Below are 71,340 nucleotides of genomic sequence, written 5' to 3' on the forward strand. Positions count from 1 at the left end.
GCGCCTCAGCGGGAACGGAGGCGGCCGCTGGCTGAACCTGGGCCGAGAGGCTCGGGGGCGTCTTCCCGCCGTTCCCCGATCCCTCGGCACCCCCTCGCCGCTCCGAGAGGAGCGGGGTGGTGGTGCCCCCACCCCGGGCAGGGCCTGCGGGCCGCGCCCCGCCGCCGCCGCCACCCCTCCCCCCGGCCGGCCGGCCTCCCCGGGCCGCACCCCGCCTCCCCTCCCTCCGCAGCGTCGCCCAGCCGAGCCGGGAGAAGGGGAATGGGCGGTCCCGGCCCTTAGCCCCCGGCTGCGGCTGCTGCTCCTCCTCTTCCCGGGTCCCAGCGTCTCGGTGGCCTCCGCCCGATGCTGGCGGAGCTGGCTGGGGTCTCTGCGGCGTTGTGAGCGTTCCTGGGCGTCCCGCAGCCGCCATGTCCGGCGTGGTGCGCACCCTGAGCCGCTGCCTGCTGCCGGCCGAGGCCACGGGCCGCGCGGGGGAGCAGCCGCGGCGGGAGGGCAAGGAGCGGAGCCGCGATGCGGAGCGAGAGGCGCGGCGGCGGAGCCGGGAGATCGACGCGATGCTGGCCCGGGAGAGGCGGGCCGTGCGCCGTCTGGTCAAGATCCTGCTGCTGGGCGCCGGCGAGAGCGGCAAGTCCACCTTCCTCAAGCAGATGCGGATCATCCACGGCCGCGAGTTCGACCAGAAGGCGCTGCTGGAGTTCCGGGCCACCATCTACGAGAACATCCTCAAGGTGAGGGGCAGGAGGAGGCCCGGGCTGCGGGGGGAGCAGCGGCTCCTGCCGCCTTCGCCGGAGCTGTCGGGGATGGAGGCTGGCGCCGACCCATCTCTCGGTTTTGGGAGTTTGGGCTGTGCCAAAAATAGCCCTCGAAAAGGATGCGAGCTGGGCCGGGGCGGCGGCTGCTCCCCCCAGTCTGCCTCGCCGCGCCTGTCGGATGCGCCCGCCCTGCGGGGCGGGGGGCCTGTTCGGCGCAGGTGTTTGGGAAGGCGGGTACCTTTTGTGCGACGGCCTGGCGGGCTGCGGGAGGCTCGGCTCGGGGGGTTCCAGCCTTGCCCGTCAGAAGGCCTCGATGAAAAAGGCTCAGAGGAAACTTCACTGCAAAGGGGATTGAGAAAAGCTTTGTGGAAGCGCAGAGGAAAGAGGATATAGGTGTGGCCTGTGCTCTGGAAAAAACATTATGAGAGCATCCTCTCAGGCAGAATTGAAGAAACCTCAAAATTTGAAGAAATGAGGAGGAATTTACTTGCTTCTGCTGAGTGCCCTGAGACTATGTACCTCGACATGGGACAAGAAATGGGTCCCTGTATAGAAGTTGTGGCTGCGAGTGGTTGTTATTTGGTACATCTTTAGAAATGGGGTAGTGTAGGCCCTTGAGTTGGGTAGTGCGGGATGTTACCAAGCATAGCTCTGAAATTAAAATGATTTTGTTTCGGTACCGTTGCAAAGAAGTTCTTCAATGTGTGTGCAGGCTTTATAGTGCTGGTAGTATATTTCTCTAATGACTGGAGAATATAAAGACTGCTGATAGAGCCTACAAATAGGGCCTTTGGTCTACAGATGATTATTGGAAAATCACCCTTGACAAATACCATTTCTGGGAAACAAGCTTTGATGTCCTGTGCAGGTAGGAGAAGTGATTGTATTTCAGAAAATCCCTGAAGATGCATAAAAAGCTCACCTAAGAATATATCTCTCTTCATCCTTATAATCTCTCTAAAAGAACTGCTACTTTCCTGCCGGTGTTTTTCTGTAGGACTGTCTCCGTTCCTATGTGGGCATGGATTTTTGAGGCTCTCTGAGATTTCATAGAAAATTAAAGGAAAGGGAACTGTGCAAGCTCAGGATAACAAGAGTTACTTGTGAATTTTCAGATTTGTTTGGAAAGGAGGCTTAATATGCACTCAATAAGTGCATGTGCACAACACCTCTTGTTTTTAAGAATGCTGCTATTCCATGAAGGGCTTTTTCTTCTGTTAGTGAACAGGAGAATTGTTGACTAATTTTCTTTTCCTTTTTCTCTAGTCCATTTTCAGGAGCATGTATGTGTATTGCAGGTGCCCATTAACTGCAGGAAAGTTGAAGCTCAGGAGTTTCTCTTTCTTTGAAGTTCTGTAAGCAAAGAGAGTGTTATGAGGTTTTATCTATACACCTAGAAATAAGGAGCCTTATTTAGAGGTCTTAATGCTTATTTTGGTACTGCCAGTGATTTATTTGTTACCGTACTGATTTAAAGTAATAACAGGCTTTTAAGGAAACTATTTGTGAAAACGGAAAAAAATCTGAGCTTCCTTCCTCTCTAAGTTGTCCAAGCAATACTAGTTATGGTAAAATATTGTAATACTTTATATATGCAGACGGTATAGAGCTTTCAGCAGTAGAATCCAGTGTACTTTGGAAAGGAAAGTAAGTGTCTCCATCTTGTAGTAGGGGAGGCCGAGTTACGCACTTGAAGCACTTGTCTGCTGGATGGCTTTGGGCAAATTTGCAGCGTAGAATCCAGGTCCTCAAGGTAGCAGTCTGGCATTCTGATTTCAAGACAGGTAGTTAACAACACTTCTTGGACTGTTGTCAGATGAACACATTTTTTTAAGCCTTCTAATCATCAAACTAAAATTTGGAAGTATTTTTGAAGTGAGTTGATACAGTTCAACAGATCGCCCTTATGGCCTTGCAGTTCATGATTTGGGAATATTAGGTTAGGCTACCCTTCTAGGTACATGGGCAGCATCTGTCTGACTCTTCCTTCTCTTATTTCTCTGGATGGCAGAGATGGCTCTTGCGCATAAGAATACAGGTTACTCTTCACCCATAGGTTTTGAGGAACAGCTTGGGACTGGTCGCTGTGAAAAGAGTATGCAGAAGGAGGAAGAGAAAACAAAGGAAACTGAAACAAGTTTTCTGGTGGGAAGGAGGTCTGAGACTGGAGTGTGGGGAGAAGGCAGTAGATGATGTGTTTGCTTTTTGCTCATCTAAAAGAAACCTGATAACACTTTGATACTCTGCCATAATCATCAGGAAGAAATTAAATACCATGACAGAATTATAGGGCTTTCAAACCAGTGATATTGTCAGTGTATTTATTTTAGGGTAATTATGTAATACTTTCTTGTACTAAACTTTCTGTGGAAAACCATAAAATGGTTCAAGTAAACTTATTTTGCTGCTTTGAAGACACAAATTGTCAAGTGAACCTGATTGCCATTCTTTCTATAATAAAGTGTTTAGACTACAGTTTTTTTTACTTTCTAGGGAAGTTCAGACTAGAATGAGCATCCATTAAGACTAAGTGGAGCAGAGATCACCATCTATCTAACTTAGAAGAAAGGATATAAGATGAATTTTTATAATATGATACATGGACAATGTGAAATGAAAATAATCCTATCAAATAGCATATAAATCTGTTTGATGTCGTAAAGTACAGCTGCAGCAACCTTAGCCCCTTTTTCCACATAGTTCTCGGCATGGTCAAACAATGGGTCTGTTAAGCTTCTACAACACTGAGATCTGAGTTAGAAATGCAGTGTAAATCTCTGGGATTAAATGGTCAATTTTCGTTTTCCAACCATGACTAAACTTCTCTCTGGAGGAGGAGGATTACTACTCTCTCAATAGTACTTGATGTTTCTAAAGTGCTTATTGCAGTAGTATTTAGGCAGTCTGTACAGCTTACGGAGAATGGAGGAACTGATTAAGAGAACAGAACCTGAAACATCTTTGAAAATAATGATGCTAAGTATGATTTGACATTAGCGTCAGCTTCTACTTTATTTTGAGTTTTCAGCTTCTTGCTTTTCTGATATCTTCTTAATGCTGAGTTGTTTCCTTACCCTGTTCTTTCTGTTTGTTATCCTCCACTTTGGGAAACCCTAGTTAGACACAAAATGCTGAAATGAAATAAATCTATGATACAGAATTTACTTTTCCATTTATTACAGGTGATGGTTCAGGCCCTTGCTAGCTTTTTCTGGCATTTGTGGGACAATCTTCAAATACATTAGTTTTGCTTTGGTTTAAGGTAAATAGTCATCGGTTAACTAGGGTTTTGCTTGCTAATCGAGGCTAAGTTTCAAAGTAAGTTTTTGGAACCTTTTGATGATTGAAGTGAAAAGCAGTAGTGTTAATGTTCTGGTATGAGTACACAGGCTGCATGACTTTAGCACACCCACCTGGAAAAGGAAAGTGGATAGGACAGGGCTAGCTGCCGCAGCTTGATTTTTAAGGCAACTCCTGGATACACAGAGAAACTTGGAAAACTTTTGTGTACCTTAAGTTTCAAATCTAAGAAATGGTTGCTGGTGTTCCATGAGTGTTTTGATGCCTTCCAACTGTAGCTGAAGGAGTAATCTTTTGACACCTTCCAAAACAGGTGGGTTGGTTCCTTTGATAACACTTAAGGGGCTTAGATATGTGGTGAATCATGGCTGTGATGTTCCTTGTCTAAATGTTTTTTTGTTTCAAGTATGAGATTATCATGCTGCTTGAAAAAACCCAGTTTAGCTGCATAAGAAAATAATTAATCTACAAGCACCAGAATGGTACTTGCAGGAGCTTGTTTGGGAGATTTCAATCTGAAGAGAGAAAAAATTCATGTTTTAAAAGCCTGAAGTGTAATCTGTTGAGGTTTTTTGTAATATTAGTTTCCATGTTGAAAATGAGAAGGCCAACTCAAGGTTTCAATATGTCTGTGAGTGTTTTCTTGTTGTCTGTAGCCTGAATTGTGATGGTTGACTAAGGAATTGAAAAACCTGGAATTGTGGAGGAACGGACTACTTGGGAAATGGTGTGTAACTTTTTGGGCTCTGAGCAGGGGCAAAAAACAATCAAAGATTTTGAACATGAAAACTCTCTGAGGATCTATCTTTGGGACTTTTGAGTGGAGTTGCAATACACGTGGGCATACCCAGGAGCATTTCTCCTTGACGACTTGAATGTGAGTGACAGTAAACTGGGCAAAATAAGTAGCCTGTGCTGAAGTGCATTTTAAGAAGAACTTTGGACTTCTGCAACAAATACTAAACCTAGACTGTTACTGCTTCATTGTTGCAGGTATTCTGTATACCTTGAATGGGCTTATGTTGTGTTTATGGTCTCTGACTAGTAAGGTAGATGTACCTTGTGTCACTGAAAAACAAAACAAGAAAACTCACTTGCAACCTGTGAGTTTCAGTTCAGTACAGATACAGACTCTGGGAAGCGGGAGAAGAATATTCCTGAATTTATTTGGGAGGTACACTTTAAGTGACCAAATTATCTAGTCATTTATAATGCAAATATATTTCTTCTAATAGCCTGTAAGTGAAGGGGGAATATGTCTTCCCATTATGTAAACTGTAGTTACTCTTAAATTGACTTGACTACACATGTCCTTGGGTTTACATGCAAATGAATTTGGTAACCTGTTACGAGGTGATGATAGTGACACTCAGTCTGTTACTTCAGAGTTGGGATCTAGCTATGCTTGAGTAGTTTGTTGCAGGACAGCGTCAGTCTCATTTCTGCTGGGACACCTTCTTTTGAAAGGAACGTGAGGAGAATGCTCTGCAGGAACTGTGGCTAATTAGGAGTTGTTCCATTAAATTTAACATACAAGTGATAAAGTTCCGTGATAGCACTGATATTTAAATCTGATTGTCTTTGCTTTGTGCTTTCATTGCATAGTGGTTATTTTAATATGAAAAATAACATTCATGGTATTATGAAGAAAAGAAAAAAATCCTTGTGAATCCTGTTGGTCTTCCTCTTCCAGGTTCATTTAATCAGTGAAACTCTTACTGTCTTCCAGTTGTTGTATTTTCTGTGTCTTAAATATAAATTCTGTCAGCTCTGGTGGTGTTTTTGCATTTGGGGTGTCTCTTGGTTGGGTGAGGAGAGAGCAATCTGTCTTCATCAACTGGGATAGTAGAAGAGGAATAATGGTCAATAGCAAGTGATAAATATTTATTATTGTACCCAAATAGAGCTTACAATGCTCTTGTGATGTAGTCATTAGTAATGCAGAACATGAGTTTGTGTCTGGAGTCTCCAGGGACTTACTTTGATGTTTTCCAGACAAAAGTTCAGTCACTTGAGTGACTAAATTTGGGAGCTTATGTTGTATTTGATTGGTTGAGTATACATATATTTTTATAATTAACTTGGAAACAGTATTGGCAAAAAAAAAAATTAGCAAATTGTGCTACTAACAATGTTTACAAGAAAACTTTGGAGCAAAGGCAAATTAGTACACATTGTTTGAAAAAGTATGTTCAATACAAATTACAAGAAGAGAAAAAGCTAGAAGGAATCGGAGGCTGTAGAGTTTCAAATTCGTTTTGTTCAGTTGCATGGGTTTGGGTTTTTTTTACCCTCGTGGGCATGAGGAGCTGGTCTTATCCTAGTGTTGAAAGCCCTCCCCCTCTGTCTAAGCACATCTGCTGGGTACTGTGGTGGTATATTCATGAGGGCAGCATGACAGGATCTTGCCAAACCTGATGGGGATACTTGTGGAACTGCAGATGTTGCTTCCATTCTCTTGAAACCGTGAGCTAATTATGAAGTAGATATTAGTGTGATGGTCTCAGGAAAAGGAGAAACCTGGTAATGTAATTCTGGAAGCATTAACTCGGAACTTTTTTTAAGGTCCTGCACCAGTCATCACCTCTGGGGTCGTCGTCTTTCTACTTTGTGCCCAGTTGCAGGTAAAGCTTGCAGTGAGAGTCATTTTCTTCTGCTGCATTTATCATCATTTTGCTGGATTCAGTCAAAGACAAGGACTCTTTTCAGAGTTTCCAGACAAGCAGACATCACTGCTGCTCCCAATTCAGAGATTCAGTGGCTAATCCAAATATTTTTTAATGTTTGTGTTCCTGTGGACTAAGTAAATGACATTTCCCCGTTGTTCCCATTTTTTATTTGTATGTTGGACTGGAAGGTAGGTCATCTTTACAGTTTAGCTTGCTCTCACCTGGGTGATACTGGAATATGCGAATGGTGAAAATACATGCATAACTGTTGAGCCTTTTTGTTGTCTAAACTGGGCTAACTGGCACTGCTGCCACCCCTACCTTTGTATCTGTCTTGCCTTACAGCAAACAAATATAGGTGGCGGAAACCACTTTTTATACAAACGACTAGTTTGGTGATGTTTGCGCACTGGATCAGCTTGTGGGCTCAGACAAATGACAAACCTATCAAACAGGAGAGGGTGGAACTGCACTACCAGGAAGGATGCCCCTTTCGATGGTACCTAGTTGTTAGACTGACTGCTGTGTAATATGAAACCCCATCCTTAATGACATTGGGTTCTTGGCTGCTGCTGGGCTATAACATTCCAAGGACACAGATCAAATGAAAACACCATTAATGCTTTTACGATAGTGTGCTGTAAAAATCTGATTGTCTTGCTATTACTTTGTTAATAGTAGATCACCTTCTTCCTGGTGTTCCAGACAGTAATTTTTTTTAAAAAAGTGCATATGACTATATTTGCAAACACTGACAACTTTATTTTTAAAAATCGTGTTTGAAAATACCTTTTTTAGAAGGTTAAGAGATGTTTTCTAAAAATACACATAGGTTACATTTTATCATCTTTCTTTACTTGCCAGTAAGCATTGCTGCTGAAAAGTCCAGTCCCATCTATGGTTGTGTGATTCAGCTTTCTCTCTCTTGTATTGGCACCAGTGATCGCAGAGCTATTGCAGTTTTTCAGTACAGTTAGACTTGCCGGTTTAGCTGGACCTGTGTTCATGTAGCTGCATGGCTTTGTACTGTTTCTTTCACTGGCGGAAACAGTGTATTAGAAATACTTTGCTGAGGTGGGAGCACTCCTTTTGGCATTAGCTCAGATTTATATTGGTCTCTGTGAATTGTGATCTCCAGATTTTGCCAGTTCCTTGTCAACGACAATGAGGTAAAACACACAGTAGGAAACACGTCTGAATCTCCCTGTTGCCTGCAGTGTTCATGCTGGTTTATAGCCATAGGAGAAGACAGCATTGCCTATTAGCTGTGGCTTGGAGTCCCCTGATCAAGTATTAAGCAGTGGTCAGGACTTCTCTCACAACAATTTCCATAAGTGATACAGGTGCTGGACATCTAGGGCTTCGGTATGAGGTTGAGCAGTTTACTAATGGTAAAAGATTAACAAGTAGTTGCTGCAGTATTTCGTGTGTAAGAGTTACTCTGTTGTCTGCGATCTCATACCCAGTAGTAATTCCTTAAAATTATTTTGAGAAAATGCATTGTAGGAGACTTTTCTGTTTGTATACAAACTCTAAGTAGTTTTGCAAGTTCTCTCTAGACACTTGAGTAGAATAATCAAATCCTTTGATCACTTGACTGTTGGTTGCGCATGGAAGAACCTGCCCTTGCTTATGAGCAAGTGCCCACCAAACCTATTGTTTCCATTGTGTGTTTGGCTCAATGCGGTGTATTCTCTCAGCCTCTGAGTTGGTCCATCTGGTGAAAGGTGTGGGATTTTTAGGGTAACAAATCCTTCATGTACTGGAGTATGTGAATAATTTGAAACAGGAATGTTTTATGTAGTATTGTAACTATATTCTTAAATCAAGCTGCTCTTTACTGCAACACTTCTGTTCATGTATTGGCAAGCATTGCTGGCATCAAATGGCGTTAGCTGGTGACAACCTTTCTAATATTTCCCACAAAATAATTTAATTATTATTTTAAAATGCGAGACAACCTGGATTTTTTTCAAAGCTAGAGCGTTTTTAAAAGTAAAGGAGACAAAATATATTTGAGCCAGTCCTAGCAACGAGCATTTGTGCAAATGCTCATAAAACCTTCATACTGCTGCTGAGTAGCAAACATTCTGCTTAGTGCCTAACAGCTGTGATCTGTCAGGCCAAGGATCTAGCGCTTTGTCTCTGACATGAAAAAAAAACCACAACCAAAAAGGGGTACAAGAAGAAGGCAATGTGATACTTTGGTATACTCTTCCAGTTACTGGCAGCCTTTGGTTTTGGAAACTTCTTGAGCCAGGAATTGCATCTGGAATGTAATCGAATAGTCCTTTTTGGACCTTTCTTCCATCAATTTGTCTTGATTGCTTTTCGAGTCTGCTTATACTTTTGGCCAACATTCTGTGTAAAAGAGTTGGTCTCACTGGGGGTTGTATAGGAAAAACCCTTCTTCTAGTTTAACCTTCTGTTAGATAGCTGTGTTGCAGTACCGCTCGTACTTGTGTAGGAAGGGGCGGGGAAAGAATAGTCTTTTCCTACTCCCATTCTCCAAGTAGTTTGTAGTTTCTGTAGAGTTCTCATATAGGGTGCCTTAGTTCTCTTTTTTTTTGAAACTGTGGAGTTCTGGATCTCTTTAGTGTTTTGTTCCATGTAAGATACGATACTTCATGAGTTACATTGCATGTTATGCTCTTGTTACACCTTTTCTCGTTCCACCCTATCTCCATTCAAGTTTTGTGCATACCAGGGATTTATACAGTGACTTGAATATATTAAAAATGATTAGGAAAAGAATGGAACAGGGAACTGCCCATTTTTCCTCCCTAACTGGTACTTCCAGTATGCTGCTGTTTTGCCGTTTTCTAATGCCTGACACTATCCTTATCTGTGAATTTTATTTCTTTCCACCTGTGTTTATTCTGGGTCCTGCTTTGATTGCATCACAAAAGCTTTAGATCAGTTGAACTCTTCAGAAGTTTATTTCATCTCAAATGTTGTTGCCACTTTTTTTTTCCATATTCCAATTTTGAAAACAGAACAGTAATTGACAGTATTCGATCTTCTGAATGAAATAATGAATTGACATTTTCTATAGTAGTAGAAAATCAGAAAAACTGTCATAGCAATGTTGGGAAAGCTTACTGTGAAATGAGCACTGCAGTGAAAATAGTTCGGTGTTACCTTTGTTGTTAGAGCTTGGGAGGGAGTATTTTACATGCAGTAGGACTTGTTTAGTGTGGTTTTTTTCTTATTTGTACCAATAGTGTAAGTGACTCTCTGGCTATCTCCCATGATGATCTTGTTGGAGAAAGGAGGTATGGAAAGTGTTTTGAATGGGTTTCCAGAAAGAGGAAACCTTTCGTGTGGTAACTTGTATTGCAGATTAATGGGGCAAGGATTATCAAATGCTCATTGTGGCCGCAAAAAACAGCATTATCAGTAACTCTGAAATGCAAGAATAGCAATACATGGGATCTAAATTTGGTAATTTCTCTGTTTCTCATTTTTTCTGACATCTGCTTGTAGCATTTATAGAACTGTTTGTAGAGATGGAGGAATGTTAAGTTTAGATTCACTTTACTTGGATCTTGCTGAGTCACAAATACTTTTAAATGCTAAGAGTTGGGGGGAAGAAACATTGGCTATTTTGTTCATTGTATAAAGCTTTTACTCCTGATGCATTTTAGGTGTGTATCTCAAAGCTGGCGTGTTCTACAAATTCTGAGTGTGAGAGGTGCTGTTCCTGTGGCTATGTGTAGGACAGCATTCCTGCTAACCCATTTCCTATTCCTCATGTTCTTCATTTAGCGTTTAAAACTCACCCTCTGTGTGTGTCTCTCTCTGTTTTGTCAGTGCTAATGCTGTCTCTCTGATGTCTCTACATCTGCATCTGCCACTTCGTCCCCGATCGGGCTCGGTATGTGATTTGGTGGTAACCATTTCTGTCTCTCAAACAGTCGGAGGAAGGTGCTGCTGCTACACACTCCCCGTTGGTAACCTCATGGTACTCAATGCATTCACATAGGGTCTGTCAGGTCTAAGTTTAGTTCCCTCTCTTGTTCCAGGGAGATTCAAACCTGCATTTCCAAGGAGCAGCAGCCGGCAGATAAGTGACTATTCTGGGACTAGAACAGTCTCTACACCGTTGCTTGAAACTCTGTTTTGTGGTTTTCTCCAAACAAATGATGAAACTTTCCTTAACAACAGTCCCTCGAGATCCTCTGTATCTCCAGTGGGAGCAGGAAAAGGCAGAGCGATGGTATGGGGAAACGCTCCAAGCCTGCGGTCCCAGTGCCGCTTTATCCGCACGGGAATCGTGCGCTCTTGCGCTCATTCCTTTGAGATTTTTCTGAAGGGACTGCGGTAGCTCTGAGATGGGTAAGGGTTAAATGGGTCCGAAAGCTTTAAGATAGAAAAGCTGGAGCTAAGGGGCTGGGGAAGACGGTAGTCGAGAGCTGGAGCTGAAGCAGGTGAAAGGTCAGAGCTGGCCTGTGTGGGCTGGGAGTTCCACGCAGGGCCTGAGGCGTGGGGAGACGGAGATGGCCAGCTGCCACCGGCATGCCGATTAACCGTTTCTGGTCGTAAACACTTCTTCTCACCGGACAGAAACAAACCTGGTGTTAAATGCCTAGAAATAGCGGTGTCCCGCCGGTCTGGTTACCACAATGCTTTGGAAAACTCTCCAAGTTCTCGGCTGGGGGTAGAGGGGAGCTGCCACTGCTGTTAAACTGCACCCGGGATGGCGTTCTGCACCCGCGACGGGTTTGCAAAAGCATCTAAGGCCGGGAGACATAGCGCAGGTATCTGCAATTCAGAGAGAGAACCTTATAAGTGGTAGGGTTTTTTCCCCTTACGCTTACATTTGTTAACACCATTCAAATAAAGCAGATCTGAAGGCTTCTGCCATTAAAGGGATGAACTCTGTAACTAGGCATGAGAGTTGGCCTTTGGTCTGTATGACAGTGTTACTAAATAGTTGTGCCTGGAATTTAAAGCAGCAGTTTGTAAATATACTCAATTTTAGTCTTTTCATGGTGTTGTGGAGATATATTCTCTACTTCATAAAAAGAAAGTAACAATTACTGGAGCATCATAAATATTTACCTTTTGGGGAAACTGCACTTCAGGAACACTGTTGCATAGTGACAACCACGATGCTTCGCTTTGAGTTCCTGTTCTGTGACACTCATACTAAGTTGCTTCTCACTTCCCTCTCCAATCTTAATTTCCATTGGGAAAGTTACTGTTCTTGTTGTGTGGTGCTGTTAAAGGACTGGAGAGGTGAAAGGTTCAAGTGTTAAGAAAATGTATGTGCAGTCTTGATAGCTTAAAGTAGGGCGGGGGGGGAACACAACCAAAAAACCTGTCCAGTAATGTGGAGGTTCATGTCAATAGCTGTGGAAACAGAACTTCAGGTTTGGTTTTTAATTTTATTTATTTTCATAAACTGTAAAACCAAAAGATCAATACAATGTGAAAAGTAGTTTGATATAACCCACAGATTTTATTTGTGAATTAGATGGTACTTGCGATGCTAGGCCACCATTAACAGATCTATCCATTAGCAAAATGTTGCTTACTATTGAGAAATAACCGTTGGCCATCTGAAGCTATTTAGTATAGGTGTAGTTAGATTCAAGACTGAAGTTTCAAAGTTACTTAACCTGGTGTGTTTGCCTTGTTGCCATGAATGTAAAATTAAGTTTTCATAAAAACTGCAAAATGTGAAATTAAGCAGTCTCAGTAATCCTGAGTTAAATTTGAGAACTAGGTCACTTTCCTTCCAGATTTTTTTTCCAGAACTGGAGTGCCCACACTTACCTGTCATGAATTCTTAGCAAATGTATGGCAAATTCAAAAACTAAGCTGATGCTGATGGAAAACTGCACCTGCTTTACTGAGCTCTAGTAGTTTAAAATCTAAGCAGTGTCTTCAGTCCTCTCACCACTGGCCTTTCCTACTGGAGGTAACCATTTGGATGAAAGTGTCTCAACAGAAGATGCTTATTTACAGTAACTTTTCAAGGAGTCTGTAAAGCTGGATAGCAGTGTTGTATAGCATCCAAATAGATTGTGTCAAAATTGTACTTTACAGCAAGATGCTTTATGGATCTTGCTAGCTTGGTATTGATATCTTTTTTTTTTTACCTAAATGTTTAACTAGTTGGTGGATTCATACAGCACTAGAAGTTACTAAGTTTCCTCAATTTTGGATGCTCAATATACTTTGCTTCACTGGAATGTTCTTTCAGCAATATTTTTTTAATGTTCTTCTGATCTTCTATTGCTTGAGAAAGCTAGTGTGTCTTTTTCGGTTCCTAAAACCAAATGCAAAGAAAAAGATGGAAGGATACAGTTTCAGGCATGGTGTTACTTTTTAAAACTATAGCTATGAGGATCATACAGATCATACAGCGTTCCCAGACGCTTTTCTTACACATTTAATGTTTAATTTTATTATCTTTTGGTAGTATTGCTTGTTGCAACTAGTTGGTGTTGCTAGTATTTTTTTTTTCCACCTGGAGAAATATGTTGTGGCTAAATTGCTTACACAAGCAAACTCTTTCTATCTTATTTCTGTTGGAGATGTTGCAATAAACAATGTTTATGCTTCTCTCCTGACTTCAGTCTCACCGGAATAGTGTCCAAAACAAAAAAACCTAAAACCACCTTCAAGTACCTGAGTCCCTGTTCTTTTATGCTTTAATCTTTTCATCACTGACTTTCTTATCTGAATCATTCTTTAGGGCTGCAGGGTTCTGGTTGATGCACGGGACAAACTGGCAATCCCTTGGCAGTACACCGAGAATGAGAAGCATGGAATGTTTTTGATGGCTTTTGAAAACAAAGCTGGAATGCCCATAGAGCCTGCCACCTTCCAGCTGTATGTACCTGCGCTGGGCGCGCTGTGGAGGGATTCGGGAATCAAAGAAGCCTTCAGCCGTCGGAGCGAGTATCAGCTGGTGAGTACGTCCATCTTCATGGTGGGAGGAAAAAAGTTCCCTGCTGTATAAATATCTCTTCAGTTGAAAGATTGCTTGCTATGTACAAGATTTAGCCATTATATGTGCTGTTCGTTGTAATGCTGTAAATCTGATCACTTCAGCAGCAGAAACAAGTGGTAATTGGAGCCAAACTTGAAAAACTACATGGCAGTAAGAGGGAGTGGAAAAGTGCACGACTGGATAAACTGGAAGAGCAAGAGGAACCAAAAAAGGCAGGAATTGGTTGAACTAAAAATATTTTAGCAGCTCAGTAGGTCTGTTCATAGTAGGTCACTGATGAAGGCACACTTAATTTGTAACTTTCCAGTCCTGCCAGCTTGCACTATATTGATACTGGCAAACTATTCCTGCATGCAGATCTTTTGAAGTGAATGCAACACCCATTCCGGCTGCTGCTGTTTGGCTGTTTCTTTTCATCCTGACATCTGCAAGTGAAACTTGGATAAGCAACTGAAAGATGACAGTGAGCTTAAAAATGTGCTATCTTCCTTGCTTTCTTGTTATTAGGTTTTTCAAGCTCTTGTGCCAAAAGAGCTGCACTTCTGGTATGGAATATGTTTCTGACAGCTGTTCGTAATCCACTACTTTTTCTTCCTATGTACAAGATAGAGATGCTTTTTTTTTTCCTTCTCTTTCTTCTCTGTTCAGTGAAACAAGGTACTGGTCCATGCAACCCAGTACCACAGTTCCTAGTTCTTGGAAAATGATATGGGATGGTATCCTAATTGTTCTAATAAATGTGTCTTTATGGTTTTAACATATTAATTATGCTCTAATCTACAGGTAGAATTATTTGTTTTGGGTGTTCTGTCCCTAAACTTCACTCAACTTTTTTTTTTTTTTAAAAAAAAAAAAAGGGAAGTTGAAGGTGAAATTCTTCATGCCTGGATATGTTATCAATGTTTAATTCGAGGAGTTAAGCAGAGGTTAGAAACATGGCTTTGTATGGTCTCCCTTAAACTTTTTACAAAGGACCTCAGTATAGCTGTAGAAAAACTAGAGAAATTCAGCAGTGAAATTCTTGTAGTTTGTTTCCTCATGCTGCTCCTCCGCCTGGGTTCTCTAGTGTCTAATACTGTAGCTAAACTCATGTTGCAGCCCTTAAGTACTCGTCTGACTCCACTAATAACATGCCTATTTGAGTCTTGTTGTTGCATCTTTGAAATCTGTCTCTGAAGTATCTTGAGACTGATAAGTGGTTAAAGAATAAATAAAATGACTAGGTAAAGTTGTCCACAGGATGATTGTATAAACCTCATTTCCTTAGGCTAAAAATGTAACAATTTCCATGTTACAGTACTGGGGCGGGGGGAGGATGTGCAGTGGGGGGAAATTAGTTGATTCATAATTCCTAGTGTTGGTAGACACAGACTAAGACTCTGCTGTTCTAAGCACTGTTCAAACGTGGAATAAAAAGATGGTTCATGCCACAGGGAACTTGAATTTAACATGAGACAACTACTAAGAGAATCCAGTATAATAAGTAATAATTGCATCAGCAGCCTGTTAAAAATTTTTTTTTTTTGTGGGAAATTCTATGATGAAGCATGGGGTTTGCATTTAAGGGGAGATTCAGTTTGGGACCATCTGGGAAGTTCATTCCTGCACTGGTTAGCAATAAAATTGCATCAAACTGGAAAAAAGAAGTCCAGTTTGAATAAATAGCATTCCAAGATTAGTAAGCCTACCTCTGCATTCTCTGGCTTTGAGGATTAAACAGGAAATACCAAAAAAATAAAAAAGCCCCACAAAAACCAAGCATACAGGCATGCAAGTGATTGTTTCATATGCTATCATCTTCAACATCATGGTATAGTTCCATGATGCAACTTTTTGGAGGGTGTTCATATAACCTGTTTTATGTTACTGGGGCAGCCGAAACTGCTGCAGGCACCAGAACTGTTCACTTGTCAATAGTGCAGTGATCCGGTGTACTGCAGAAATACCGTGTCACTCGGTCCCGCTGCACGCATCTGTGGCTCTAAACTTGAAAATCCTGGCTGATATTATTACTGTGCAGGCTGCAGCACCAGGAGATTATAAAGTACCTCAACTGTAAATTATAAAAAGCACTTGCTACATAAAAGTTTTTTTTAAATGTAATAGATTGTTCTCAAGGTTAGAAATGCTACTTCTGGATTGATCACTAAACAAATTATTAAGACCTTAATAACTTGAACAAGCTTCCATGCCTCACTTCTAGGTTCAGCAGAATTCTGATTCCCTGAGTACATGGGGATTAGCAGCAGTACAATTTCTTTTAAAATATATATATTTTTTAAAACAGCATACCCTTTTAAAGAAAGCAGGTGGTTTAAGAAAATGCCTTATTTATACTTCCATATGATGTCTATAAACCTATACCTTCATTTAGTTTAAACCCTTGCTGGATATAGACTCATGTAAATAAATACAAGCCAGATATAGTGGACTCTGAGAAAATAAATCTTTTCTGAACTGATTTTAACTAAGGCTAAAGAAAACCTCTTGCATCAGCACTCCCTTTCTTATTTAGTATAAATGAGCTATTAAATGGAATATGCTTGGTTTGAAATGAATTTATTATCTTTATAATAGTTTAAATATCATTACCAAAATGTGAAACTTTATGTTACTATGATCTTTCTGAATGTTTCTGGACAACGTTTGAAATAATGAAATGGCTGAGCACTTGCATTTTCTTCACCCTGGTCTTACAGTCAACTGAACACCAACTCTTTTTTTATTATTACCATTATTTTGGCTTCTAAACCATAGGATTATATTGGTCTGCTTTTGAACTCTCTATATTTCTCCAGGAAGTTGTGTGTCTGTTTAAAAATAAACAGTAGAACATGTTGTTTGGTTAACTAGAGCTGAAAATTGCAGTGTACAGGTGTCTTCCTATGGTCTATAATGCTAAGCTTAATGACTGACTGAGCAGTAGCAAACTTGTTGAAAGAAAATGGCTCTGACCATAACCTCATACAGTCTGAAAGCTACTTCTCTGGGACCACAGAAGCTGCCTCTGGGCATTTGAGTGTTTTCTGCTTCATATTCAGCGCCTAGAAGTGCTGGCTGTAAATCCCTGTCTGGGCCTTTGAGCCTTTCAGAAGTGAGTGGGTGGATTCTACAATAGCAGGGTGCTTTTTTTGCTTTTTTTCTTCCCTGTCTTTCTTAAAGCTGACTAACCAATTTCACTTTCTTTTCACAAACATCAGCGTCTCGCTCTTCCCCCGCCTCAGCCTGTCCCCACCGACTCAAGTTCCTCTGTTCCTTGTATGCAAGCCAAGTAGTTTGGGGACAAAAGCTTCATTGTATGTTTAGTTACATTGTCACATCTCTGTCCTCGTTTTTTAACTACTAGAATAGGAATTCCTTTGTAATCAGTATGTGATTCTTCTGTCTTCTCCTTTGCCCTCATTATCGTACCCCATTTTCTGTCTGTGTTAGAAAGGAGTATGTTTATCATGTGTCTCGGGGGCCTGTGTCATATGTTCTTTTGAGGTTGCCCATGGTAGTTTGGGCAACTGGGTGTTAATTCTTCATTGCCAGCAGGTGGAGACAAATTCTATTTTGAATGGCTTCTGTGGAGAAGGGACCTTGGAACTTCAATTATGATTTAGCTGAAAGGGTGGAAGCCTCTTCAGTTTGAACCTAATAACAAGTATTTGGGTATACTTGGGAGTTCAGGTGCATGTATAATAATCTGCTAGCTTTTTTGCACCCATAGTGCACCCAACAAGTGATGTTTCCTTTTATGTCATATATCATGGAGACTAAGGCCAGCATAGGAATTGCTTTGGTCAGGTGGTTTTTGTTCCGTTGATTGGGTTTTCTTTCTTTCCTCCCAGATGTCTGGTGGGAGAATATGAGAAGCCATTCGCTTTTATTTTAATGTGTCCAGAGCAAACGTAAAATCTGAAGCAAGGTTAGCTACCTTTTTGACTTCTTGCAGCTTGGCAGGCTTCATGTCATGGTGGATAAAGATAGGACAAATAGGGCTTATCAGGCAGGAAAATGATACTTTTGTGACGATACGAACAGATATATATTGTGTGCTAGCACTGTTGCGGAGCTTAAGCTAACAATGAGCAGATCTGCAAAGGCCATCATCTGGCTTCATCGATTCTTAAAGCAAAATTGACATTGTTTTATCTTTTTTTTTCTTAAACATGCACACTGTTTTTTGTTTTTGTTTTAAAATCTGCTTCTCAACTACTCTTAGTCAAAGCAGTATCTTTATTTGAATGATTCTTGCTGCTTCCCTTCAAAATACCAAGCCTTTCTAACCTGTAGCTATGTATTTCAAGAGCTCCTGAACTTCTGCTGTGGTACAAGTCATATTTTCATGTCTTCAAGATTGATGAGGCTATTTACTCTGAACTCCACAGTGTATTTGCAGTAAAGGCAACTGTGCTGAGTTAGTCACATGCAGCCAGATAAGCTTACAGATACTTGCCCTTCTTGATACAGAAAAGAGCGTGGCCATCCAAGGAGGCTGCAAAAAGGCATCTGTTTTAATGCAGTTGTTATTAATATACAGAATATATTCATGATCCATCATTAGGGTATCAATTGAAATTTGTTATTGATGTACTATTATTGATGTTCACTGCATTGTTGAAAGAACTTCTAATATTTTAATAGCTCCTTTTTAAAAAAAAAAATCAATGTCAGCATTAATGGGAAGTAGTGGTTCCTGAGAGGGAAGTAAAGGGGCTTGCAAATATAGACAAAAACTTACTACTGTGTCCATAGCTATTTTTAGATCCCTGCGCAGGGAATTGTATGGAACACTTCCAGTAATACTTCAAATACTAAGAGCCTCTGAAGCCTTGGATGTGGGAAGACTCTGGAAAATGTTTTAAAGACTTTCTTTTATATCGATTCACCATTCTCTGGGTGTTTTGAGGTGTGGGGGTTTGGGGGATATTTGTAATAGGACACGAGTCACTCCCCTATAAATTAACTATGCGGGTTTTTTCCTCTAAGTAGACACTTGAAATAAATCAAAGTGGTTAAATTATGCCTGACAGAACAGACACGGTGTGCTGGAAACGTTGCATAGTGAACAGCATGCTCCTTGTGTTAGTATAGCTTTGTTACTGCGTTCTTCTGCAAGGAGCTGATGGCTTCAAAGCCTTGTAGGCAGCCAGCTGTGTTTTTTGGGCAGTGTGGAGGTGAGGCACTAGTCATTCCCACTAATTCTTGGTACAGAGTGGACAAACTGTTGCTTAACCAGCTTTATTTTGGTACAGAAATACTAGCTATGGCAGTAGTGTAAGATGATCAGGAGTTAGGCTGTATACCAGCTGCTGTAGCATACGGAGGTTGTGTGGCAGCATTTGACTGTCTCTGTAAGCCAAGTGAACTGAGAGGTTGGGCAGCAAAGCCCAAGTACTGACTTCACATGAGGAGTGACTTTTGAAGAGGCATGTTAAATGAAATTATGGAAGTGGGCTCTATTTTGTCATAATTCTTCAGTGCACTTTAATAGAGATTTCTTGAATCCTTAAGTAAAAAGTTTCCAACTGATCATTTGTCTTTAAGATGTAAGGGCAGAGTAGAATCAGCCTTAAAAGCATGTTTCTAAGCATTTTACTATTCTTTCAACATACATGCCACAGCACTGAAATGCAGGAGTACTTGCTAATGCACTTCCTCTTGATGAAATGCCGAGTGTCAAATCAACTTCAGCTTATACAATTGGCCATAACACAAAAATGAGCTCTTCTTTTTGCAAACTACTGTTTGAGTGTGAGCTTACACAGGAAACTATGAATGTTGCTTATTCTGTAAGGATGATTTTTAAATTTTTTTCAGAGCTGTAAAACTCACATATTTCATCAGGGAAATCCATTGGGTCTTGACCAATGCTGGTGAGATGTACAAAGGAAATAGCCATGCATTTCAAATTGCCAGCATGGGAAATCTTGTTACCTTTTAATGCACGTAACAGGGATTAGGCAGCAACTCTTTGCCAAATTACTTTTGAGCTTTGCTTAGGTGTTTCTAGTTTGCAGAACTCCTGTGAAACTAAATTATTGACGGGGAAGTTACGTGGATTTTTTTCTTTTCTAGATCCGGATGGGACATACCACTTTGACCCAGAAAATGTTTTTAAAAACAATGGATTGACAGTAGTGCTACAAACTGGAAACTCATGTTTGCTGTTGCTAAACCTTGGTATTTTGTAGTTACACAGCATTAGTGCTGAAAGTAAAGTACATCTGTATCTAACAATGTGACATGAAATTTTTTTTTTTTTTTAAAAAAGCTAATTGTGAAGCTGTGGGTGGTAAATAGGCCTGTTCGAATTTAGCTATTACACTTAAGGAATGATAGTGCTGTATAACCTAAGCCCTCCCTTAAATTTGCCACTTGTTTGTTATAAAAATAATGGTAATAGTCTGTTACAATCTGATTTTGTTATGTTAGAACTCTGAAACAGTGGCTTTATCTGACATAAGATGTCATATTAACTTAAAAGATAGTTAACTTGCAGGCTTTATCTATACAGCTTGAATAATATCCTGCTCTGGACTTACACAGCAGGGTAAATTATGGAGGTGTTTCTCTTCTGTTAAATATCTGAGCAAGGTTTTATGCCAGCATTATGGCAATTATGTGCCAGAGGTCCAGATTTAAATTCATAGTTCTACTTCCGTCCTCTAATCCTGACACCTCAAAAGTTTATGGTCAAGTTATGGAGTTTGACTCATCTCTGTACAGCAAAAGCAGTTAATTGCTTGTTTAAGTACAATACTGCAAAGCATTGTAGCTGGTCTGTAGTAGGAAGGATTAGCAGTTGGAGTCCCTGGCTTCTAATCCTGTCTCTAAGACCACATAGGAAAATTTTTTTCAGATCAAAGTCTCAAGTAAGAACTCTCAGACAAAAGTGGCATTTTGTTAAAGGAGGTGAGAGTTGGTGAGTTATAGTTTGGGTTTTATTAAAAATTGAGAGGTAACATAAAGCAAAACGCAGCTGGAAACCTTTGCACAGAATTATGTGGATATTGGCTAATACTGTATAGTTAGTTTGCTTCTTCAGAAGTTAAATGCTCAGTCCTCTATTATATTTGCAGTATTCTAAAAATAAGTGCTTTAATGAGATACGTTAATGGGCCTGCTGCCACCAGAACTCCTTGAGCAGCACTAGTGTGTCTTGACAGTCACCAAGATTCAAATTTGGGACTAAGCTGGAGCAGGAGGCAGAGTTGAGGATGCCTTCGTAACACATTGTCTGTCACCTACGCCGAGGAATGCTTCCCTTGATAATCTCAGTTTTGCTTAGAGTGCTGCTGAGCAAGAGGTGAGAAGAACTTGCATATTTGAAGTAGGCTGGCTTCGAAACCATTTAGAGAATCAAAGGTCATAAATAATTTTAAACTGCGTATTTTTTTGAATTCTAGCAAAATCCACTTGTGCAGTATCTTTTCTCAATGAGAGAAGCTATTCTCTCGAGCAGAACCATCCATAGAAAGCTGTGTGATGGGTAATACCGTTATTAGCTGTTCTTAAATAATTTCTGCTATCGGAGAGAAATAACAACAACCAGAAAGGTCATGAATTATGACCTTTTCAAAACAGTGCAAATGGAAAAGTGTTAGAGAATAGCAATCTGTTACAATACCTGCCTGAAGTCTCAACCAAGGATTAAAGATCTCTGTACTAAATGGTCTGTGGAAAAATAAAAATTCCTGCCATGAATTGCTCCTGGCCTTAGGTTATGACAAAATGCAACAGCTGGATGAAATGTAGCCTGCATGGAATTGGGAGGATAAGTTGGAAAGTAACGAGCAGATCATACATAATAAATAAATGGATAACAAGAAATTGATATGCCTACCATATGGGAACTGAGGCGGACGCTGAGTAGAAAGAGCTGTGCTACTGGCTGTTCCAGTGCACTCTATAGTGAATACCCGGCACTCTACAATGTACAGTGCATTAATGCACTTCAGTAATGCCCTGCTATCTGTGGATACCAAAAGGTTGAAATTCAGACTTTGTGTGGTCCTACTTTTAACTTCTAGGTTCTTGGAGGTAGATTAAAAAGCTATGTATTTTTATGGTACTCTGTAAGGCTGCCTGTAGGAGTTTTTGCTTTTGGACCTTGGATACCAATAAATCTTGACTGTATTTTTGGTGAACAAGAGAAACAACTTCATAGATAGAGCTCCCATGTTGAAAATTCATTATGAGAATTTGTATCTTGCCTAATGATTGCCATTTTTCTAGTTAAAAGATTTCTTTTTACTTGTGTATTTTATTAAGAACAAACTTTTTTGTCTTTACCTCATAGTGCCCATTAGAGAGCTATCTGGGTGTCCCAAAAGAGTTACAGAATAAATACTGTACTCATCCTTGCCTCTCTCTGTGTGCGTGTGGTAGCAGTTATAATTTGATGTCTTACCTTCAGCAATAACACTGAAACACAAAATCTAATGTTCTTTGACTGGAAAAGTCCTTTTGGCTCCCAACTCTTCAGAATAAATGCCACCTTGCTTCTGGAAAGAAGCTTTAATTTTATTATGCATAAAATAATTAGAAAAAATACTCAATATGTCTGTCTTTGCAGAATTGTTCTAAGCCCTAATTAGTGCTACTCTAAGTCTCGCAGGACTGTATTGAGTATAAGGATTTGTTCAGAGCAAGTACAGCTGTAATTAATCTTTGCATTCCCATCAAGAAATGCTGGCACATGCTGTGAGAAACAAGGAAGGAAACTTTCAGTTCAGGCTGTCTGAGCCAGTACCCAACTGCAGCTAAAAACCACTGGAGTAATCTCTTTATCCCTTTCTAGTGTGCAGGAAAATTCTGGGCAGAGACAAATCTAACCCAGTAAGCAGCCTTTAGCTTTTGATTATGCTGTTTCATTTCCATGTTCAGAAGGTTTGTAATGGAACTCGATAATACAAGAGGCTTCAAAACTGGCAAATAGTATCTCAGTAGATATTCCCAGTAATGAGAATACCTGCCCAGATTTCTGGAACACAAAGTACATTTGAAGGTATGCACTTTGTATGACTAAGGGAGTCTGCTAAACAGTTCCTACTGAAATTTGGTGGAAGCAGGGGAGAGCTTGCATATTAAGCAATGAGCATAGGTTAAAACCATGGTAGCACATGAGGACAACTTTTATTCTAGTTGCAACAAAATACCTGCACTATGCAGAGACATATATGTTAATATTTGTCTGTTGCACTGAAGTTTAAAAACAAAGGATATTGTTTCTAGTGGAAGGGCTCCACTTGTCAGACTAGTTTCAACCCTTCAACCTCAACAATACAGCTGAAATGGAGACTTATATTTGTGTTCCCATAATACGGGTTTTCAAAGTTTTTTTGTGTATTAAAGCTATGTGCACTACCTGAAGATCCAACAAGGACTGGCTTAGCTGTGTAAAAGAAAAGAGAAGGCTCCTGCTACTTGCTGTGTGCTATGTTAGCAGTTTTCTGACCCTATGGCTGGTTTCAGGAAATTGGGGGGGGGCACTGCAAAAGAAGAGGTGAATGGATTTGTTAAGCCTATCTCCCTGACATGGCTCACTCTGTACTCAGAAGAGCAGTGCTGATGATGCACTTCAGAAAGTTCTAGATTTACAAGTCAGCCTTTTGCACCTCATTGGTACGTTGTCTGTAGTAATTCAGCTTGCTTTCGTATTGGTACCAGACCTTGTTCTCTCCATCTAGAACTGGGACAGCAAGCAAGGGTGATCTCACCGTCTTTCAAAATTCTCTAAAATGTTCCCTTGAGGAAAAACAGTAAGAAGTTAAGGCTTGGATTTTTCAAAGGGGCCACTGAATTTAATAGGATAATGGGTAATGAATGCTTTCAAGCTTTCCTGAATATCCTAGTTTATAGTAAGCTATGTAGGATCAAGAACAAGTAACAAGCACAGATGAACAAATAAGCAAAACATTAAAAACTAGGCCTGTTCTTATGAGGAAGTCTTACTGGCATATCACCTGGCCTTTTATGCGTAAGAGAACAGATATTTGAAGTTGTTCTTGACTTGTCACACTGACAGTGAATTATGTTTAATGAGCCTGTGTTCTTTAAAAGACAGGACCTGGCAGAAAGATGAAAAGGAAAATGCAGGTAAGATAGTTAGGGAGCGATAACTTGCTTAGTGGGCTATGTTGTATTCTTGCTAGTTATCCAAATCTTGATCCTTTTGCAATGACTTCTCAAAAAGACTGTAGTTTTCTTTAACCTACTTTTGTTCTGTTATCTTCCCCTGCTCCTGCCGTCTCCCTAACAAGCCTGCTCTGCCTTAAAACACTGAGTGTTTTACTCCATGTGTGGTGCAAGGATAGAGCTTAGCTTGGGCTGTAGTTTTGTGATAGAGTAATCATGGTGAGCAATAGGAAGTGGTGGTTTAGGGAGTTCTGCTTTGCACTATGCTTTTGCTTATGTTGGCACAACTGGTTTTTTGGGAGCTCATCTGAGGCAGAGTGCCACCCTATGACTGATTGTAAGCGCAGCCAAGGTAGTGACATGCTGTGGCGTCGGTGGAGGAACAGGCAGCTGGCATCGCAAGTGGTCACGAGTCACCTTAACCTGATGCTTGCCAGGGAATGACGGCAGTGCCTTTATCTCACTGATCCTTCATCCAAGCAATGGTTCCTTTCCTCCATAAATCTTTCCTGATGCTAAAATAAGATGCCTGTACCTCAAGGATGCTCTTAACTTGAAAAACAAATATTTTAAAAAGTAATCAGAGTATCTGAAGCATTTGCATAGTGTTCGAAGTCAAGGCTCCGTTTCACAGGTATTGAGTGTAGAGGAGGAGGTGGTGAGCAGAGGGAGGGAAGAAATACAGTATTTGACTTTTGAGTTTATGTGAAATGATAGCTGTGCAACAGTGGAGGTGTTCATTGATTAGATAATTTAATGATGCGTCTGAACATGATGCTGTTCCAGCAAAATTTCTCGAGGTTCCATACTGCCACAACATGACCAGCTGGTAATTGAACACTAAGGGAAAGAGCAGACCTGTTAAGTTGCCGTCTTAAAGGGGAAGAGTAAGGTTAAGCTCAATACTCTGCTGCTCCTTTTTCTGAACCTGCACTAGCTGGGAAGGCTTTCTATTACAAAGGCAGAAGACAGCATGGTCTCCACCTTCTCATTACTTGGCAGCTATACTTAAAGCAGCTCTGTGGAGTAAACCTATTTTGCTCCATTATTGACTTAGCATTTGGGGGAGGGGAGGAAAACTTCTTGGAAACATCATGCAAAATTTTCTGTTTGAGAAAGTGGAAAACATGTTGCTCTGAGCAGTAATTTATTGACACCTTTCAAATGTCTCCTCTGTATACAACACAGATTCCTGCAGTTCAGACTGTGGCAGACTTGTGCTTCACTTGGCTTTACTCCTGAACAAACTGTTGGTGTTTGTCCTTAGAAGGTCTGCTCTCCACCCCACCCCCAAAGCCTCTTAATCTGACTTGCTTTCCTTGATACTCACTTAATTCTGCTTTGGAAAACTCAGTAAAATCTCCAAAACTGAAAAAATAGTGGTTTATTGATGGAAATCTTTTCCATTTATTTCCATCTCTGAATTCTGTGTATTTGTGACTTTGATCCATCTAGTTTCAGTCTGGTCAGACTACAGTACTGAATAAGTCATGATAATGGATGTGGGCAGGAGGCAAAAGAGCCACCTCTTTTTCTGTCGTCTTTCTCCTAGAGCAGCACATGCGTTCTAGGTTGCAAGGAGTTCAGATGGCCATCTGCGTGGCTGGACTGTTTCCCCCTCTGCAGTTCAGTAGGATGTGACCAGGACTTTAATTAGGGTTTGTTTTTTTTTATAGGCTAGTCTGTTCAACAGCTTGTAGAAGTTTGTTAAACCCACTTCAGTTTCCACTGTGGCTTGATTAATTTACATGTGAAGATGAGGCCTTAAGGATGGAAGTGAAGTCACTTATTTCAAATTGCTTATTTTATCTTTAGATTTGTTTCAGATGCTTGTAGTGCTTAATTTGTATAAAGCAGATACATGTGAGGGTGAGTAAAAATGAAGCTTTCCATTTGATACAAGACTTCAACATTACTTGTGGGCTTTTTTCCTCCATGATAGGTCATTTCTAATAAGCCTGAGCTTCAAGACAGGTGCTTTATAATGATTGAGGACTGTGTCAAAGGACTTGGCTGTAGATGCATGTGAAAACAGGATGGAGTTGCACAGAAATACAGCTGTTGTTCGTGCAGTTACCACCCCGTCTCACCTTGTGAGTCTTCACTCAGGGATGTTTGATCCTTTAGTGAATCAGTACCTGAACAGCTTTAATGTTCAGCTCGGGTAAATCCATTCCAATTTTGGTTTCATAAGTGAAAGTAATGATGTGAGTTGTGTGGTAGGATGGATCAAAGTGAAAAATGCAGCAAAAGCAATCCTGAGTCTTTTGAAAGAGAACAAATTCTGAAATGAAATAAAAAGAATTTTAGGTTACTTGAAATCTTGATACTAAAGTATCAATAGTGCTAAGGCATAAGTGCAAATTTGGAAGAACTTCCCCTTCTCCTCATGCCGAAACAACCTTCAATAGGGGAGACAGTATTTGGAATTGTTGATAATATCGTGACTAGATGTGAATAAATAAAAAGTGTTTTGAGATAATGACTATAAATCGGATCACAGAGAAAACTTGACTTGTTTGTGAACGGAAAATGAAGTTTATTTCAAATCACCAAAGGTTGCTTGAGGTTGACTATCACTCATCTGCTGGAGTCAACATGTGGTGTTGTCACTGGCGCTGGAGCAGAAGAGACGAGGTTATAGGGAGGGCAGGCACTTCTTGGGTGAAACTCTCTCTCGCAGACGCAAAGCGCGTCTGTGAGCTAGTGAAATAAATGTCCTTGGCATATGACATGAGACAACTTGATCACTAATGATCTAGGAGATTACCAATCTCAGCACAAGCAGGTGAACATGAGATGTCGAGTAGCTTCTCAGTGCTGAGAGCAGACTGGTATACATCATGAAATGCCACTGGTTTGAGAAGTCACTGGGAAAGCAGGCATGGTAACAGCTGGCAGAAACAGTGCACTTCATAGTTCAAAATTGGTCAGTCTCCTAGCATTAACAAATACTAAGCTATTATTGAAAAAGGGTAAGTTTTTTGTTTTGAAGGTAAATTATTTTTGAAAATGAGACATGGAAACTGGCTTGAGAAGTCCCTCAGGCTTGCAAGCCTTGGGTTCTCTGTCGTTGAGCCTGCTGAGTGCTGAGGTAATGGGCATGGTGAAAAACTCCAGGGTAATGTAAGCAAGGTGGAATTATTTTTTTTCCTGCACTCTACTGCCTACACACTGGGTTTTATAGGAATCAAACTGTTAAATAGCACACCTGAGTGCAACTAAGTCTTAACTTGCATTTTACCTCAGTCTGATTTCCACCTAAAACCTAACTTTCAGGTACTGAGCAGCTTTCTGAATCTTGCAGGACCATCGTTTTTGTCTACGTTACATCTAAAAATGTCTTGGTTGAAAATATTTTTTAAAAAATCTTTAAAAAAAAAAATTTAAATAAATGTGAGTGCTGAACTACTCTTTCCAATCCTCATAGTCACCCTTTAACAGATGTAGACAAATTTCAGTAAAACATGTCTGAGCTGATGGTTCCACAGAAAGTGGAGCATTAGGGCACTCTCCGACAAATGCTTTGGTGTAGAAGTGGAGTAGGAAGCATCTTTCTGCGAGGTACTCAAGGTTATGTCTGTTGTAAATGCATTCAAGTTGCTTAGCTTTCCAGCTGGCCACCTGCCATGGAAAAGTCCAAGCTCAACATTCTCTCATGGCTGGTGTTAGTTGTTTTTTCAGCCCACAAGATCTAAGATACTTATTTCCCATCCCTTGATCTGATAAGATTTGAAGGGGAAACTCACTGGTAAACTTGTGATTTAGTCTTGATCAGATAGTCAGCACTGCTGACTAGGTTAATTCATAAGGTAATATTTTTTTTGTCAATGTCTAATCTAGTCTTCTGTAAACAAAGCAAGTTCCAGGTTTGCATACTGAGCTGCTGGAAACAAAGCATGGGACTAGGGTTACATAATAATGTGATTGTGCGTTGTTCCTGGTGATTTGTAAAAACATCCAGTTGCCTCTGAATACTGAAGTGTTAGTTGGAAATGCCCACTTCTGCACAGCAGCTGCCTGCTGAGAATAAGTGGGTTAATTTGCTAGTGATTGTCCAGGATCATGGATCCATCCTTCCATTTACAGCTCGGGACCTTCTCTTAAGTTGTAGCAAGATTGCTGCTTTCAGTTGCCTTCTCCTGTGCATTTTAGCCAACTGTGCTTGGAATGAGAAGTTGAGCTGGCATGTGTTAGTTCAACTTTACGGAGAACCTCTCGTGTTAGAGATGAAAGGGTTGGCAGCAATTTTAGACAATGTGTTCGCTTAGACAGTTGGCAGGGAAACAGGAAGGAATCCTTTCATGGGATGCTTATGACTAGGTCTGTTGTCCACTTGTGCCAGGATGAGTGTCTGCGCTGGGCACACTGCTGATGTTGGATACAGTAATCAAACTTGTTTTGTTGTTCAAACATAACTGTGTTTCCTCCATGTGAATTGGGCATATATACCCTTATATCTACTCCTTGAGTCTTGCTAGCTGCTAGTCAGTGAAGGCTAGAAAATGCTAAATCACTTGTAACTAATGTGCAAGTCTGGTTAAGGATTTCTCTAGAATTTGAAAAAAAAAAAAAGCAATAACTTAACCCTTTTGTATTGCACTGTGCATCTTTGTTTTGTGAGTGGCCAGTTTTCTGTTTTCTCTGCTGTTTGCACCTGCTCTTCTAGTCATTGCAAATCCATGAACCAGGAACAGCAGTGATGGAGACAGTAAGTAGGAGTAAAATTGAAACGATAAGGATTTTTGTTAATGTTTCTTGAAGCTGTAGTGTAGGATGAGCCTGCCTTAGTCGGAGAGAAAATTATTTTCCTCCTTTAGGTAGTGTTGGTAATGTACATACTTGAGACAAACGGGCAGAATTGTTAACATACTATCAAGAGTAATTTATCTCTTCTACATCCTGTTGATGTAGAAACACCTAGAATTTCAGGGGAAAAATGTAACTTTTTTTTTTCCTTGCAGCACTTTCAGAAAGAGTTGCTGTATTTAATTGCTGGGAAAAGCTAACACATGTAGGAGTTGCCCTTCACCACAAGAACTCTGCTACTGTTAAGAGTGTTTCTTAGCTGTAAGGCTAAAACTTCGCTTGGACACAGGGATCTACAATTCTTATCACTGATGTGGGAGCTCAGATTAGCCTGGACTTTTTGGAAAAATTTAAATAAATATCACCTATTTTTTTGTCCATGTGCTGTAAATCGTACAGTTTGTCCAGTGTGTCATGTATCAAAGCAGGATGAGTCTACAGAAGGCCATCCTGACTTGGACAAACAGATTTTTTGTGTTGCCTGTTTGTACTGAGCTGAAAAATAATGGATTTTTAAACTCTTTTCGAATTTTAGCATCTTACACCTACACTGTGCAACTAGGCAGTAGAAAGAGTACTAGTTTTTAGAAGAAGTTTAGAACCAAGTGGTACTTTTTCCTAGTTGGTATGTTTGTAGGGTATAGATAGCAGCAACTTGGATAAGCATTAGAGCCACTGGATGGGAGCCAGTAGCTCAGTCTGTTGTTAAGGAGGAAGTTAAATAACACTAGAGAGGTTTGATAGTTAGAATTCTGTATGGCTTAAATAAGGAGGAGTCTCTGCCTTGGAACTGGTGACTGAATGAAAAATTAGTATTTGTCTTGTGTCAATAAATTTCGGTGCCCAGACAGGATGTAGAATATCTGTAGAATGGAATGCGTAGAATGGGCATCAGCATTTCAGGGCAATTTAGGTTACTTCAGCATCCTTATGAGGGAATTCTTAACAAGCACAGACTTGCTTATCTCCTTGGAAAATAATACTTAATTCATCAGCTGCCACAGAGAAGAGAACACACTTTCAGCTGTAGTAAACCCATGCCCCGTTAGCAGTGAGGCTGAATAGAAATGCAGATTTAGAAGCAATCTGTTGGAAGAGCCTGCAGGTTTGGGGAGGGGACATTGTTTGTTTGCAGTTGCCCCTTGTGAGGATTTTAACCCTGAGTCTTCAGGATTTGTGAAGGACCACTACTTCCCTTGAACAAAACCAGGGTGCGGAACCTGGAGCAGTGTCTGCATGCCCACTTCCAAAGGCTGTGTTATAATGGATTATGGTGGCAGAATGTTACTCTGCTTATGTCCAGTAGGTTTCACTAAGAAAAGTCATTCCTGTGTCTCTGCTGCTGAGGTTTTGGGTTTTAATCTCAGTGCCCAATACCTTGGTGGATCTAACGTCTCCAACCTTTTCAAATGCTAGTCTCATGGTTATTTTGTCCTTCATGGTTATTTTGTCCTACTTCTGTGCTTGTAACCTTGCTTTTTCCTTGAGCCTCTGTCTTGGATATCTTGCTTTTGTAAAACACCTGAAATTGTAACATTCAAACACCTTAAAATCAACAGGTGATTGACATCCCAGGAAACTTGGAAAAAATGAGGTCTCAGTATTTGTCTGAAAAGCAAAGATTTTGCTTGCAAGTTAGCATTAGCATTGCATTCCGTCAGTATGTGTCTCTGGCAGTCCTCATGGAGTAGTACCTTACATAAAGGCCAATTTTGGATGAAATTATGTGTCAGTGCTTTAAGTCCATACCATTAGTGTATTTGAGATCTCAGAGGTTAAAGGCTGGGAGATTCTCTGGGGTCTTCTGGATTTCTTCTCTGTTTCTCAGCCCTGCTGCTGAATATTTTACAACACCTGAATGGAGGGTGGGATGTAAACACCACTTCTTTTTTTTCAGATCGCTGTTGATTTCACCTTGCAGATTCAGCTGCAATTTGTGGTAGTTGCTTACAGTACCTGTTTCTCCATGTGCTTTGCTGCATTTGTGGGAATCTTGTTAGAGCTGTATTCTATGCTTCCTTGAACTATAACGTTTCCTTCCTGTGTGGTTTGTCATCTGAAACAAGCTAAGACTGACAGGTCTACCTTAAATTGTGCACTAAATTTGGCAGCTAGAGACAGAATGATCAGGAAGAGCTAAATTAATATTATGTCCAAAAGGCCTTGGGACAAGGAAAGGAAAAAAGGCCAATTTGGAACAGAGGGTCCCCTTTCAAGTCTTTTGGTTCAGAGCAGAATGTAGAGGAACTGCTTTTCAGAAGAAAAAGTTTGAAATGAGCCTGTATTCTAGGGAACTGGACAATAGGACGTTTCATTATCATTTATGATCTAACCAACTGTCACTTTTAATAACTGGCTGAGGGCTAAATTGACAAGTTGATAAATTCTAACCTTGCAGAACATTTCTTCTTATTACTGAGTTTCTATGGATATTGTAAAGCAATCTACATGTGATCTGTTGTGCATTTATTTTCATGAAATGAATACTGCTTGGGAACTCTGCCCACGTATTTTCTGCTTGCATTTTGCAATGGGGCCATCAATAGCAAAGGAAGCGATGCCAGATTAGTTATAGTTTTTCTTTAGGGAGATTTCTTATGTGCTATGAACCTAGCCTGAAGGGACAGAGATGTTAAATTCAATTAGTTATTTTCATGGTAACTTATTTGGCGCTAATGTTAAGATGACATTCATATAGTACAAAATATATAGAATAAAATGGAATAAATATATCTGCTTAATTTTGTGCCTTTTGCCCCCTGACAATGCTGTGTTTGACATAATCTAGGATATAAAGGAAGAGCTATAGAGCACTATTTCAGGAAGCAAGACTATATGTTTACATTTTACCTTTCCTCCCTTTCTCCTCCACCAGTCAGTTTTTAAGCAAATTGCACTATTTTCTCTGGCTTCACCAACCTTTATACTACAGATAGGACAGTTTAAAAAAAATTATTTTTTTTTTAAATAATCCAATAGCAATGCTGCATTGTGGAACTTGTGGGCTCATTTTAGGCCTTCTATTTGTGTTTCTTGATTCCCCCGGTTCCCAGATGTGCAGTGACTCATCCTGCTGAACAATGGGAACAGCATCTCTTATTCCTTCACTTGGTCCCAGTTGGCAAAGCTGTTACTCAGAGGATATGTATTGCAGAGGGAGAAGAGATTAGCAGTGAGAGAGTGAATCATCCAGGCGTTTGTGGTAACTCTTGTGTGGTGAGCAAGAAGTTAAGGAAGACTTACGGACTGTACTATTGCTCTTGTGTACTAAAAAGGACTATCTGAATTATGTAAAATTCATAACTCGGAGGTCATTCTTCCCACCCCCACCACTGTCCTGGAAAACACAGGACGTGGATGGAAGACAGCGTTTTGACATTTTGATTTATTATCAAGGAGAGGAAAAAAAAATAGCTAGCTGGTTTGTATCAGCAGCAAAATAGATGGTGGTCATCTCAGGCTTTGTTGATACAACTGTCAAAATGTGAAATGTACTAATAGACTATCTGTTAAAAATAAAAAAAAAGTCAGTACAGGCATGCTTCACTGACACACTTTGAGACTGTGACAGAATGGTGCTTCGTATCTAAGTACCATGCTGGTTGAAGTGAAATAATGTCTTTCAGATTTTAAGAATCTTATTAGTTAATATTGTTAGAATATTTTTCTAAAAGGAAATAGTGTACTAACAGGGAAATGCAAGAAGATTTGAGTCTTTTTAAATCTGAAAAGACAGAAGCTCAACAGTCTTCTATGAATGTAGTTGATGTGGGGAAGTTTCTTGAGCTGCCACAGTTTTTCTTGACACACCAGCCTGTAAAAGGTTGACACATCTGACTTGGACCTTTTTTATTTAAGTGAACACACCATGATGTGATTATTTTTAGGTATTTAAATATAGCATAAATAGTATAAATAGCTTTGGCTTCCATTTATGTTTTGCTGCTTGCAAGCATAGTTCAAAATAGATTGCAATGTTCAAAAAAAGACTTAATTTTTTTTTCACTAGAACCATTAAATTAGTATGATTGAAGTCCTCAATCTGTGTAAAGACTTTTTATTTTTTTTAGTATCTGATGAATCAATTGCAAATATTTGCTGCCACTTCTATAGGAAGTCATGCTAGTGAACCAGAAATAACTGGCTAAGATCTGTAAAAGGAGAGCATTTTAAGTGCTAAGATAGCTTTTGAATGTAGTTGAATGGCTCAATAACTTTGGAGGAACACTAAGAATTTGTGCTGAAAAAGCCAAACCAGCTTGTTTATGGTCAGTGTCTTCAAGAGGAAAAAAATAGTTCTACATGGGAGGGGCAGGTGATATTTTTTTATTTTGATAATAATTTGCCTTGAATGGAAAGCCTACCTTGATGAACAACTCATAAACTTCGTGTCTTTGTATTTTTTCATATACATACATGAATACTTACTTACACATTTGTATATTCATTTGTATGTGTGTATAATACCCAAAGCAAGATAGCTTTGCATAAATAATAGTTTATTGATGGGATTCAAAATTACACTCAAGTGCAGCTTGATATAAAGCTAAATAAACTTAACTTCTAGATCTAATTAATATTGCTATCTGTTTTCCCTGGATGTCAAGGAAACATTAAAAGCTAAATGAATGTTCAGTTAATACAATTGCTCTCATTAAAACAGTCCTAACACCTGGAGCTTCCATATTTTTCGTCATTTAAATACATTACAAGTTACTCGTCAGTTTGGTTGGTGCTGTCTGCAGTTGGTGTGTGCTGCCTGCTCAATGAACAGAAATACCCCACGCACTTCCCAGAAGCCACCAATTTTTCTGTGAATCAGACTAAGATGGAGAGCAAGGCTACTTGAGAAGTCTTTGGAGCCAGAATTGAATCCACATTTCCATCAGCCAGAACACAGGATCTGGCTGATGGAAATGATCACAGAATCATCTTTAAAATAGGGGTGGGGTTGAGTGTGTGGTGTGGGTTTGGGGGTTTTTTTGTGTGTTTTATTTTGGTTTTTTACCCTTTAGGTTTGTGTGCTTTAATGTCTTGAGCTTTTCTTAACTTCAAACCCTCTGGAGCTTGTTGGGGATTTGTTGTTTTGACTGGAAACAGATATTTTGACTTAAGTACTGGATGTCTTTGAACTCTGTGCTAGAAGAGAATATTCAGACATCTTCAGATCTGTCAGACCATGCATATGGTGTTCACACCTGTTCCAGCAACCTGACTTGGTTACTTAGCTATCCAAGTGTTCTGCAATTGCTGCTTAACGTTTCCCAGCGTGAATTATTTGACTTAACTGCAATGTTACAAAGAGCTGCATAAGAAACTAGAGAAGTTTACTTTCCCTAAATCACTGCAGAAATGAACACTCTTTTTTTATTAATCAGATTTTTTTTTTTACCTTCTTATAAATGTGCAAAATGTTAAACTGATTGATGCATGGGGCAGGAAATCGGGGAGGCACAAGCCATAAATCAGGTAAACTTGCTTGTGTGTCCCAGCAGTTTACGTGCATACAGCTGTTTCCTGCTCTCAGCGTGGGAGGGTGTATGGACAAGGCGAGGACTCTTAAAGCAACTGGGTAGAAAATAAGACAAGTTGTATCAGAGACGGCCCGTTGGCATTCTTGTTGCACATCTAAAGGCATTCTGTAGGAAAAAGCACAACAGCTAGAGAAGGGTTTTGGGTTTCTTTACAGCTTCAGTGACCTTTTCTTTTTGGGCTGTCCCCTCTCCTAAATATGACTAATGCTGTACAGGAAGACCTTTTCTGTTATTCATGCCGTCTGTGATATCTCCTCTGATCCAACAGAGTGCCAAAAAATACAGGAAATTACTTTCACCTTATGAAAATTCATGACTGTAAGGAAGCTCTTAGAGCAATTGTTCTTTGGAAACTCCCCCCCACCCCCCAAGTAATTTTTTCTGCTAGCAATCCACTGTAAATCTTTTGTGATACATGGTAGTTTTTTGTAAATACGTGTGTTCTCTCTCCTTTATGAAAAGACACTTCCAGTTTTAAATGTTAGGAAATAATAAGCCACAGTTGGTTTTTGTCTATGCCTTATGCTGAAAGTGTGTACTTGTGCACTGAATCCTCTGATCTCCGGTCTGATTCCTCAGAATGAACTGTTTACAGTCGTACTGGAGGGGGGTAATTCTCTACTGCTGTCTGAAGCCTATGGTGTAGAGGAGAATGTATGGTTTAAGAATTTATATTGCTGTTGGAATCTGACATGGTATTTTGAGAATGTTCTCATTATGAATTAGTGATTTGGTGAGGGCATCTACTGTCATTTGGGTCATTACTGACATGGCCCTGATCTGTGATGCATATAAAGTGTTTTGCTGCCTAAAACTATTAAAAGGCAGTAGGATTTTCCATTTTATGGTTCTTATGACATGGCTACAACTGCAAGAAGCATGTCCTAAACAATGCAGAAAGCTCTCTTACTGAAGAGATCATCTTCACCTGAAGAAACTAAAAGGAGGTGTTTGAAGGAGAATGGGCTTCTGCCAAAGCTAGTTTCACTTAGGAATTAAAGTCTGCATCTGCCTGGAAACAACTTTATTACTTTTTAAAAGTATGTGCAGGGCTTGTACCTACTAATGCAAAGTGGCACTTGATTTGAGTGTGCCACACAGACAAGCTTGTTTAAAAAAACAAAACACACAACACAAAACAAAACACACACACCACACCAAAAAAAAACCCAAAACAAACAAAAAAGCCCTACCACCTCTTAAGCGTTTTCAGAAAAGAAAACCCTTGAGCCTAAAAGGGAAAACTATCTGTAGAAGAGAAGGTCTGTCAGAATATTTTTTTTTTTTGACAAGCAAGTCTAGCTTAAACTATCACAGATTGTGAGTGATTTAAATTTTTCACTTTTTTAAAGATATGCCAGTCAGTCTACAATATGCTTTTGTTTGCTGTTATGAATTTTAAACAACATACATTAATTTCTAATAAATGTGTTTCATTTTTACTCCCACCCAGTGTCAATTAACTGCATTTGTCATCTAAGGGGGGAAAAAAACCCACACCTACATCCTTAAGTCAAAGCAAAGGACTTACAATGAAAGAAGTGTTATTAAAGTAAAGATTTACTAGGCAGATTTGAGCATTTATTCAGATCTTTACTCACCTTTTGATATTTTTTTTTTTTTTACTAGATGTAATTGTTGGAGAATTGCTTTTAGAAGATACTACCTTACCTACACATCAATAGTATGTTATGGCAGCACCACTTCATTATCAGCAGTTTATGTGAATTAAGCTATGTAGTACTACTGTTGTTCCAGTTCCTTAAGTATATCGGGATCTTGTCCAAGCTTCCACATGTGATGTTAAACCTTGGTGTGTGTTGGAAAGTGAAAACAATGTAGTTCAGTTGGATTGGCTATCCCAGAAACAAGCTTAGTTCCCATCTCTTTCCTTTTCCACAGGGTGAATCGGTGAAATATTTCCTGGATAATCTGGATCGGATCGGTCAGCTGGTAAGACATAACCTTCTCTTTCTGAACCAAAAGAGCTCAAAGAGATAATGGAAGCCTGGGTGTACTATGATTAATGCTGTTTGGTTTGGTTTTGGGGTTTGTTGTTTATTTTTTTTAAAAATAGTAATGCATTGAATAACTTCAGGGTTCTTTACTCTAGAAAGAGTAAACTCCAGCCTTATGAAACTGAAGCTTAGTATTTGCTTAATCTTTTTTGACAGACAACAAATATTGTTTATGGAAGTTGTATTTATGCACATATTTATCAGTCCTTCTACGCAGTCTGTGCATCTCACTTTTCATGATGATCTGATGGCTGGCACTACTTCAGGTAGCAGAATGAAACCTTACCCAATAGGTTTTTACTAGCACTTGTAGGATTCAAAATAGGTAATGAAAACATCTGTCAGGAGGCTTGGAAGAGAAAGAAGGGAGACGATTTTTGTTAAATAGATAAGCTGCCCAAGAGCAAATCTCTCTACAGTGTGGGCTGGGCCACAACCTGCAATAGAATGTGTTGCTGTACTCACTCGTCATGGACTGTGAACGTGGAAGAAGTATGTCAACTAAAGCCTACGAGATGCCCTTCGTAAGAGTAATGAACTCTGAAAAACTTAAGATTTCAAAAAAAATCCTTTCAGTGATGATTTGGAGATCTGCTGTGCTGAACACTACCTAAATGGCAATAACACTGTGGCTAAGAATTTCATAATGAGAAAATAGACTTCAGCCTGAATATGGGAGGCTTGAAGGATAAAAACGTGAACCAGTGAATTGGTCCTGTGTTTTTATTCTCATTGTCTCAGGATCTTCGGTAGATGTTTACCAATGTGTTGAGATAAATGGCCAACAGTCCATTATTTTAAAGTTGGGTGTTCATTCTGCGTTTGATAACTAAAGAAACATGGCTCTTGTTGTTTCTTTTTTTCCCCATTGCTTCAATATTCTGGCATTAGCCAGCATTTTTGAAAGGCTTTTTTGACACTTTTTTTCTTTCTTTTACAGAATTATTTCCCCAGCAAACAAGATATTTTGCTGGCTAGAAAAGCCACCAAGGGGATAGTAGAGCATGATTTCATCATTAAAAAAATACCTTTCAAGATGGTGGATGTAGGTGGACAGAGATCTCAGCGTCAAAAGTGGTTCCAGTGCTTTGATGGAATAACTTCGATTTTGTTTATGGTCTCCTCCAGTGAATATGATCAGGTTCTCATGGAAGACAGGCGCACGAATAGACTTGTGGAGTCCATGAATATCTTTGAGACAATAGTCAATAACAAGCTTTTCTTTAATGTTTCTATTATCCTATTCCTCAACAAGATGGATCTTCTTGTAGAGAAGGTAAAGACTGTCAGCATTAAGAAGTATTTCTCGGACTTCAAAGGCGACCCTCACAGGCTAGAAGATGTTCAACGCTATCTGGTGCAGTGCTTTGACAGAAAGAGGAGAAACCGTAGTAAGCCGCTCTTCCATCACTTCACCACTGCCATAGACACTGAGAACATCCGCTTTGTGTTTCATGCTGTGAAGGACACAATCCTTCAAGAGAATCTGAAGGATATTATGTTGCAGTGAAGGAGAGAAGCCCATGTTCTGGTAAAATTTGCCAGAGGGTTAGATCAAAGTTTTTATCCTTTCTGTATGGCCCTTGCATGTGGTGTAGGACCCATGCTAACTACTTGGCTCAGGAATGCTGTAAACTAGCCAGTCCAAACAGAGGAGCTATAGGCTGAAGGAGTCAAATGCTGATGTTAGCTACTGAATCATTTGGACTAGAAACACTACTGAAACATGGCCATTGTAGGTTCTGTACCTAGTTTGGAACGCTGAATAACACAACCACCTTCTGCCTTCTTAGAAAGAAGAAACCGCTGACAAACCATGTATGGAAGACACTTTTTAAATGAATATGCTCATTTTTCAGAGACGCTAGTCATAGAAACTGCCTTTTTTATAGTTTGGAGGTGCTGAATTGATCAAACTAATCTAAATGTAATGAGATTGGTAGCTGTATTGGAGAACGTTAATGGAAGTTCCGTTCTTAACCCTTGGGAATATAACCAGATCTTGTGTGCGTGTTCAGCTTTGCCAAGATTCAGGCATCCACTTACCAAGGTGGATGCACAGCTCTCGTCTGAAGGTTGTGCATGAGTCTCCTGAGGCAAAAGTCTAAAACTGTGTAAGGAAACCCATGTTGGAGTAACTTGGTTGGGAAGCTAAGGCCTCACTGATACAGAGAAGGGTTTATTTTGCACTATGTGTGAAGGGTATTACATCATGGGGAAAACTGATTTCCTTGGTGAAGCAGCCTGTGCTAGCGCACCTGACCATGTATTTGCACAGTGGCTGCTTGAGCAAGATGTGCCTCATGGAAATCCAGTACTGTTCTCACACCTGCAATTGGCAGTAGTTGTGAAGGTTCAGTATCTCGCGTGACAGGGCTTTATCTATATTCAGAAGTTTGAAAGCTGATTAACCTCTTAAGCAAAGGTTTTGGTAGTACAGCAGCTGCTTGATTAGTTCCTAACAGCTGACCTTGTAGGAAGACCAAACACCCTACAGATCCCAGTTTTACAGCTGCACTGATGTATTTGCACAGCAAGACGTTGCTGTAAAACTAGCCTTTAATCTGTGTCTTAATGGGATCGTTAGCCTATAATAATGCACATATAATTCTGAGTACAGTCAAGTTTGGAGTTGCCCATTTTGGGCAGTGGTTCGTGTGTAAAATTGCAAGAGGCTATGAATAATGTTGATATGAACTGTTAATTTCCTAGTGCTCTCAATCTGTGTAACTAACTATCAGGTGCCTTTTTTTGTGTACAGACGTATCAGATCTTTTCTACTACAGTGGGGTACATGGACAAACTGAAGATCTGCCTTTTATATCAACATTGTAGTGCTGTCCTTTAGGTGATTTTCAAACATGGCTTACAGTGCATTTTTTTTAATAGTTTTTATCCAAGAATAAAACCTGAAGGGCTGTTTGTACCCGTAAAAAAAAGTCAGCAGATTCCTTGGAGTTCGTATTCCCTTTGAGCCTATAATGGCATGTCAAAACAAGCAACGTTTTACTTCAGCTGGTAATCCCATGGGAAATGTGGTCAAAAAAGTCCTGTTCCGTTGTCCTTTCATGTTAATTTGGATAAAATCTGGAATCTTTCTTCCCCTCTGAAGTTTGCAGATGTTCCTATCAGTATTTTTGTATAGTTTCCTAATGCAGCAGTCTCTTGGCTTTCCTTGTGCAGGCTTCAGGGTGCAAAAGATGTGGCTCTTCCAGTGCTATGTAATGCGCACAGTATCGGGGTAAGAAGCAAATGATAAGTTGCAGATGGGAAAATCTAGCTTAAATTTGAGCAACCTTAAACAGGAATTAGCTTCCTTGTAACAAGTCTTATTTTTTGCCAGGACCAACTCTGTCTTCTAAATATTTATTCATTTTTAACCTTGAAGGGGAAAAATGTTATGTGACTCTAATAATCAGGTGGGGGGAAACTCTTAAGATTATTACATTTGAAAAGGTGAATGTTTCAACACAGCGATGCAAACAAGTTTACTCATAAGGTTCATTTCTCTAAGCTGGACTGTTTATTTGGCTGCAGACTGAGACTGTTTTCAAAGCTTTCAGATATTCTTGGAGTTCTTGGTAGTGGTTTCCACTTCACACAAGACACTGGCGTAGAGGAGGCAGTTGTGGGCTGACCTGATGTGTAGGTTGACTTGACTTTATTTCCTCGTTTGCTGTGAGCTTTATTCTTTCACTAAATTTTCTAGATGAGTTAATATTATGCTTGTTTTCTCATTTGAGTTAAACGTACCCTTTCAACTGTATATTTTCTCAAGAATTACCTCAGTTTTATGTCTGAATCTACTGTAGTTTTACCTGGGAGGCATGGTATGGAATTTCCTGTTCTGTTTTTCTCTTTATGATCATCCATGGGTTGGTATCGTTAGTTACTTATGGATTTAAAACTCTGAACAGAGCTAGTAATGCAACATATATTTTAAGTAACTTAATCTGCACCTGGAAAAGAAACAGCATGAGATATCTCTTATTGAGCTCTCAAGCTTGCTAGTAATTTTTTTTTGTATGATAACAGCAGTTTTGCACACTAAATCAGCGTTTTTAGGGAACCAGTTTGATCACCTCAGGCCTGTGATTGCCTTTCTTCTTCCTGTTAATAAAATGGACCTAAGCATGGTGCCGTGGACTGCGGATGAAAATCAGTAGTTTGGCTCTGTGTTCTGTTGAACTTCGATAGTGAGGGTTCACACCAGGAGCCCAAGATCAGGAGACTCTTTGTGCCAAAGTAAAGCTTTGGCACAAACTTCTCAAGTTTGCAAAGGATCTGGCCCATGAGAGAAAAAGACTTTTTTTTTTTTTTTTTTGAGTGGCAGGCATATTTCTTTCTCTGCCAAATACACTCCACTTCTTGCCACAACTGAAGTTTTTTGGTTTTGGGGTGGTTTTTTTTTTTTTTCAAGATAGGTTGTAGTGTAATTAAGCCAGAAAATCACGTTATGGTAAATCAGTTAATTACTGAAGCAGAACTTAGGTAGTTTAGGTCGTACAAACATCTTGGGACATGCTTGGTCGGTTGCTTAGTCCTTTCACAAGAAAATAAAAAAGTTTATTTTAAGTGACATCCTGGAGAACTTTGCAGGTAAACACAGCTGGAGAGAACATCTTTTTTGTTAACTTTATAGGCTTATTGTTCATTTGGCTAGTCAGGAAGTGGGTCACAGGCAGGATGATAATCATATGGAGACCTTGAACAACTACTTTTATAAAAGAAAAAAAGAAAAACCAGCCTTTTGCTGTCCCTCCTCCGCAGGTCAGTGACCAGTGACCGGGTGTTGCAAATGGGTTGTCTCTCACAAGGACAAAGAGAGGAAGTGCTTACAGCATGTGCTTGCAGGAGAGACTTATGTAATCTTGCAGTTTAAGTAGAAAAACTGACTAAATGGGAGTCATTTATCAAACATTACTTGGTATTTGTTGTCCTCAGAACAGGCTTTAAGCTACTATAGTGCATCAGTCAGTACCATTCCCTCAGATTGCAGTGCTGTCATTCTCTGAACAACTCTTAGATGGCATTACAAGGTGACGTGAAGAATTGGAATTACAAAGGAAGAATAGTTTTCTGTAAGCAACGTATTTCATAGGCACTTGTCACTTAGTTCTTAATGTTAAAAATTAAAAAATATCAATTGTGGAATGGAAACTACTGGCTACTCAACTTTACAAAACAACTCAAAGATGCTTCCAGTTTGATACAAAGAATTGTTCTTATTTGAGATGGCAGCATAGATTATTTTACTTATTAACTGGATAATATATTCAGTTTTTTTAATACTGCTGTGTAAAACCTAGAACTAGACATGTTACAAGCATGAAGAAGCTCCTGAAGATGACCATTCACAGGCTTTCTGAGCCAACTAGAGCCTGAACCTCAGCCAAGCAGACAGGGTGCAGAAACTAACAACAAAAAACCTGTAGTGAAATGGGAGTAGGAAGAGCTCATCTGTGTGGCATTACAGATAAAAATGTAATTCCACTAGGATAGCTAAAGTAGTTTTTTGGCATGAAAAATGGTGCATTTGAAAAGTGTGTCCCATCCTATCTGTCTGTCATCCCCCATCCCCATGTCCCTATCCCCCAGGTATTCACCAGTCCTGGTTACTCCAGTCTGCAAAGAATTGTGGAATTAAAGAAATTACAAGGATAGACATGGAACCACTGAAGAAACTAGCAGCTTTCTTTAGTGACATAACTACCTTCCACAGAATATAATTTTAGAAAACAAGCCTTTTGCTGCCTTTAGATGGCTGTCTTTGGTTTGGAGTCTTTTCTATGTATGTACCTCTCTAGTTCTCCTGGAAAAAAAACATTCTGCTGCATGGAACCACAGGATTTCTGTAAAAGGCCCCTCTGATTTTCAAGCAGTGAGTTTTGACACCTGACTTAGCTTTGCTTGTGTCACCAAATTTTCAGGAGTACTTTACCAGGTTGATAGAAAATTTGATGCATGCCAGCTTGAGACACAAACGTGATATGCAGTAACACCTTCATACAGTGCAGCTTATCTGTGAGCCAAACGCTGATCTCATGATGGGAACTATATGGATTCCTGTAAGTTTAGTAGTAGCCTCTCTTCTGTATCATTTTTCTGGTATAGAATCACATGGTGTAGTCAGGGGTTTCAATATAGCACTGCCAACTCTTTACCTCAGTACACTCTTTATTAATTGTGTAACATAAAGTGGTGGGTAGGGTGTTCAGTAGCAACTAGAAAACATCTGTGCCTGCTTTTGTAAATGAGTTTTTAACAGATTTCTAGGGAGCATCCATTATGGGATGGGAAGACTGGCATGGTCTGGGACAGACTTGGCCTGAATTAATATTGACTCCACACACTTCCAGATGAGGACAGTCTAGCCTGCCAAGGAAGTAATTGGCAAGACAATAAAAGACCTAGTGCTTTGTAATATTACCTGTTTTGTAATCAGCTGGGGTGATCTCTGCTTTGTGCTGTGAAGTGGGCACTTCTTTGTTCTAACACTAATCTTTTTTTACATAGATGGAAATGAGTAAAGCCAGGATATTTGGACGTGAAACTGCTGCTCTGCTAACCAGGTGATGCTATCTCTTTGCTCATCTTGGTGGTTGGACAGTTTAGCTTGATTATTGACATTTTTATCTTTCTAACAGCATTCGGAAAGCGGTGTTGAAGTTACTTTATGTGTCGATACGCTTGTTTTTGTATTGAGTGGGGAGTACAGAGGTACTAGATTGTCAGTGCTAGTGGTTCTGTGCCTGGCTTGACCGACTGTATCACAACCGAGCTCTTGGCATATGTCCGAAGGTCATCTCTTCTCTCCGATGTGAAAATATTCACAGTCGGAGAGAAAAAAAGAGCAGCACTGACTTCCAAGGTGGGCATTCTGGTAAAAAAAGACAAAGTATGTTGGAAGGGAGCAAGAGAGGGGAGCTATTTTCTAAATGGATCCCAAAAGCTGATGGTGCTTGAAGACTGACTGTATTGAAGTGAAATGCCATCTGCATTGACCCCAAAAGCTTTGAGTGACTCCGGAGAGCTATTGGCTGTGAATTAGCAGCCGCACGCCCTTCCATTGGAAATCTCTCTTCATCTGTTCATAACTGGGTGCTAAATCTCAATTCCTACTAGAACATGGTATGTGGATCTCTGGCCAGACAGTGCATCTTAACTGCTTTCTAACAGCTGCTTAACCTTTCTTTTAAGGTAGCAGAGCATGAGAAGTAGTCCAGGGGAATGGCTAGGTAAGAGACTGTTTCCATTATTTCAATAAAAACTAAAACTGATGGAGAGCAAAAATTTTGAGAAACGGCACCTTATGAGGGAACTAACAGATCTTGAATAGCACTGCTTCTCTGCTAATACTTCCCACTGATCTCTTGTGCTGAGTTTGTGTGCAGGTGGTTGGCCACAAAAGCTGAGAGAAAAAATAAAAGAGGGGGAGAAGGGGAATGTGGAAGAGAAATATCTTTTGGTAGCTCACGAGACTTGGAAAGCATGGTTGGTGGACTTAGGTTTGAAAACATGTGCTCAAACTCCCGTTCACATCGAAGCCGTGAACTGTCTTTAGGATAAATGAGCGTTTTTCCAGTGAACAAACTTCATTATCTGGCATGTGTAATGAGCTTGAATTGATGATACATGTTAAACAGTGCTTCTGGAGACTCCAGTTAACAAAATGGCTAGTATTTATTGCTCTTGTGATGAATTGTCTTGTTTATGGAATCGGTATGTATGAAAGCAAACTGATAAAACACAGAGTTCTCTCGTGACACAATCATGTAGCTAGGAAGCCAATTAATGTTATCTTTTATCCTGCAATTTACTTTCTCTCTGGTGCCTATGCATTGTAACACACATACTATGCAATAACGTTCTTTTTTTATTTTTAAACCAATTCACTGCATTAGGCAAGAAAGGCCTGAGTTTAGCCTTAATTTTCTAACAGTTCACAGGAAAGTACTTTAAAAACAGTGACAAACTAAAAGAAGGTGAAAAATGCATAAAGTAAAAGCACAGTTCCAGACTGCTCACATAAGTGTCTTTCTAGCACCAAAACAGCATCCACGATAGCAGCAGCTACTTGCTGTAATAGTTTCAATTTATGAAAACTGTGTACTAGATAAAACTATATTGTGATGTGTAAAAAGTGTATTTTATAGCTTTGGTGACTTAGTTTACTGTTTTGTATATATGAATTTTATAAATCTATTAAAACTTGACTTGTTATACTGTTCTTCATGGGTTTTATCTTTTAACAGAGTCTAGAGTGACATTCTTTGCTTTATTTAAAAATTTTCTGTGAGAGAGCTGCTTTTTGAATAAATTACAGCATGGGCTGCACGAAACTACAGCTGTCGTGCAATAAAATCTTGTTCAGTAATCCTTACGTATCTCCCACCTCTCCAGTTCTGGTCTGAATCATTCTTCCCCAGTGTGTCTGGGAATTGAAGGCAGGTGAAACATTAACCTATATAAAACTTCTAACTCATTCGTCTGTAGCATTTCAGTAGCTGACTTAGGCATTAGAACTGACGGGAAGTGGAAGGGGAGACAGAGCTAAAGTTTGTGCTTATGTGTTTTAAGCTCAGCAAGAGAAGGTAATTAAGCCTGTTGACTTGGCAACACCTGTTAGAGGTTCCTCTTCTGCTGCATAGCATCTGTCATACCCATGGGAACTACACTGGCTGCTTTTCCAGTGCCCGTTCCCTCCGTCAGACTCGCTGACTTGCGTGCCGTGGTATTTGGAGAGTCATCGGTATCCCTGTCTTACAGCATTGCCATCCTGGCATCCATTCTGCCAGAACTTGAGCTCCAGTTCTTAGGAATGTCGTTAACCTTTCCTCGCTTGCACTTCGAAAGGTCACATCTGGCAGATTTTTGTGGTGAGTCTTAATTGTTTCTTGCATGAACTGTTAATGCCTAATCAATTACATTGGCAGGTACGTAATTCAAAATGCTTCTTGGAGCGTTGTTTGTCCTTTTTACGAGTCATTGGAAATGTTAGGTCCTCAGCTACATCAAGCTTTTGGGATTGGTTGACTTTTTTTCCCTGGGGGTGCTGAGCATTTTCAGGTAACAACGTGTATTGTCAGTGTTCAGCATCTCTGAAAATGAGGGCAGATGAATTGCAACTTCAGTCTGTGCTAATCGGAGGTTTCCAGCTGTGATCATGTACTTTCTAATCTGAAGAGCCCTCAGCAATGGCAGCAGCCCCAAGTGATCTCTTTGGTCAGCTCTGTGAAAGCAAATTACCCCTATTCCTGGCCTGGGAATTACAGCCCTACAAGATAGTATATAGAAAAAGTGGACTGGGTTTCTTACTGGAGCAGGAAAGGGCACTTCCTGGCAATACCTGCTGGAACACGGTGGTGGTCTAAGGGGGGCCATGCCAGGCTTTTGAGACACTTGACCAGCAGACGGGGAAGGGGGTTGTTTCAAGTTGTCACCTTTGTCTGCTCCAGAGCTGGTTGGGGTTTGGTTTGGTTGTTTTGCTGGAGTTTCTCTGATGTCTGAATTACTCAATCTCCAAAGCTTTAATCAGAATTAGAAATGTGTTGTTGCTGGAGTGCCTGCCCGAGCTCAGTCCTTCCCCAGTCAGCAGCTGTGAGCAGGTGCTTAAATGGCACTGGTTTCAGTGGGATTTAAACTTTTATTTGGAACACATGGTGGGAAGCTTGAATCAGGGCATCTTAGTGACACCCTTTTTCCATACTTGCCAATATTCCTGTATCTCATACTATCTCACTTCATACAGCAAAGATGTCCCTTCCATAACTCAGCTGCACAGATGTTGCCCCATAAGAACAGAGGCTGAGGCAGTCGGTTCTGCAGGTCGGTTTGTCTGTTCAGTGCTGGTGAATGCTTGTACCCTGGGGAGAGCCTAAACTCGATATATTAACTTGGACTTCTCTTCCCCGATCAGCATGGCTAGCTACTAGAGAATCTCTTCTGCAATTTCAATAATCCAACACTCTGAAGATAAATGCAAAAACATGGCTATTTCCCCAGGGAGAGGCTTCTCTAAAATGCAACACAGGCAGGGCTATATAGCTTTGTATTTTTACTAAAGTGTACGAGCTGTAATGTTTGGGATGGTTATAGGAATATTTAAGTTTTCATTAGAGCTCTTTCAGGAGAAAAATTAAATCCTTGTGGTTTCTAGCTCCAGTCTAGTATCTCATTATCCTGTACAGACCTCAGAGGAAGTTTATTCGGTTACTGACAAAAATTACTAAATTTCTTGCCACTGTCCCCAAGACTGACCAGCATCTTGGGAAGCTGCACGGTGTTAAGGGAGGAAGAGTTGTTAGGAAGAGTGTTCAGGGATTTTTGAAAAAAGTAGCTTTCCTTTCAAGCCTCAATTTTGCACAGTAGAAACAGACTTCAGGTAAAAGTACCATTTTTAGGGGAGGGAGGTGGTCACATCCACAGTTAAATCAGAAAGTGCTGGATACTGCTAATGAAATGTCTATGGAAGATGCAGGTTTCTCCTCTCCCACCTCTGCAAGGTGGTGTAGGCAATTTCACCCCTAACTAGCAAGGAGTCCGGGCAGGTTTTTTGTTGGTTTTGTTTTGGATGGGTGTTTTTTTTTTTATTTTCCCCAGACAGTTGCATTGTACCCCCACTCCCTTCAATTACAGCAGCTTCTCAGCTTCTTGTTTTAAGAGTAGGAGTGGAATGTTCTGCCTGTTTATTCTTGGGAGAAGATACTTGTCTTTATGGGCTCGTAAAGCTATTAAAAGAATGTGTTCTGCTCTGTTCAGGATTGTAGACTTTAGAAGTTGCTTGAAAACAAGTATCCTTGAGCTTGGGGCAGAAAGGGTATGACCGGAGTTACTTAGTGATCGTGGAGGATGCTCTAGGTAGCCACAGGATGGTGCGGTTTGGGAGATGTTGTGAGCCAGATGACTAACGTGAATCGGTGTTGTACCACTGCCTTCGGGATCACTACAGGAAAGGTAACAGCAGCTTCAGGAAGGAGTTACCTGGTTTTGCTGGGGGATCTGAAGGCAGCAGCCAGGCCGTGAGCAGAGTTTGTTTCTGGATCACCTACCTGTCACAACAAGGCACCCACAGGTCACGGGGCCGAGAAACGAAAGCGCGGCCTGTGCGGGGAGCTCCGTGGCACGCTGCCGGTACCCTTGCGCTTTGGGAATTGCCGCCTTTCCCATCTGCGTGCCCTGCTCCTCTCACTGCCTGTCTTCACGCAGAAGGCTCACCAAACTGCCTGAAGTGCCGCACAACGAACACCCAAGTTCTCCTGCCCGCTGCCTGCTACACAGTGAAACTCTGTTCCTGGACCATTTGCAACCAACACTCTCATCTTGGCTGATGAGTTGCAAGTAACTTCTGGGTGTGCATTCATATATGGAGTACCCTACTACTTCCTGCTGATGGTTATCTGCAGCTTGACCTTCTAAAAATGACTCCTAAGTATCTCATTTTTGTTTCTGTTCCACAGCTTACTCAGCAGGTTATTAACGGCAAGTTATGCTGCTGTTCCCACACGCTTCCAAGTAGAAGTATCTCCCTGGAAACCTGCTTTGATAGTAACGCTGCCGTTTAAAATGCAGGAAATCTTATTTAGGGGCTTACCTTCAATTTGTTTTACTTCTAATTCCTCTGTCAATGTTTTCTGCCCCTCTGCAACTCTGGCACATGCACAGAAGAATAGGAATTGCACCTTTGTGCTTTAGTCCTGGTTTTTCTGTCTAACCTAGCTGGGACGTTTTATTCCTCTGTGATTGAGGTTGCCTCCACTACTTACTCGCACTGGTGTAGTCTGTGTAGTGTAAGTGCAAAGTACCACTTACAGACCCTGGGAACAAAACGTTGTGCTGTGCTGTAACGTGCAGCAGCACTGGAAACCTTTGCAGATGTGAAGAGTAGCCACCTCCACAGGAATGTCTTTGCTTGAACAAAAACCTGTAGTGTAATATTGCCTGGACCTTCTCTCCTCCAGCTGCCTAAGGACTTAAAAGTGTATTCAGCCCCTTTCTGCCTGTCATGGCAGTTGCATCCTGCCTGTGGACCCTGCCGAGCTGCCCAGGCGAGTAGGTGAAGCTGTGAGTTGCCGTGCTCATTTACATCATACGGAGCACCTCTGGACAAGCTGAGCTGGTAAGTGATGGTTCTGTCAGTGATGATGTCAAAAATATCCGTTATGGGTAAGCAGCAACTCTTCAGCAGAAACTCCTGCTTTCACAACAGAGCTGACACGATCTATGAGCCAAGTATCACGTAGGGAGTTTCCCATCTGTGACTTCTGCCAGCAGGTCGAATTGTTTCTGTGCCACCCCTTTTCTGTGTTGTCTTTGGACTTTGCTATGATAGAAAGCTGCCTCTTTCCCCGAGGCAACATTGTCATCCTGAGTTGATGGCCTCTTTCTGGAAAGTTTCTAAAGTTCAGCCTAACGATCCAGTACAGAATCGAGTAAGAGCAAACAAGGCTGAACAAAAAGTAATCTCTTGCTTAAAATAGTAAATCTGTTAAAACAACAACTGAGCAAGTATGGGGCAGCACATGGATTTGTAATTCAAGCAGGATTTGTTTGGAAGTTTTCTGCTGCTGGGAAGAATGTCTTGGATGAGAACCCCATCGCCTTTGAGGCTGCCAGGAGAGGGCGGCAGCAGCGGCCTTGCTGCACCGGGCCTGCGCCGAGTCCAGGCGCGCGGCCTGGAAAAAAGTGTTTCCAGGAATTGCCGTCATCGGTCCCGAAGCCAGAACTCCCTTTTTCTCCCCGTATGAATCATGCGGATGTGAAGTTGCTTGTGTTTCCGGAATCCAGCTGAATTTATTACGAGACCATCTTTTCTGCTCACCTGCACCCGTAAACCTCAAGCTTTTACCAAATGTCTTCCACTGATCCTCTCCCTCCCTGCTCCAAAAACTCACTGCAGGAGGGGTTACCGCTCGGTTTGAGGCCCCCGAGAGCACAGGGCAAGTGCTCAGGGAAGCCGAAGCTGGTGGCTCCTCCGAAGGAAACCCCCTCCCTCTCCTCCCAGCTGAACTGGACCCAGTCCTACCTGCTGCTATTTTCAGGCAGGAGAAATCTGAAGCGTGGCCGCGTAGCCCTGAGCCGTAAAGACCGTTATCAGTGCTGAGGTCTGAGCGAACTGGGGATGGAGAGGGTCAGCCTTCCCCCGGCATGCTGCTGCTCCAGGGCTCGAAAACCCGGCTATAAATAGCCGGAGGGGAGCGGCGAGCCCCGGCAGCGGGCAGGCCGGGCTCCGCGGCTCCTGGTGCTGGCGCAGCACCCGCTCCTGCGCAGTGGGTGACTTACGGAGCAGGGAAGAGGGAAAGGGACAGGGTTTTAACTTCTCGAGGCAGAAAGAGAGGAATGTATGTGTAGTTCCCCCTTTTAAGTTAATAATCTATGAGCACGTCAATGTTTTCAAAGGCTTTCTCTCCCGTGCCACCCCACAGAGGATGTGAGCAGGTACAGCTCACGGCTCTGAGCCTGGCTCTGTTTGCACTGAAGCAGCTCTGGAGATCCCCTCGAGTGTCCGCCAAAAGACAGTCATCACACTAACGGCAGACGAGCTGCCAGGGATCTTTGTGCTTTATCTGCCGACTCCGGGCCTGTCCTCCTCCATCTCGCCCCCGCTACTCCTGGCACGAGCCCGTCGGCCTCGGCTGCGCTCAGCACAGCCTCCAGCTGAGGGGGCAGCGCCCAGAGTAGAGATGAACATTTGGTGCGGGGGGGAAAGGGGAAGGGAGAAACATTGTCTGTGCTTTGGACTTAAATGCTAAGCAGAGGAGAGCTCTGTGTACGGGAGAGCTGCCCTGGTTTAATTTGCATCTGTTTGCTCAGATGGTCCAAGCTTCTGTGTTTCGCACGGACCTCTTCCTGGCTGACTTCAGAGCAAATGAAACATGGCATCTGAATACAAGTGCCTGCAATAGGACTTGACATGGGTTTGGAGTCATGCTGTCGCTTAGGCCGGCACAGGAAAAGCCCTTAGAGAAGAACTGATCACGTGAAGAATATGTTAGCAATCTCAGAAAAAGAAACACCTTTTATTCCCGTGGGGAGTTGCTGTTTGTCTCTGACAGCAACACCTTGCGCTAAGAAAGGTCAGAAGCAGGGCAGTAATGTGAGCAAAGCTATGGGAGCAAAGCTGGCCCAACCCAAGGCAGACCCAGCCTAGTTTTCCTCCCACTGCCAACGATGAGGGGATGATTCCCCTTTGGACAGTTTTCTGGAACTCAGCTTCCTCCGCAAGGAGGAAAATTTGTCTCCAAGAACTTTCCGTAGTCCGGTGGTGTCCCTAGCAAAGGGGAGGTCCTTCTTCATAGCAGGCAGTTGTCCTGTAAACATTTCCCACTTAGCCAGGGCATCCACAGCCTTATCTACCCGAGCCAGTTCCTCCTCGGAGACGTTCCTCTCCAGAGCAGCAATGCACATCTCCAGCCACAGTTCATAATCTTTAATGGTGTCTGTGGACTTGGTGGGCCCGGCGAGCTGGGGCTGGCTGTGCGCCTCCTCCAGCGAACACGAGTGCTCGTCCTGTTCCAGCTCCTGGCCGATGGAGAGGGCCTGGCTGCACGTGTCCGGAGTCAGCGGCTCAGACAAGGAGGTCACAGCCTCAGAGTCGTTCTCGCAGCACATCCCAGAGTCCGAGCTGAACGGAAGGATGTCCTCCGAGGCCGACAGGTCTGCCGCCTCTTGCCTTGGCCACGCGGACAATACAGTCTGTGTCCAAGCGTAGAGTTTCTGTGGTGAGAGGGGAAAAGGTTTCATTTTAGAGAACGAGAGAAAACAGGCATGCCTTGGCAATGTCAGGTAAACCTACTCATCTTGGGTGGCTCAGCTGCAGATGCTATGGTCCTCCCTGCCAGAAGAGGCGTTCGGGCAACTCATGGTTACCCTACAAAGCAGGGGCTCTCTCTTGCCTCGTTTTCTTGGAGTCAGCATCTGTGGCAGTTCTGCCCCCAGTCAGATGTGGACTGTATCTGCCTTATTATCGAAGATGGTAGGAGGAAGATGGCACAAATTCACTCCTTGCTGTGTGGGTACGATCTCTGTGAGAGCCAAACCAGTGCCTCTCTAGAGGAAACTGTTGTCATAAAAGTTCCCGAGATAGCGGTGAAGAATCTTGTTTCATCATGTTATTAATTCCCGTGGTAATGTGCATTTTATTCCCAAGAATGGCTCTTCCCCTCTCAAGCTGAAATGCACAAGTGGGAAGGCTGGGCTCCAGGAAGGAATTAATGAAAGGAAAATATCTGAGACAATTTCCTTTTAAAATATTAAATGCTACAATGGGGCATATAACGGGTTGCTTCTGGCACATTTATTCCTTATACATCAGGGAATGAACTGCAGTACTCCAGTCTTCGCTGGATAGAAGGTGATCTCCTTGTCTGCCTCGTTGGCATGTGTTAGGGGTTTTTTGTGTGTTTTTCAGCTTTTTTCACACCCTTGTAACCTATTTCCTCATCTTTACTTTCTTCAGCTCCCAGCTGCTACCGTTGCAAAGCCCCGCGGTTGCTTTGGGAAAGACAAGGGTGGCAGAGTGATGCCGGTCACCATGCTGGGTCCGTACGTGCTCGGCTGAGGGTGAGCTGTGGTGGTTGAGAAGCGGGCAGGAGATTTCCAGCCCTGCAGAGCTGCCTCCTCCGGCAGCGCCCCGCTGCTCCCTCCCCCCGTGTTGCTCTCCCTTCAGCCAAGTGACAGAAAGGATAAAGAGCTCAAATTGAGTGGGTGGGAGAAATCGGCCCTGTTTCTCATTTCAGTCTGTGTGTGAAGCCTCAGGGAAGAATTTCATACAAGAATAAAATGGACTCTTTCAGCTAAGTTAACCCACCCTACCCCCTCTCTCTGGGGCAAGAAAAAAATGTAAAGGGACAACTTTTCTCCTTCCTCATCCCACCTCCAATAGCCCTTCCCTCCCTCTGGGTTTAAAAAACAAAGGCAGCACCAGAAGCTGCAATAGGAGCCAGACTAGGGAAGGGGACAGCAAAGCTATTTGAAAGCTGCAACCAGCCCATGATTTTATAATGTCTCTTAAAATTCCCAAGAGTAGCGAATCCGGGAAGGAATCACAACTGCTGCTTAGCACAATTCCCAAGAAGGGCAAAAGCTGCTGAGATGAGGGTGCTCAAGCAGTGTATCTGGATTGTTTAAGTCAAAAGGAGGGGACAATTGACTGAAGATTGCTGCCAAAACTCCAAAACCTTTCCTGTCTCTCTTCCTTTGGGTGGTTTATTGACTCAAATTTGGGAAGGGTTTGTAGGGCTGCAGCCTCTTTTTACGTTCTCATATTTAATTAGAAAGGGATAACCTCTTCATGGCTTTAGCTCACCTGCAGGCAGGAGCATCTGAAGAGGATGCCCACCCCAAGTAAGTCACTAAGAATGAAACCTGTTGTCTGATACCTCGAGGGGCTCCAGCTTTGGCACTGGAAGTTTGCCAGACCCCTCTGGAAGGGCAGCGCTATCATCCCCAGCAGCAGCGCAGCCACGCTACGACAGAGCAGATACTGCGACTAACACCGCGGCGAGGACGTAGCTAACCCAGCCCCGAAGAGCAGCTGGAGCACTGCTTTCTCCTGCAGCGTAGCTGCTGCAAACTAACATAGGTGCTACGTGCGGAACAGCCTGGGGTGCTGCAGAAGCAGCAGGTGGAAACGTTGGTTGTGGTGGGGAAACACCATGAGAATTGGTTTGCTTTCGGTTTTCAAGATGATTCATGCTGGAGTAAGCAGCTGTGATGAAAAAATGGAGTTATGTGTCCGAGTGCAACTCAGATAAATAAGGGAGCTCTTCCTCCTTGCATAAGGACTGGTTTCCTGTCCCACAAGCTCTTCTGCCCGTAACCTTGTCTCAGTCGCAGACTTCAGTGCGTTACCTGCTCCTGGGGAGGAACAGCTTCGTGTCTGGCATTTCCTGTATTTATTATGAGCGTCTGGGGCTCTTATGTGGCAGGTGGGGATCTGTGCTGGTTTTCCAAAGGAAAATGTGACTTCAGACTTGAACGCAGCCTCTCAAAACATGGCCAGCAAGTAACTTTGCTATCTGATATTGTCTCTAAGTGCTTTGTGCCATCTTCTGTCATGTTCCTTAACTATTTAATTAATCTCTAGCATTTACATTTCTTCTCAGTGCTATAGCAAAGCCTCTTACAGAGATTATCGCAACTCTCTCATACCAGCTTGTGCTATATCTAGCTGAGCTTGTCCTTGTCAAGGAAGCAGATGTGACGTTTAGCAAGTGTTATCTTCTCTTCACATTTGTGTTCACTGTTGCCAGGGGATGCTGAGCCAATTACAGTATTTACTGCAGGTGTAAAGGCAAAAATGTTTCTAGGAAAGCTTAATGCAGATGGCAGTTCTCTTCTAGAAAGCAATAGCTGGATGCTGACAGGCTGGGCATTTAAATAAACCAGAAGTTATTCCTCTGGTGGTCTGGGAAATTTAGGCAGGGACCAAACAGAGTCAGAGATGGGTCTAACACCACTGCAGAGGCACAGAGAAACAGCAAAACCACACAAGTGTATCTTTTCCCCCATGTGTTTTGCCATGCTTCTGTGCGTCTGATTCCAAGCTGAATGAAACTAGAGGCATCGCCGTTCTCATTCTGCATGTATCTTGTTACAAATATAACCCACGGACTTTAAAATAGGCAGCCGTGGAAAATCCTGTCTCTGAACACAGTGTGTCAGACAGGAATTCTAACTGGGGAGAAGATAGGGTACTGAGTGAAAATGATGACATTATTTCTATTCCACCAGCCATTTGGATACTGGATCCTGCTTTTTAGACAACAGAGGTAGAAAACCCTTTCTAGAGCTAAGGGTGTCTTAGCACTATTCCTGATGTTGTCTAAATGTGGTGTTAGCAGTTTTATGAGTGGGAAAGAAGAGACAAAAAATGAGTCTGGGACCCTCTGCTTATTAGGGAGTAATAATTTGGGATCCTTTTTCCTATCTTTAAAGAGAGGAACTGCAGCAAAGTATGCACTCGGTATTTTCTCCCTGTTACCAGCAGCCCCAGAGAGGCAGAAAACCATGCTGGCACATAGATTCCCACACAGATGTGGGAATCGCTGCGCTCGCTGCTGCTCTGGCTTGAAATCTGCCTGCCCTCCCCGCCTCTTTTTTGGGAGTAGACAAATGCGGTCAGACTGCTGCACTGTCCCTTGTTGTGAGCAGCCAAAAGCCCTAGAGCTTGCGTAAAGTGCTGCGTTAGTCACGGACCCTGTGTACAACACCCCCTCCTTGTTTAGGTGTAAGCTTTCTGCCTTAGCACCTTGCACCCAGAGCAGCGTCTGCCTTTAACGCGCTGCTACAGCACATTTAGCGCTGTGGTTTGGGGAGAGCCCCTCTGCTCCCTGCTATATCCCCTTTGCTCCAGGAAGGGCTGGTGGGTCTGTCTCTCACCCTGTAGCGCTCGACAAGCTTGAAGCCCACGACGTGCTGCAGCTTCCGAAGGCAGATGGGACACGGCTCCAGGGGCCGCAGCAGGGCTTCGTCCAGGCTCAGCGCGCCCTGCATGATGCACTGCAGCCAGCGGCAGGTCCCCAGCCCCATCAGGTGGCAGATCTCGTGACAGGTCACCTTTCAGGAAAGCAAAAATCACAGGAGCACATGGTCAGTCCTGCTTCCACTCCCCCCTCCTCTTCATCTTCTGCTGTTTCGCTTTCCCTGCTCCCTGACAGTCTAACCAAGTCGTTGCTCAGCCCAGGCTTTTCCGAGGTGAAAGCGGAACATGGCTCCTTCCTTCCCAGGTACTCCAATATCCACATTTTTTTGGTGGAGGAGGAGGGGTGGTGTGTTTTTTAGAAGCAGCTATGGTAAGACCCTGTAGGTAGTATGTTCAGAGCTCAAGGGCAGTGCTGCTGTTCCTCTACCCCAGGACAGTGTGGTGGGTTTTTTTAAGGGGGGGGAAAAAACCAGTCCTACGGGGGTCTGAAAAGAGCAGCACAGTCCATGTGAGAAATGTGTAAGAAGCTATTGGCAATAACAGATCTGGGTCCTCCCAAAGCAGACGCTCTTAATATTTGTGCCAAAGCAAAAACTAAGCTGGAGTCAGCTGGCCAAGCATGACTGCCTTGGGAATCGGCAACTGTGGAAAGGCTGAGGATGGAGGGTTCCCCTCCTCCTCCCATTGCCACCTAACATCATTTGAAATTACTACAGGAAGAGACCTCAGACTAGAAAATCCTGAGCAAACACCGGGGGAGGCAGAGAGAAATGGCATCGAAGATGCTGGTGCGGCTGCTCCGCGTGGGCTGGCTTTGGGAGAAACACTAGAAGCAGAGCTGGCACGAGGGCATAAGGCAGACGCTGGGATGAGGGGGGACAGTGCTCGTGAAGAAGATGTGCTGGAGGCAAATGGGGCTTAAGGGCATCTGCATATAAATATATGTGCAACCTTGTCTGAGGTATTTTTCTCATCCATCCATGTAAGCAGGTCTGGCAAGTGGTCCTCTCCCCTTATGGATACCAGTGTCTGAGGAAGACACAGACACCCCTTCCCAGCCATCCATTAGTTAACACACAACTCAGTTAGACTTTCTGATTAACCTCTGAGTATTTTATCAGCAAAATACTCAGATTACCCAAGCATGAGCCTGGGAGCTGGGCAGGGTTTTAGTCTCCGTGTTGCTCCATGACACAAGGCAAGTCCTGTAGCCTCACTATACAGCTGATGTGACATTTTGCTCCAGAGGCAAGGGGAGTAGGAGGTGTCTGTGCGGTGCACTAAAACAAAGCTCTTTAGGTCTGCGTTAAGTGTGTGGACTTAACTGTGATTGCCTGTGTCTTCTGGGAGCAGAGTCTCAGGCCTGCTGCACTGGGCTGAGACATGGATTATGCCCAGATCTGAAATATTTAATCCGACATGGCAAGAAATATGGGGTACAGGAGATTGCTGGTCCTACCTTACAGCACTGGACCATCTCTTGGGCACTGAACGGCAATGTCCGGTCTCTGCTTTCCTTGCTGACTTTGCATAACTGTTCCTTCTGTGTGAGTGGGTTTAAACTGCTGCAACCAGCCTGGGGGAAATCCCCAGAAAATCTGGCAAAGCTGCAGACTCCCACTTCTGTAAAGAGAAGCGCACGCAAGTAAGGTATTGGCTTTCTTACGACTGTCTCTCAGCTTAGGCAGCGTGAAAAGAAAGCTGTTGTAGCACAGTCCAGTCAAGCACACAAAATGTATGAGACATACTTTCCAAAAGGTTTGTAGCATCTCAGTTACCTTTGTCTGGATCAAGAGCCCTAATTCCCCTCATTTTTAAATTGGGAAATCCCAGTTCCTCTTACCAGGGCATGAATAAAATGTTAAGGATAAGTTTTGGCTATCCCGGTCTCCCAGGGAAGGTTTTTTGTTACAGTGCCGACATTCACACGCTGTGCTAGGAGAACATGAGGCACCAATCCCACCTTGTCCTGGCAGGAATTTGCTGAATGTGAAGCTCCAGGTCTCACACGGGTAAAGGTCCAGCAGAGTGAGTCCAAGGACACACAGAGCATCCATGGGCTTGTTGTTCTTCAGGAAATTCAGGATCCCATCTGGACAAATACAAGAGACGTTCATTAAAATGAAGCATCCCCAGAAGGCATGCAAGAGCCAGAATTTCTGCTGCTAGTGGAGAGGAGGATGTAATCCAAGCCACAGGTAGGCAGAGCTGCTGGATTCAGTATCTCGGGTGGAGAACCACATCCCCTCAAATCTGAGTATGAGCAGCCCTGACTTTTGAAGTGGTGCTGAGCGCAGGCTTAAAACAAAGCAGAGCTAAGGGCAGAGATGTAGGTGAATTCAGTACTAACCCTTGGAAATAAGCACCTGGAAGCAGAAGAATTTCCCTACAGGCATTTCAGATGTGAGCTGGGTCTGTGCTGAGCACGTGGTGCCCGCAGTACCTGCAAACAGCTTGTTCCAGATGGATGTTTGTGCGGCGTGAGTTTGGCAGCTGACAAACCCACTTCCCCGGGGAACTGTGTGACACTTGAACCCAAATTTCCTAACATGAAAGGCCAGTGAGTTCCTCACCTGTGCCACCCAGGCCACTAATTTACTTTGGCTCTAGACAAGAGATGGGAGAGCTCAGGCTACGCCAAATCTACAGTGCGCTCCCGTGGAGCTGATCTGATCACTTTGCAGAGCTGGCCCTAAACGCAACAGCATTGAAAACTACAAACAGCAGAGGAAAATATGATGAAAGTGACTTTGTTTTTTTTTCCTGTTTCCAGCCTCAAAGTCCTGGGTTTTCCACAGGAACAGGATTTCTCCCTTTTCACTCCCTTCCTCATCCCCTCCCTGCTCAGGCAATGAAGGGCTCTTTCAGGCATTTCCTAAGGGAGGGCTGGTGCCCGCATGCCACGCTGATGTCTCCACGGGTTCCCCGCTCCCAGGGCCTTACCTGCGTGAAGCTGCACCCTGTCCGAGTCCCGGCTGTGGCGGTAGCAGCAGTGGATGGAAGAGATGGGAATGGAGGGAAGGCACTTCACGCGGAGACCCAGGAAGAAAGACTCAACGCAGCTCTGGAGGGAATCCAGCAGCGAAAGCCCGGCAGGTCCTTCGATTAAGTCTAAGAAGAGAAGCTCTGTTATCAGTTCCTTAAAGCCAGGGTGAACCATGTGGTCCAAAGGGGTTTTGTGGGGCTGACCACAGCGACTGGGGAACAGGAAGGCTGGTTCCTTCTGAAGTTAATTGTTTACTCTGGGATGTGGCAGACATCTCTAGATGGTTATACAGATACGGAGGAGAAGAGAGGGCTCTTTCTGAGAGGTGGCTCGAGGCACTAGCACACTCTCATTAGTAGAACAGATGTGCTAGGAAGGTTGTCTCCTATTTAAGTTGTGCAGAACGATTAATGTGGGAACGGGTGGCTGTTTTTAATGAACCATCAGGGATGGAGCTCCAGAAATGCTGTTTTATCTAGCATTGTTTTACATATAGATGTATCTGTATGCATGCGTGCATACATATATTCGTAGCAAGACTCACCCAGGGGCAGATATGCCATTTACAGGGGAGATCTACTGATGGTTGTCATCATGGCTTGTGACTCTGGACTGGGGGCATGTCAGGGCCTTTAGTATTACACTTATCTTTGCTGTGGCAATTGCATTTTGCAGGTTAGTCCTTAGAAGATGTTAGTAGTGTTCAGCACCACCCACCTCCCTCCCATACCTTTCCAGGTGGCTCAGTGAAGATGCCCACATTACCTATAGGTTGCAGGTAAATGTGCTTTCGACAGAAGTTCTGCTTCCTCCTCAGCATGGCGTGATAGAACATCTCAAAGTCCTCAGGGGCATCAGGGTGGCTGAGGAGCCAGTCGAAAGCCGTCCGGATGAGCAGTGTGCAAAAAAGTGTTCTCTGCGGGTTGTAAGCTTCGGAGAGGAACAGCTTCTCCGCCCTGGAGAAAGCTTTGGCGTAGAGCTCCTGCAGGGCTGGGTTGGTGGAGATCAGCGCATCCTTCAGAGCCCGGGGCCCGAAGCTGAATTCCTGAGCGTGTTTGCACTGCAGCATTGCGGAGAGACCCACCGGCTGTGGCACTGCCTGCAGGAGGGGATACAAGCATCAGCACGTGGCTTCACGAAGGACCTGGAAACCTTCTCACACTTTGCTCTCAAAGCAGTTTGCCCCAAGATCCCAGCTGTAAGGTTTGACTGGGAGCTCATAAACGCTGTACAGAGTGCTGGGCAGGAGCCCTCCCTACGCGTCTACATGAGAGTAGCTGTTATAGGGTGCTCTACATCTGCATCTGTGTCACTGGTTTATGGACAATGTACCAGTAGATGGTGCTCAAGAATGCACAGCCCCATTATTGCTACTAGATGTCTGGATTAAATCTGATAGTTTGATTCCCCCTCCTCGCCCCCCCCGCTCTATCCTGAAGTCCCAGTAACACGGGAAATACCTCTGTGTGTTGTGTAGCTGGCTGCACCGGCCCTCATATGATGTCAAAAGGCGATGTTCCTTTGGCTTGGGCTAAACCACACTCCTTGGGGCTCTCAAAGGCATAGGTCCATGGCAGGAAAGAAGAGGTAGATCTTGGTCTTTATTTATCGAGCAGAAGCCTAAACTTCTGACTTCCTTGACACCAATGAAAGCAGCTGTTCACTATTGATTCTAACAGCTTTTAATCCTCACTCTTGGGTATCGAGCCGGAGCATCTGCCAGCTCGCAGGGCTGCTGTCGGGCTGCAAGGTGTGGGAAGGTTTGCCCAGCCTGATCCACAGGTAGGACTCGGTGTGCGGGACTTGTGTTTGCTGGTGCTGCCTCTCTAGCAAGATACGTGCAGGCCCATTGCCATCATGTCATCATGAATAACTTCATGTCACACCATGTTATCATCGAGAATGCTGGTGATGATGTAAAGTGGTAAATGAGGAGCAAATAAAAGGCTGCAGCAGAAAGAAATTAATTTGCAACATCCCAGAAATATCTTTTCTAGGGCTCTTTCTAAGGCCATCATTTTCCAAACCTGCAGAAGTCAGGCACCTATTTCCCATTGCAGCTTACATACTTCTGGAGGTTTCAGTAGACATCTTGGGGAAAGGGAAGAAAAAGAGGAAACACAACCCCTATGACTAACCTACATCTGGATTTTTCCAAAGATATTCATTGTTTTGTAAGGAGGTCACGCCAAGCAGAACTAGAGTATTTTGGAGAGGTACTTGGAGCAAAGCTGCCTACCGCAGGTAAGTGTACCTGTATACAGCAGAATGAAAATACACAGGTATACACACACAAAAGCACAGGGTTTCTAGGAAGTATCATCTTCTATTAGGCAATTAATTCTAACCTAAAAGAAACCAGACAAGCTTTCTGAGTGGATAAGCAAATGTATCAGCTGCTGACCATCACCCATCACCATTATAACAGCATTATTCTTTTTATTTATTTTAGGAGTAAGTGGTGGAGTCTATAATATAAGTAGGTCTGCAGCCTACCTTAGTCAGAAAAGTGGCATTCAGTGGTCTGTGAGGACAGCAATATAACAAGAAAATTCAATATGTAAAAAATAGTACCAAAGCCAAAGTCTTTCCTCAGTTGTGCAGAGAAGGCTCTGGTAGTTTGCATCTTAAGAGAAAGGTGGCAGCCCATTAAAATTAACATTGAATTTCTTTGCATCTAACCCTTGGGAAGATATATGTATGTATAAGCGGTTCTTAAAAAAGACTCGGTTTGTCTGATCTTTTTTGGCACTAAGGGTATGTAGCCTAGGAGAAGGAGCGGTAAGCAGTTTTATTTTTGCAAGCTTTGTGTTTTGCTAGCACTAAAGGCTGACAGCAGACGGCACGGTGGGATCTGAAGTGGCACAAAGGCCCTAATCCAATAAAAGTTTAGAAATAAATTCTGCGATGTTTTCTCAGCCACCTCTTACTGCCCAAAAAGCGTCCAAATGGCTTCTGATGTTTTTACAGGTAGCAACAAAAGTTTGTGTGAGGTTGTTCTGCGCTTTGTCACGCAAATCTCTATACTTCTGACTTGCTTCCAGGTTTGGGAGGACAAAGTGAGAGGCTGACCCCACCTAGGTCATCAGGACTTTTGCCTTGGGTAGGGCCAAGATTTCACTTGTTCTGCACAAACTTTAAATACAAGCATCATTTTTGTCCCAGTCAGCTGCAGAACTTGCACTATTAAGAATATTTAAATCACTGAGGATGTGATCCTGTGAGCTACTGACTGCCTATTGCTCCCAGGGAAATCAAGGAGAGGCTTTGCACTTGGTCCAGGTTGAGAGTGATCTTGTCAAAGAACGTTCCTGAGAACCACGAGCCGCTTTCATCAGCGCTTCCTGGCAATAAATGGAGCGTGCGTCTGCGGGAGGAGGAGCTGGTTAGAAAATGAATGGATTTTTCTTTTCTAAATGGAAAGTAGCAAGGAGGGGATGTATGGAACAGCAGATACAATGAGTGCACAGTCTTTTAGCATGTGTTCCCCGGGGCTCTCTCATGGAATATAGTGTGTACCCAAAGCTATGGGATATACATTGTTTCCCAAGGCTTCCTAAAAGAGGCCATTCACCCAGCTCCAGACATTCCCAGCTATGACCATGCGTGTTTTGTGAATGTCCACCATGCCCAAGGATGTCCAGGATGACGCTTTAGCGGTTTGAAAGCTCAAGCACAGGAATTCACTTGCAACGCACAGTCTGGGGCGACGTGTGCCTCCTTCTCCTGGAGACTCTGGTTTTGCTTCCAACAGGATAGCAGCAACCCGTTACACTCTCCAAATCCAACACAATTACTTCTCTTTAAAAAGCTCTTCTAAATTACTTCACTGGAGAAAATTAATGCTTCAGAAAATCTTTATGGACAACTTCAGCAGTTTAAAAAAAAGGACATTTTACAACAGTAACTATAGTAGATGTTATTTGTGCTTGATCTAATATATGAATATAGTGTTTCATTAACTGAAGTAGTGCAAAAGGGCTTTATAATTTTTAGCTCTTGTGTCGAGGGTTCCCTGTATAACTCCCTGATGCAGTGCTTCAGGATGGAACGGCGCTTTAGCTTGGATATATTTCCCCCACCCCCCAGTTTTTAAGACACCAAGGTGGTGACAAAGAAGTGGAAGCACCAAATGCATCCTAATGCCCTTCAGGTATATAGGAAGGAGACATCATGTCTTCAAAGTAAAAAGCAGCTAATTTGGCCCCTTGTTTAATAACAAGCCGTAGGACTTGACTAGCAAGTCCTGAGGAGGAGAAAGTAACTCTCTTTATTTGAAAAGCCAGTAACATGTAGCTGCACTTGAGGAAATGCTCTAAGCAAAATAATAATGTAAAGATCTGCTGCAAGCGGAGACACCATGTCCACTGGTGCGCCGTTCTCCACTTTTACCATTAGAAGAAAGCATCCTATTCCCAGTCTGAATTTTGTCATTCCACCTTGCAGCTATTTGCTAATGTTGTATTTTTTTCAAAAACAAGGAGCACCCGTATTGGATCGTACGAAGGAGCGATGTCCATCTGTCCAGTAGGAAACATGAGCCTGTGCCCTCCCAGCACCCGCAGAGTCCCTGACAGGGCAGGGAAGGAGCCAGCCTGTGCCGGGAATCCTAATCCAGTTTATGGAGACCTCCCTCTCTTTCCTATTATTCCTATCTTTCATATTATTCATCGTCACATCCGTGCAGTGCAGTGGGGGCACACATAACCCAAAGGGTTGGCACTTGGCTCCGTGTCCGCTCTTGGGGACGGCCTTTTCCAATGATTACGTCGTAGGAACCCACTTGTGGCCTTTCTGCTCGTGGCACGTGTTGTGAGGCAGGAGCTCCAAGGACAACATGGGCCATACATCTGGCTTTTGGTAATATACAGAGGTTTCAGATCAGATTGGGCATATTACACAAATCTTTTTACTATGGCATTCAACAGATTTTTTTTTCATGATGGGTGTTTTCAGAAGAAATGCCCCCCAAATCCAGTCTAAGCACGTGACAGCTGAGCAGTTGGTATACTCCCTTTCTTACAGTAACCTGTAATGCACTTACTTTATATGCAATTCAGGTTACTTATAAATTATTCTCTTTGCAAATCAGGGACCTATAAATTATTCTCTGTAATTGAAAATTACCTATGAATTATTCTTTTTGTAATTCACAGTTATGTCATTTAATCTCTAATATATTGACGCTGCTTTCTTGGATAGATATGCCTGGGGCTGAGAGTAACAGTGTAGTTCTCAAAAGCCAAGGCAATATCATATAGTGCGAGTTCATTCAGGATATTCTGACAAGATAAAAATGGTCTTGTGTGCAGAAAATCTGTCGTACAGGTCCAGAGAAGGGCACTCAGTACATAACGGATTTATTTGGTATTCTGCGGCATTTGGCCTTAACATTGTACAGATTGTATTTTTATATACATATATATTTTTTAAACCTTTTTTTTTTAAAGCTGGTCATTCTAGAGTTGTTTATTTTATGAGTCAACTCGTAAGTCACTTCTGACTCGGACTCTCTCACATCCACTGCGGATGCACAGAAGGACATTCATTCTGTTTCCTTCCTCCCCCAGCTCTTGCAAAGTATTTAGAAGCAGGCTCGCTTAACTAACGGGGCTCTTCACATGTCAGAGGGACATTAGCAGAGTCTCTTAAAACTGATTAATTGCTTAAGTTAGGTGCTGTACTGTAAACAAGCAGCGATAGTGCAGAAAATTCATAGCCAGTCAACAGAAATGAAAAGCTCAGAGCAAACATAACAAGCATTAACTAATTATCAACACATGCCCTAGTTGTTTAATAGCTCTTTTCCTGAGATCTGCAGTTGGTGTCTACTACTGCTACTCCAGGATCAGCCTCTCCTTCCCAGTGTAATACAGATGACAGCCTGAAAGCAATTTTCTCAATTTATTTGTTGACCTGTATAGCAACAGATTTTTCTTCACTGAGAAGCTGAACTCTCAATGGGTGAGAAAGTCCAGAGCAATGGCGCAGAGAGAGGACACCGAGGTGTAAGAGCATTTAACCTCGGTCCAGCTAAAATTCTCACTAGTCCAGCTCGTTCCTTAAGGAGCTAAACACAGCCCCTTGCACAGAGCCAGGCTTTGCCCACTGAATCAGCTCAGCCGCTGGGACCAGACCAAATCTGCTTGGCCAGGTTCAGGCCTGAAATGGGGCAATTTCCAGGGGCTGCGGGGGAATTTCAAGATGCTCAGCACTTCTCAGAATTAATCTCCTCTGCCCATGGATAAAATATACTCTGGACCTGATCATCCCCACACATGTACCCACAAGGAACTTTAGCTCTTCTGTTCACTTTGCACTAAATGGCCACAAAACAACTGAATCAGAGCTCTGTGTGTTCCAGACCATAAAGTTAGATAAAACCTTCTGGCCTCACATACTGCCAGATCCCAATAATATTTGTGTTTGTGACTCGGAAACTGATGCTTTGTGTGGTATCTCTCAAAATGAGTCACTCCTGGAGCTGTGGAAACCGTCAGGGATTCACACATGCATTTACTGGGAGGAGGATCTACCTGTCGTGTTGTAACTGTGATTGATGTGTTACTGCCACAAGGCTCAGTCCTGGAAGTTTGTCCTCACATGAAACTTCCTCATTAATTTACTTGGACTGTTGGACAAGTCAGATGGACAACTCATACGCAGAAAGGTTTGCAGGATTGAAGACTAGATTTGTAAAGGTCATTAAATACTCAAGATGGAGACAGATGCTTGCATCTGTCTTGATTTAAGTATCTTTATTTAAGTGTTCTTAAGTATTTAAGAACACCTACACATCCACCTTCCTCTTGATTTTGTTTTACGTTAAACCTGCTCTCTTCAATATACTTTTCTTCATACGAATATATATTAAGGACATCTATTATCCCTAGTTTCAGTCTTCTGTCCTAAGGATTTTATTTATTCTGTGCTGATACCTAATGCTACTTTTTCTTTACTGCCTTCTACCTGAGGTTCTCTAGGTGCCATACAAACATTCATGAACTTCTCTGTGCTACCCTCCAGAAAGTAAGCTGACGGTATATGCCTTTCCCTCTCCTCCCCCTCATCACGCATTGATTCATCATTTTCCGTGCTTTCTTCTGTTCATTTTAGTCTGGTTAAACTCTCTGTGATGCTTCTCCCATGCACGTGTGTGCTGAAGGGCTGGCTGCATTCTTCTTCCCTTGCTCTTACACGATACAAACTGCTACCATCCTGTAGACGTGCCTGTTTCCTGTGCGTTTGCTACCCAAAGACCCAAAAGCACCCACAAGCAGAGAGCAACACCTATCAGCGCTGTACAACAAACCGAGCGCTGCAGAGATACCCGAGCTCTAATCATTCACAGCTCCAGGCGCCTCGCTCTTCATCATACTTTGTCTAGACAGACTAAATGGTTTCTGTGAGACAACCCCAGTGTTCGCCAGGAAAGAGGCTGCGTTTTCCGTACAGATGAATGCCCAAACAGGTATGGCTATGGTTAGATATTCCCTCGAGCACAGGCATTATAAAAGTGGTTCATCATGCAGTATAAATGCACTGTAATGCTGTGCCTCCTCCCAAGAAATCAAGTGCTTTTTAAGTGGTGCCGCCAGGTAAGGGATGTTTATGTGCATTTTACAGCCAAGGAGAGGAGGGGGCTCCAAGGCAGTACTGATGCCGAGGAGCCACAAAGCCAGCAGGACTGGGGGCGTCACAACGACAGACCCCAAACCCAAGATTTCTTCACGGCCAGCTCTACCCTCAGCACCAGAGAGCCCTGCCAGCCGCGGGTTTGCTGGCCAAGAGGCACGTTCTGGAAGCGCTGCAGAAGCAGGTCCCGCTCCTGGGACACCTGAGCCCCCCTGGCCCTGCTGATTTGGAAAAGGGGCAGTTGATACTCACCCCGGGGCGGGGACCGCACGCGTGGGTGTGTGGGGAAGGAACGCGTTCCCCAGCACCCTGGGACGACGCACCAAGCGCGGCCCCCGGCACCGCTGGGCAGGGTGCCCCGAGCTCAGCCCTGGCTCTCCAAGCCCCGCGAGAGGACGCACCCAAGACGGCCGCGGGCAGGACCCCCAGCGCCCCGCGGGGATGATGCCCCAAGCACGGCCCCCAGCTCCCGGCGTGGGGTGGGGGACGCCCCAAGCAGGACCCCCACCACCGCGGCGGGGGAAACGGGATGCTCCAAGCGCTACCCCTTGCGTCCCGGCGGAGGGGATGCCCTACGCGGGATCCTCCATCACCGGGGGAGGATGCCCCGAGCACGACCACCAGCACCCGGGGAGATGCCTCGGGCGGACCCCCACCGCTCCCCGGGGCCAGCCAAGCCCTCCTTCCCGCCGCGCCGGGCTGTGCCATCCCCCGCCCCCATGAGGGCGACCCCCCCTCCTCCCCCCGTGCCCACCCCGAGCTGCCCGGGGCGGGGGGCGGCAGGACTCACCGCCCGCCGGGGCTGCGGAGGCCGGGGAGGCGCGGCAGGGCCGGGGCAGCCGGCTCGGGGCTGGCGAGGCGGAGCGGAGCCCGGCGGCGGCAGGAGGAGCAGCAGCAGCAGGAGGAGGAGGCAGAAAAAGGGGGAGCAAAGTGGAGGGGGGGCTCGGCCTCTCCGCCGGGAGCCTGCGGGATTCGTCGAGCCGCCGCCGAGAGCCGCCTCCCGCCGATGCGCGGGGCAACCGCCGAGGGCGCCCTCGGGGCGGGGTCGCCGGGGGGGCGCAGCTCCGGGGGCGGGGCCGCCGGGGGGGCAGAGCGGCACCGCACTCGGCCGGAGTCCCCCGGGAACTGGGGCGGGGGAACAAGGTGCCGGGGTGCGGGGGGAGCCGGGCTGCGGCCCACCCGGGCCGGGCGGAGGACAAGATCGGGCCGGGCCAAGGTCAAGACCGGGCCGGGCCCGGGGCGACGGTGCCAGGCTGGGGACAGCGGCAGGTCCCTCCCGGCTCGCTGGGGCCTAGGAGCAAGGGGCGAGAGCGAAGCCAGACCTCCTTTTGGGAAGCGGGTTCCCGAAAGAGCCTGCGGCTGAGCAGCATGACAGTGCTACAAGGGCGGAAAGCCCTTTAATCTCTGCTCTTCATCAGAAGTGGATGAAGGAGTGGGTGTCTGGAGACCAGAGCGCTCGTTACGTGGTTATGCTGGCGACTGATGCGATCTACTCCCTGGGAGCGGTGTTTGCATTTGCCTTGATGCTCCGCTCGGTACATCTCTCCCACGTGACCTGGATGCATTTCAGTGTCCCACGATGTCCTTTAATTTGGGAAGATTATCTGCTCTTGGAAAAGTTAATTACGTTAGGGGAGTGGATCTCCATTCCCATTTCTTTATAGCTTCATTTATTCTGCCTTTCATGTCTTGATCCCTTCAGTGCTTTGATCCCTCATTTCTGCCATCCCTAGATGGAAGGAAAAAGGAACACCCTGGCTGGGACCCAAGCGTGTCCCTAAGTGACGTAAACTGAAATTAGGAAAAAATCATGTTTTACAGCCTCAGGAGCCATAGTGGTCCTGGCAGTCCAAATGCTGTCTGCATGCCCAGCACAACCAAGGGCCTTGCAAGGGCCAGCAGAAGCACCCCACCGCAGCCGAGGCGGCCAGAGAGGTGGACAAACGACCGCGTGCTGTGCTGTGGGGTTAGCACGCGCCAGAATAAGACCATCACTGTGTGCTGCAGCCGGCCGTCCCAGGGACCTGCGTTGCTCTTAAGGCACCGACAGCATCACTGGTGAAAAATTGCCCTAATTTGCTGCTATCGTAATCAGGCCAAGAGGCAAAGCAGCAGCTTCTCCTGGCAGCAACGGCTGCTCGCGAAGCCTCTTTGTGGGAAACCTTCCTGAGATTCAGCATGTGGGGAGGGCAGGAGGGAGTCCTAAGGCCTTGCAACAGCATCATCTTCCACTTCGGCTGCTACCCCAAGCTCAGGAAATGCCCTCTGTGCTGTTTTAATTGGTTGCTGCTTGTAATTAGGGTTTATTTGTATTAATTAACTGAAACTATCTATTTGCAAGTTGCTCATAGTACACCATCAACATGTTCAGAACAATACAGGCTCCAAAGAGTTGGCTCCCGCTCCAAGAAAGCTGTGAGCTAAACCAGACAAAAACACTGTCGCGATACAGCCTGCTCCAAAAATCCATTTTTTTGCTAAGAAACCTATTGCATTTAAACATAAAAACTAATACTTGGCTTAGCTGCCAGACCACTGACTGATCAGCACAGGACTGGGACAGCACAGGTAGGGCTGGTGGCATTATTGAACGTTCATACTGATGTATTTATCCTGCACAGACATGGGATGAGCAGGGTAGTCCATGCTGCGGAGAGTTTACAGTGAGGGTGGTGGAGAGCAGGGATAGAGCGACTGATGAGGAAGCAGCCACACATTCACTCAGTGACTTTTTAGGAGGCAAGTGGTTTTATTAAGAGAAGATCAGTACAATGGGAAGGGGAAAAGGGGGCAGGGGGTGGTAAAATATCAGATGAGAAGACAGACAGGAGTTATAAAGGGCAGACATGCAGTGAATTGGAGGGATGGAGATTTAAGGCCGGGGAGGGAGTGGAAGAGTGCCGGGACAGTTGCACTCAGCATTAGCTCAGCTGTGATTAAAGCTGGTCACAGCAGAGACGTGATGCTCACCACAAGTGGCCTTTATCTGCAGCGAGCAGCAGCAATCATTATTCTGCTTCTAAATTCAATTGTTTATGCCAAGTTGCGTTTCCTAGAGAGGCCACGATCCATCGCCTCTGCGTAGAAGGATGTAAAATACAGAGGCGTGTGCCTTGGGTAGGTGAGTGCAGGAAACTTCACGGAGCAACATGTCCCTGGGGGAAGCAGAATGAAAAAATCCCCAAACTGATGCCTAGGACTGCAACTTAAGCAACTGCAGTTGTTTAGCTGAAGAAAATTGTATAGTGATACATAAATAGTTTCACAAGGAGAAAAGGCAGGTACCCAAGAGCTGTTTAAGCCAAAGAGAAGAGACATGGCCCAAATCCACAGCTGCAAGCTGAAGCCAGACAAATTGAAATTGAGAGATTAGGCATTAGTTTTTTAAGAATGAAGTTGATTAGCTGCTGGAACAAATTACTGGGGAAAGTGAAAGTCTTTCCATATGGTAGTGTTTTCCAATGAAGATAAGATGCCTCTCCACAAGATAGTCTTCAGCCAAGCATGTGTTCCTGGGTTCAGCAGACCAAGGATGGGATGAAATCTAGTGGTCTCTAGCCACATAGTGGCTCTGTGTGAAGAGGTGACCTTGTGGTCCCACCTGCCCTTTAGGAAATGAATTGAAGACTCTGCTCTTGGTGCATATTTCTAAATCCCTCCTGGACAGCTGTGATGGTGCTGCACCAAGTTGGCACTTTTTGAATAGCAGCTGGGCAAGGGCGGCCAGAAGATCGCTCAGATGCAGCCCGTCTGATGGAGTTTTTGTGCCCTGTCCTGCCAGCCCAGCTGGGGTGTTGGTGTGTGCGAGACTGGCAACGCAAACCTCTGTCAGGTCTCTCTGCATTTGTCACCTCACGTCAACGTGAGGCTGCTGGGCGCCTGGCTGGAGGTAGGTGACACCCAGGCAGCATCGGTCGGCCACCCCGAGCTGACAGAGCAAGCTCTTGCGCTGGCTGCCAGGGCCTTTTCAATTCTGCCGCTGGCCTGCAGTGTGACCAAGGCAAATCATTTCCCTTCTGACTCCCAGTTTTTTTTTTAGCCTTGCTTGCCCTTTCAGTTGGACCTAGGGTTTCTGCAGGGGCTCTTGTCCTGGTGGGTTTGCACTCTGAATATCTGTGCGGTTGCTTTTCAGAAATTGCCCGCTGCAGGTGTGTGATATTCTCCTGTTATGGGAGTTCTGGCTGTTCAAAAGTCAGAGTGTTATTTCTGCATCCTTCTAATCTTGAGGCAGTTTCAAAGATGCCGGAATGCCATCACAAAGTGTAAAAGCACACAACCTAACTTTTTTAAAGTTTGGATATTAGTATCAGTCTAGAGGAAACAATGTGGCTTCAGCTCTTGTTCTCTCTCTGCTGGTCAACCACAAAGCTCTGACCTACATTTGGGCAGCAGCACAGAATTATGAGCAGCTACTTTGCTGTTGGTCCTAATGCAATTGCAGCCACGGCTGGGCAAGGAGCTGTTCTCGCCTTTGGACTGTGCTCTGCACAAGGAGGAGAATTAGGGAGAATGCCCACAAAAAATAAGAATCTAGTCTCATGTTGCAGCTTCTAGGAAAATGAGGCGGCTGCAAAATTTGCTAGCAGGGACAGGTACAAAAGCCAAAGGGTGAGATCTGCTACATATTAATGGTGATGGAAAGGAAGAGGAGAAACAGGACTGACTGGTTTTGGTGGAGATTGAGAGTTACCATCCTGGGAGTTACTGGGAGAATGTAGCATGGACCTGTTTGGGGACAGGTTTGCTTCGTTTGCAAGGTGAAGAACTGGTGGTGTGTTTCTGGTAGACAGAGGGCCTGAAGCAGGAGATGAGGAGTTATTAAAGCAGGATTTAATCTTGATCAGGAGAGTCTGAGGGACCACGTCCGACAGGGCCACAGAAGCTTTGTGCTTCCTTACTGAAATCACTTGGTTTGGCTCTATGCGTACATCAGAGGCGTGAAAGGGAGATGAAATGGTCCTTGTCTTTTCCATTCACTCATGATACCCTTAAAAAAAATGCAGTGTATTGTGCTGGTGCTGTGGAAAGGCTCCTCCTTTGCCCAGCTGCTGCCCTGTGCACTACCCAAGCCGTCCCCGTTTGTGTGCCAGGACATGCCCCGGGATGCTGCCTTGCACCCTATCCATCACCCTTCCCTAAAGAGCCCTGTGGATGAACCTCATGGAGGCACGGGTGAATAGCGATGTGAGTGTGGTATTCAGGGTTTCCCGCGATTCCCTTGAGAAATCCAAGTGAAGCAGCTCGGACAGGCAGCAGTGAAGGACAGCTTCCTTCCCTTGGCAGGAGGTGGTAGAAAGCGGAGAGCAGCAGGCACCTTCTGGTAGGTGATGGAGTGGAGGCATTAGTGTCCCTAAGGCAATGGTCGTGCTCAGTCTGGAAACGCAACCTACCAGCAAAATTGTCCCTCTCTGCTGCGTCCTGGCACTGTTGGCAGGCTTGGGGAGGGACATTAATGAGAACAAGTGTTAGGCTGGTGCTATTGTAGTGCCACAGACTTTAAGAAACAAACAAAAAGAGCCCAGCCCTTCTGTGATTAATGAGTGCAATCTGCTGTCACAAGCTGATGCTGGAGGAAAAGATAAGAGAGAAAAAGAGAACAGCTATGGAGTGAAGATGAAGAAAACCCTGGGCAGAAGATCTGTAGGGGAATGAAGGGGAGCCATTTATTTGCAAATAAGTTGCTGCATCGAGCTTCTGTGTGCATCCTGGGCAGCTTCTAATGCTATAGGTTTATTGAGAGTTAGGACTTTAGTGGTGTTAGAGACCCTTGAGGAAGAGCTGTCGACCCACAGATCTAGGAAATAGCTGATTCAAATCTGTCTTTGTGCCAATCTAAGGAAAATTTATTTTAGCCCAAGCTGTGCCCGTATGCAGGGTCTTCTTCCCCCTTTACCACTGATTTCATGTTTGAAGTTTCTCTGTGGGAAGTCAGTGTGGATGCTCCGTGATTCATTCCCATGAGGAAGCGTGATTTCAGGTCCCCATATGGTCGCAGAGGCAGAGGAGGGGGCAGATATGTATTTTTACAGCAAGGAGAATGCAGCTTCAGTGTACAAATTTGGCCTGACATAGAAGATCTGGGGATTATACAGAATAACTCTCTTTTTTGTTTTGTTTTGTT

General features: G+C 43.4%; 2 protein-coding genes across 3 annotated transcripts; one reads left to right on the forward strand and one right to left on the reverse strand.

The window, feature by feature from the left end:
* Positions 1–275: 275 nt before the first annotated feature.
* On the forward strand, positions 276–37,774 carry GNA12 (G protein subunit alpha 12). 2 transcript variants are annotated; one of them, XM_082006925.1, is made up of 4 exons: positions 276–731; positions 13,431–13,646; positions 36,059–36,109; positions 37,115–37,774. In XM_082006925.1, exons 1-4 carry the CDS (start codon positions 411–413, stop codon positions 37,682–37,684), a joined length of 1,158 nt encoding a protein of 385 aa, XP_081863051.1. In that variant the 5' UTR covers positions 276–410; the 3' UTR covers positions 37,685–37,774. The 2 variants fall into 2 exon arrangements, with proteins under 2 accessions (XP_081863051.1, XP_081863050.1); XM_082006924.1 differs by lacking the exon at positions 36,059–36,109 and having other exon boundaries at positions 304–731.
* Positions 37,775–50,319: 12,545 nt separating this feature from the next.
* On the reverse strand, positions 50,320–58,653 carry AMZ1 (archaelysin family metallopeptidase 1; the record flags this gene model as incomplete). Its single annotated transcript, XM_082006607.1, has 6 exons — positions 50,320–50,889; positions 54,556–54,732; positions 56,058–56,221; positions 56,562–56,690; positions 57,542–57,709; positions 58,350–58,653. The coding sequence occupies 6 exons, from the start codon at positions 58,651–58,653 to the stop codon at positions 50,320–50,322; spliced, it is 1,512 nt and encodes a 503-aa protein (XP_081862733.1).
* Positions 58,654–71,340: the final 12,687 nt, after the last annotated feature.

The sequence above is a fragment of the Phaethon aethereus genome (assembly GCF_964289735.1).
Source record: "Phaethon aethereus genome assembly, chromosome: 15".
Classification (NCBI taxonomy): Eukaryota; Metazoa; Chordata; class Aves; order Phaethontiformes; family Phaethontidae; genus Phaethon; species Phaethon aethereus.

Excerpts from the sequence above, each read along its gene's own strand:
- GNA12 (XM_082006925.1), top strand. The coding sequence starts at position 411 with ATGTCCGGCGTGGTGCGCACCCTGAGCCGCTGCCTGCTGCCGGCCGAG. Across the intron at positions 13,647-36,058 it reads GTCGGAGCGAGTATCAGCTG|GGTGAATCGGTGAAATATTT; the intron begins GTGAGTACGTCC and ends CCTTTTCCACAG. Across the intron at positions 36,110-37,114 it reads TGGATCGGATCGGTCAGCTG|AATTATTTCCCCAGCAAACA; the intron begins GTAAGACATAAC and ends TTTCTTTTACAG.